The sequence below is a fragment of the Ostrea edulis genome, chromosome 1, assembly GCF_947568905.1.
Source record: "Ostrea edulis chromosome 1, xbOstEdul1.1, whole genome shotgun sequence".
Lineage (NCBI taxonomy): Eukaryota > Metazoa > Mollusca > Bivalvia > Ostreida > Ostreidae > Ostrea > Ostrea edulis.
The window spans coordinates 35209111-35268174 of NC_079164.1; the positions used below are offsets into that span (position 1 = coordinate 35209111).

Below are 59064 nucleotides of genomic sequence, written 5' to 3' on the forward strand. Positions count from 1 at the left end.
CCGTGTCGGTCGACTTGTAGGTCTGCATGGCGGGACAAACGAAGGCTTCGCATATGTGTCGGGAGGTGACCTTGATGGACATAGAAGACGGGGTCACTCTCGCACCTGCTTGTCACAAAAGGCTGTAAGAAAATGCTAACTTTATTAACATTTCAAATTAAATTTCAAATGATTAAATCAGCCTTGAGAAGTTATTTCTTTCCATATCACCAATTCAAATCCTTTACGGTGACTGAATTTTACCTTAATTACACTGAAATAACTTATACAAAGAAAATCTCAATACCTCTTCAACAACACAAACTTGTATATAAGAGCAAAATTTGAAGAATTTTCAAAAACTATACAAAATGCTTTTAATGGAGGCAACTCAAAGACTCCCACAGTGATAGCAAATTAAAACATGACTAATCCATAAATACTATTTCATTTCAATTATAGACCCACCCATTGTATTGTATGTTCTGTGTTAAATAAGACACAAACTGAATTATCAAAATTTTCTTAATGATTATTGATATCAATGCCTGAGGTACTAGTTTCCGATCTCAAATGCTTAAATACGTGTCTCGCTGTTTCTTGATTTCATATCGCTGATAAATCAATTTGTATGCGCAAACAAATATCAATAAAATAATTAGAAATAGCAAAGTTATTAATTATTGAAAGACGATTTAACTTACCTTAAGAGGTTCATAAATACTTGATGAATCTAACGTAAACTTGGGCAAACTGTAGCCGCGGAAACACCCATTCTTTCTTAAATCACTAATCCTCATATTGCCACCTCAAAATCATTAATGATTCAGGAGCTGTTATTCACCCCAGCAACTAGTAGAGCTGTGAGCTGTCAAATGCATTAACACACATTTTAGACTGTTAGACAATAACACGGACTGTGATTAATGAAAGGGACACTACAACATCTGGCTGACTGGAGATTCACGGGAGCCTCGCATACCACATGCTACCCATTCCCACAAATAATAAAGGTAAAGATTCTAAAATGTTTTAATTTAATTTCACCTGTTGATAATTTCCAGCATTGAACAGCCGATGAGCGGGGCCCGGTGTAAGGCATTGTTCAGGAAGAATTCTCCAGGTAAACACCGCCGGGATAAATGCATTGTCCACTGAAGCGTGTCTTCCGTAAATTGGTGTTTGGGGGCAGAGGTGACGTCTTTCACAAGGATTTCACGTATTACTGGCGAAATTTACGCTAATATTAACACAGGGATTGTAAAAAGAAACGTATCGTTGCTGTGATATATCAATTTACATGATGAATTCGGTTTGTTTTTGTTTGGATTTAAGATAAAAATTACACAATGGTATACATTAAGTCCTGAGGCTGTGCAGTTTAGTCTTTGTACATCAAACAAAATAGATGAATTACCCGTTAAAAGAAAAACTAAATCGCATGAGAGAATTCAAAGTACGATAGAATATACTGTAAGAAACAGCAATCCTGAAATGAAGCATATATTACGCTATATACATACATTGTATACAAAGTGCACTTATCAGTCGTATATTTTTCCTGGTAATTGCGTATTACTGACGGAATAAGAACGATGCTTAGAGACGTTCGATGCTTACCATTGAACAGATACACCTATAATTTCTAAAACATATTTTCTATCTAAAGAGTAGTACTCCTTCTTATATGGTATATAATGAGACTGAGCGCTTCCCATTGTATATACAAATATATACAAGGATGATTTCTTCCTGGATAAGATTACTTACTTGTTCGGAAAACAAAATTGATCGCATATTATATGAATATTTATATTCACAATATTCCCAAGGAGGTTTGAAAACCTCAAGGGTAGATTTTATATACAAAATTTTAACGTCTTGTGGTTTTTCAGATATTTGGTGTGAGCAATTGCAAAATTTCATTGATAGGAAGTGGGCTGTTGCAACTCTGAAACAAAGACTTAAGTGATCAATTCATCCAAAAATGGTATAGTGATATAAACAGCTTATCAAAAGGTCAAATTCATAAAAAAAATTAAGTCTAATTTTGGAGGTGAGAAATATTTGAGTATTTTCCCAAATAAATTTAGGAAAATACTGGTCAAATTTAGAACTACAAACCACCACCTTCCTGTTGAGACTGGTAGATGGTCAAATATTCCACTTAATGAAAGACTTTGTACTCAGGTAGAATAGCAGACGAGTTCCACTTTATTTTAGAATGCAAATCATTAACTAGTATCAGGAAAACGTTTTTACATTCCAGATTTTTTAATAAACCAAATATACTTAAGTTTAGTGAGATAATGTCAAACTCAAGTTTTAAATCGTTGAAAAATCTCTGTCTCTTCATAGCTAAAATTTATGATGCAGTCTGTCCTCCATAACTTATATCTCTTACTTTTTCTTTGTTTGTAGCTATAGTATGTATATGTCTTGTATTTTCTTTTTTTTATTATTATTGGTTTTTTGTGTATTCACGATTAATTAAGACGACTTACCATAATCTTTTATTATTTATTGTACCTCATGTACCACCGATGGATGATGTGAGTGAAAATAAATTAACTTGAACTTGGAAGTAAAAATGAGTTCTTTTTATTGATATCTAGAGTCACAATCATCAAACAAATGTCATGATTACTTACAGTTGGTTCACCGAGGTGGACAGAGGATATACACGGCGCCAACAATCTAAGGATGGATTAAGAAATTTGCAAAATTTGTTTCATTATGAAAAATGAAATTCTACAAGAGTTTTTAGAGATTCATGATAAGAATGAAACTTTGGTAACACTTTATTTAGAATCCTTTTTTTAACACGTTGTACTATAGAAAACATGTGTATCCCTTTGACAAAATGGTATTAGGGGGTAGGATAAAACTGGCGAGTAAATATGAGGAAAATGAATGTATGGCTTGAAAAACGTTGCTATATTCGATAATCTTGTGATCTATGTTCAATATCTTGTGATGTATGTTAAATACTTTTGTGATGTATGTTCAATATCTTTAGATATATCTTCAATATCTTGTGCTGTATGTTCAATATATTGAATGTTTGTTCGATAATCTTGTGATGTATGTTCAATATATTATGATGTATATTCTATATCTTGTGATACAATTTAATATCTTGTTATGTGTGTTTAATATTTTGTCATGTATGTTTAATATCTTGTGATGTATGTTCAATATCTTGTGATGTATGTTCAATATCTTGTGATGTATATTCAATATCTTGTGATGTATGTTCAATATTTTGTAAGGTATGTTCAATATCTTGTGATAAATGTTCAATATCCTGTGATGTATGTTCAATCTAATGATGTATGTTCAATATCATGTCATGTATATTCAATATCTTGTGATGTAGGTTCAATATCTTGTGATGTATATTCGATAATCTTGTGATGTATGTTCAATATCTTGTGATGTATGTTCAATATCTTGTGATGTATGTTCAATATCGTGTGATGTATGTTCAATATCTTGTGTTATTATATAGCTAATAAATAGTGTATTATAAAATCTAGAGAATGTTTGCGTTCAATATCCTGAGAATTTATTGAACACTAACTTTGCATTGCGTAAAATGTGTGCGCCCGAAACATTCCGAGTATGAGCGTTCAATACTGACGTTATCCTAACGACGTAAACAAGCCAAAATGGCAGACGACGGTCCTCCGAATCTGACAGAGCCGGTATTTGATATCATATTCATTTATTTAAACAAAATGTTTTACTGTACATGAATTATGATGTCCCATGCATTAATGACGGGTTTAATATTGGACAGTTAAAAAATGCATGCTGATATTGCACACGTTCAGCTTAGATGCCTATATTGATGAATTCTCGTCTATTTTGGAGTATTTTGAGTGAAAAGGGATATAATTTAACAACTAAATACTTTAGCTATATAATAAAAGGGTTATTGAACTTATATTGGTGAATATTGGCACTCGCAAGCTCGTGCATTTTAACAGCCAACCCGTGTCAATATTCACCAATATAAGCTCAATACCCCTATAATATATATTCAACGATCTTGTGATGTATATCCAATATCTTGTGATGTATATTTTAAATCGTGTGATGTATGTTCAATATCTCGTGATCTATGTTCAATATCTTCTGATGTTTACTCGATAATCTTGTGATGTATGTTTAATATCTTGTGATGTATGTTCAATATCTTGTGATGTATGTTCAATATCTTGTGATGTATGTTCAGGGCTCGAAATTAGCGAGAAATACTCGCAAATTGCGAGTAGATTTGAAAAATAGCGAGTAAAAATAGTGGACACTCGCAAATCTTAGCGAGTGGAGATTTACAAACCATGATCATATCGTATCCGTTTTAAGCCGCGATGCGCCATTCGCTTTTCTTAAACTTGCACTCAAAATCATACAAACGCTTACATGAACGAATGATTTCAACAACCATTTCTATCCGGATTTTCTTTTATGATTTTTTAAGAAACTCGGCGTCAAACAAATGCTTTGGAGGTCGGACATCACATAATATAATGAAAAATATAGACCTGTTTACTTATAGGGGTGATTAAATTGACTTGGTAAAACATAAATTCCGATTTCTTGTTAGATAAATGAATAACAAAAAAGCTCATATTTGGAATTCAAGTCTTCCGGTAGTTAATTTAATCAGAATTTTCTATCTACATCAATTCATTTTCATACTGAGGTCGGGTTGTAGTCGCGGCACGAGTGCACTGCTCTCCGTGTAGGCGATTACCAAAAACAAAAAAATCATGGGACTCGTGATCGTGCTGCTTATAAACCACGAGTCTGGGATTCACTTTGAAAAATTATTCGTGACAACCCTGACGTGGCATAAAATTGGAAGATATTGGATCTATACCTGCAGTAAACAGGTTGTGAATATTTGAGGTGCGATGGTCAAGAGACCTAAACATTGCATCATATGACGTACGTAAATTAGTGTTTTGTCCAAATGATGCCTGTTGACCCACTAGGCTCAGTAATGGTGGGGAAAATCATTGATTTAAAAAACAATATGAAAAAAAGAGCACAGCTTCATTATTTTTATTTTAGCTTGTAGGTTTTCATTTTAGCCGGTGAATCTTTTACCCACAGGCTAAAATTAGCCTGTGGAAGAAAAAGTTAATTTCGACCCCTGATGTTCATTATCTTGTGATATATATTCACCGATCTTGTGATGTATATTCAATATCTTGAGATGTATGTTCAATATCTTGTGATGTATATTCGATAATCGTGTGATGTATGTTCAATATCTTGTGATGTATGTTCAATATCTTGTGATGTATGTTCTATATCTTGGCAGTAGGTTTGTGGTCAGGCGGATAGCTCGACCATTCTATATACGTACGACAGTTTTCAAACCAAACATTATGTGGAGGAGTACTTAGTAAAATTGTCAAAGCTTTGTTTTGAGTTCTGTTAGAAATTAATTGGTACTAGGTTCATGCAGTTTTTAGCTCACCTCCTTGACGTCCTGGACAGCTTGTGTGTCTGCCTTGCTTGCCTTACGTCTTGGACGGGACGTAGTCTGACTAATTTAAGATACACCAGTAGTATTGTATTGTTTATTGGTTTTGAGCCTAACGACACATCAGCATAATACATATTCATTTACAGAGTATAAACAAAAAACTGTGTACAATATGAAAAGTGGAGTGAATATTAGGGAATGGACATACATGAAGAAAGTTATAAGTAGATTAGATGATACATATATTAGATGCTAGTTTGGCTAGATCATAAGAGTAAAGTACGTTTTTAAAATTTACCCAGATTACAAAGTTGTTTTCTATTTTGAATTTACATTAATTGTACCAGTTTAAACAGGAGCACGGAACCAATAATACTTTTGATATATGCATATCTGATGTTGTTGTACAATGGACATATTAAAATAACATGATATTCCCTCTTCAATATCGTTCACATTACAAAATTCACACTATCGATTTTGTCTTTCTGTACCCTTATGTCTACAGTGTTCTATTTTAAGCAGGTGAGCAGACAATCTCAAATTTGTTAAAGGACTATTATAATTTTCCAGAATTGATTTTGTCAAGTAAAACTGAATGGTGACATTATCAATAAGACGTTTATACAGAATATCAATAAATTAATCACGTGATTGTATGTTGTCAGTTAAACGCTGTTTAAGACATTTTAGAAATAAAACTTCATTATCAACATAGTGATTAAAGCATACATCACCAAATCTTTTCGACAATAATAAATGCTTAACTTGACAAAGCTATTTGCATGTCTTATGATTGAAAAATGCATTTTTAGCTTATGTAACTTTCCACCAATATTTAACAACGATAATACACTGAGATTTTATAACTTTACGATTAACATTTAAAGTAAGACCAAGATGATTAAAGCTGTCAACAAATTTTTGTTTGCTGCCACTGTAAAAGCATTTGCTGGTGGCGTTTATTTTCGCTCCGTTACGGAAGACAAGAACTATTGTGGTTTTTTATGTTAACCTTTAGGTTCTATTCGTTACAATACACTGATCAAGTATTTAACATGTTTTATAAACTTGTAGCTGATTCAGAAAAAAAATTCAGTATCATCAGTGTACATTAGCAAAAACAATGCGATTATCCTTCAAGTCAATTTCATCACATAAGCTATTGATAAATGTTTCCTCAAATTCATTCACATAGAGAGAGAGAGAACAAATAGGGGAACAACCTCTCACCTTGCATTAATCCGTTCAAGTTCGATAATTCGGGTTGAAATCTTACACAGGATTTTATATAATGATTTGATAATTAGAAGTGGTTTACCAGCGATGCGACAGGAGATAATTTAAAAAATAACTTCTTTCGATTAACATTATCGAAAGTCTTTTGATAATCAACAAAACAGCAAAATAAATTATTTTTGCGTGAAAACATTCTACCAATGACACTTTGTAACACAAATATAGCGTCTTTGGTGCCAAAACCTGGTTTGAAACCAAACTGAGCATCTGACACATTATGCTTGTCAGACCACTTTCACAATCTATTACATGTATTCAAAACAGAAGTAAATATTTTTGCCATACAACTCACCAAAGTTATGACCTCTATACATTATTAGTGTCGTTAGCATTTCCTTTCTTAAAATAATTCCCTCAGAGCAAGAATGTTGGAAATGTGCATTGATCCAAGATAATATTGAATAGACGTGACAACAATAGCTTTCGGTTCACATGTGTATTAGTGTTGTCTCCATCAGTGTTACATACAGACTTGAAATGTTCCAAAACAAAACATTTAAAGATAACTCTGTAGTGGAGAGCGTGGATTCTTCCAGAGGCTTTATAAAATTGCTTATAGGATTATTCTTACATAACAGTCAGTCGGTTCCCCTCTGTCCTCAGTTCTTAATGGGGCATGGACACGATTTGAGCTGAAAATTTCTCAAATTTTGTTTTTTCCATTTTTATTGTTTACAATGGTTAACTAAAGTATTTCTAATAGATAGCCAAAATTTGAATATCAATAGTTGAGTTACAAGTGAGATACAGCACTCATAATTCCTAGTTATGTAAACAAGGCTCGTGTCATGTTTTTGTTAACATATAGATTGCTCAATATAAAATATCATGTTTAAAACAAAATAAGATGTGTCAAACATTAGAAATTGTTCATTTGTGTTCAGAATTTACTTGTAATTTGAAAAATCTGCTTTAATCGTAACTTTTGCTATTACATTTAACCTATGTAAACAAACACATGGCATGAGCCTTGTTTACATAACAAAGAATTTTGAGCTCTGTATCTCCTATGTACCTCGAGAACTGACATTCAAATGTTTGCTGACCATTAGAAATACGTTATTGAAACATTCTAAACATGGAAAATATAAAATTTGAAAATTTTCATATCAAACCGTGTCCATGCCCCTTTAGATACTTACGTCTGATCTGTGCTACCGCTGACGTCATAAAAGGATAGGTGGTTGTGATTACAACATTTCCCGTTGGTCTCTTTCGAAATCCCACTTATATAGTTGTGTCATAGTCAGTTGTTCACAATTCTTTGTACAAGGCTATTCAGTAAAATAAAGCACAAACTGAAACATTTAAAATAATAAACATTGCAGAAATATTTCCTCCAGCATCCATGATATATTCAAAGGGACTCGCCAAACCTCTTGGAACATATCCACAGGGAAAACCTATATATCGCGTAATTTGATACCCCTCTCCTCATCAGTTATAACATAAAAGTATCTAGAACATTTTCTGGAATCCAAACTACATACGCGTGTCTTGTGTCCTTCTTAGTTCTTCCCATTATTCTATAAATATATAATTCACGTGAGGTATCATTTATTATCCATAATCTGCCTGTACCGTCACAGCTATATATATATTTAAAAACATCTTGTTTGCAACCCTGTCATGATGTGTTTAATAGAGTACCGTACATAGCAAAGATGCATGAATCTATCCAGGGTTTTTTTTTCATATTTCAACTGTCATGCACTGTTTATACTCTTGTAAATTAATTTAACTAAAAGTTGAAATTTAAAAAGGTAATTCAAATACTTTTAAAAATTCTACAAAGCTTTATAAAGCTTGATAAAAATATAATGTATAGCTATATAGCTGAAGAAAGAGGTTGAAGATGTCTGATCGTTACGTCAAACAGCTAAAATTTAATCATAGTTAATCAATTTTACAGTCTTAAATGAATGATAACACATTTTCTGAAAATAAGAATGAAAAAGTATATTATAAACACTAACATGCGGCACAGCAAAGAACAAGTCCTTAGGATCTCCGTAATGGTGCAAAGGCGGGAGTGATTCACTCCCGCAACATTTTCGATCATTCTAAACATTTGCTGACTTTCTTTAGGTAAATGAAATGATATTCTATGTTTCTTAGTCAATATATAAATTTACAACCTGAAACTTACGATTTGTGAGGCTCTATTCTACTGTTTTCAATAATTTCGATAAATTCCAATTTCTCGATTTATATTTGTGCGCCATGTTAGATGTACTGAAGTTACAACTTCCGAATGTCAAGTTATTTGCATACGCCATATAAGGTAGTCTTTATATCAATGGACAAGTACAGAGGAGAAAGCTATTTCGTCGGTATTAAAAAGGTTTAGATTTAATATTAAGTTAAAAAAAACGAACAGCGAAGTGTAAATTCTTTTTGCAACCATACGATATTCCTTTCTTTGTCGGTTTGGCTCGAGTAACTACATTTTCGCGCAGATTGTCAATGTTTAAGCGATTGTCGTCGGTAACGGCTGGTAACGGTTGGTGAAGAGGATCTCCTCAGCTGCTGTTACTGTTTCATCGTCCATACTGACTATACAATTAAACACAATTAAACACACTACTAATGTCTCTCAATGTTTCCATAAACTAAACTATATAATAAACACTATACCACACTGCACGTGATGCTGCTGAGATGTAAATCGACTACACCAAGTATACATCGGTGTTGTTATAGCAATTTAATGCAACCATTGAGTGAATATGACTTTTTGTTCCGCATTCATGGATTTACAAATATACCACATTTTATTTACATTTAGTGTTGTATGTTCAATAGACAATATAATTTGAGTCTAGTTTCAATCACAATTTTATAGGTGACATGTTGATCAAATACCTTAATCCCTCATTTAGAATTGAGGTTAATAGTAAGGTCTCTGAAGGAATCCTTGTATACAAGGTTGCTGGAATGTGGAGGGGGGATTTTAAAGGTTGGGGGAGAAAGGGTGGTGAGATGGGAAGGGTGGGTGATATAAAGGTTACAGAGAGAAGGAAAGACACATAAAAAGGAGGGAGAGGTGGTTCATCTGTCATGTTGCACAGAGATGTGGCTTCCTGTTGATTGAAGAAACATGGTCATATTGGAGGTCCCTATCAGCAGACAGTCCACATTGTATAGTCCTTTTCTGATTTGTCTGTGTGCTTGGTTTAATGTAATCATCTTCAGAATTAATATTAATGTTGTTTAATTAAGAATGAACCAGCCTATATATAGGCAAGTATAATTATGTCAATTTTTTTTAATACTAGCTTAGTGTTAATTCATTGGTTCATTTAGTTGATCATGTGTCATGTTATGATTTGAATTTACTAATTTGTTAAAACATGACGTCATGATATAAACTTTCTACTTAAATCCACCTGATAAATTCAAAATTTATACAGGACAAAGCCTGCATCAGCTAAGGTAAAGAATGACAAGATTACTTTTTGGTAAATTTGAACTCTTAAATTATATTGCAGATAAACAGTGGACTCGATGCTGCAAGACAAAAATACAAAATGTCTTGCAGCCATTTGAGAAAAGGCTAATTGAATTGGATTCCAGTAATAACATCCAAAAGGTGAGGCATCTTCTATTATATTGTCCCACTAGAGAAGTAACGTGCGTTAGTTTGTAAAATCTCGCGAGATTTACCGTGTCCCTTTTTGGATATCATTTGAAGTAGACGGGCAAAAAGTTTAAAAGTGTATATTCTCTTTCCTATGATTACAAAGGTATTCAATATCGTAGTAGATAATTCGATGGAATTGATCATCAATATAGTACTTTTTGTCATAATGAAATCTAAAGATTTGAAAAGCATTTTAATTATGCCATATGGCTAAAGAAACAAAATTGTATATGTTCTCATGGTATTTGTGTAGTCTGTTTTTCTTCATGTACTACATTTTGTAAGTTTTTATCATTCCATGTCGATTGATATGTAGCAGTGAAATTTTATACAGAAACTACCATCATCAGATCCTTTCATTTCATTGTTAGTAACATACATGCAATGGTACATTTTCAAAATTTGTAAGTTATGTTGACGTTTAGCCTCGCTCACAAGAATGCAAAATATAATGTGAATGCTTGCTGAAATCAAGATAAGCCACATGAGAATTGGAATATACCAATTTGTGTGCAGTGACGTTTACAGTCTTAATGCTTAAAGTTTAAATGCTCTTCAGGTCTTTAGAAATTTCATGATGACAAAAAGTTTAATTCTTTATAAGTTTGATTCTAATATGTATTGGAATTTGATTCCGTTTTGTAGATAAATTAGCGGTGTTCCTTATTATAGAGAATCAGACCTTGTGACCAACAACGGAACACTGAGCTCTTCTCAGCAATTATTCTCAATCTTTACAGACTCCCATGCATGATTTATATTTTGAAATAATAATTCACAGTACATTGACTTTGCTCGGATATATAGATGTTTCAAAACAATTTGACATTTTTGAATGAGTGATGAGCTGAAATCGCGATGAGGTAGTGCAATTTTCCTGGAGTTACTATGGCATGTATGGTAATGAGTGAAGTTACCACATGTTTATTGTCACCTAGCAATATATTTGGTAGAGCATCCTTACCCGTCTGGAATAATAAAATGTTTAATTTATATTACTACATGTGTTCAGTGTTTTTAATTTTACGATAAATAATATCTTTTAATATTTGAGTATTTCCCTTATGGCCAGCTATAGTTTAGGTTGGTTACGGATTGTTTTTCATGGTTCATCGGTTCGTTTTTTAATTATTGGTCACATGAAAGTTCTTGGTCAGTGTAAGATTCAGTTTGAATTTAGAAATTGAATTGGGCAGTTGTGTCATACTTTAGTTAAAAACTTTGGACATTTGGACTTACAGACTACAATCTACTAATCAGGTCAGTTACTAATTATGTTAAGGATTTTATGCATAGAGTGAGTGAGAGTAAGAGTAGTGTGATTATTTTATTTCTATTTATTTCATAATGAGTGTATTGCTTCAGAAATCTGAGTAATGTATATGTTTGTATTAATTGATAGATATACATGTACACCAGATCTACACATTACTATAGATCCATCCGGATTCTAATACCACATATTTGGTAAGAGTGTGTTATGTATTGTTTAGGTGGTGTTTGATATGTTTGTCTTGCCATTATATGTTCTGGATAGGTTCTTAGTTTAAATGCAGAATATTAAGTAAATTTGATTAATTATGATTTTATATTAATGATGTGATCTGATGAAGAAAAGACAATTCTATTCATGTGATTAATGGAACTTAATATGGAATTATTTCTTTGTCATGTCTGTCCGTGATTTTATGTCGTGTCATATGTAATGTGTGCATGTTAAATATTTGTTATTACTTGTTGTAGAATCTTTTGGATGATATTTATTGGATAACATTTGGATGATCTGTGAATGATGTTATTCTGAGCGAGTGTGATAAATAAACCTTGTGACCGGTATGCTTGTTTGAGTTATCACCCGGTAACATATATAACACGTTTTCCGCTTAAATCCAGTGTAGCCAAAGTAAGTGTATTAGTGTATTTGAAACAATCAATAATGAGTATTCAATGTTAAAGAGAGATAAATTTTATTTTGAGGGATATTATACATGAGGGATATGAATTGGGGCGCTTCACACCGACATTCTTCATGAAGCGCAGGACTAGCACTGTTTGGGGTGCTTCACACCGACATTCTTCATGAAACGCAGGACTAGCACTGTTTGGGGTGCTTCACACCGACATTCTTCATGAAGCGCAGAACTGCGTAGCACTGTTTGGATAATATGCTGGTGTGAAGATTTCAAATTCAATAATTTCAATTTCTTTTTATCAAAGAATTATGCTTCACAATTTTTTGGTATTTCTAATGAATAACCATTACTTTGATATAGAAACAAACAAAACGCTTGGGCTTGACACACGGCATATGCCTGAAAAGTGGGAGGGAGGAGTGTGGGGGGGGGGGGGGGTCATAAAAGAAAGAGATTCAATGTTCTAAAGAAAAATTCCTGAATGAAATACTAAGAATTGAAATGACAGTCATGAACAAATTTTCAATATATTTTAGGAACATTGGTAGAAAGAAAATGGAAAATGACGATTAGTTAAATTATGCATGAAGTAGATCCCTATGATGTACTGTATATAAACAACATTTAAAATTATGAAATAGTGGTCGAAGATAAGTACTGTAAATTACAAAATACTGTTTAAAGATTAGTAGATAACAAAATACTGGTTAGACATGTTAAAGATTAGTAGATTTCAAAATACTGCTTAATGATTAGTAGATAACAAAATATTGGTTAAAGATATGGAGATAACATTAATGTCCAATTTCCTTTTTTAGAGATATTTTATTTTCATGGAGTATATAAACTGCAGTAACGGATCCAGGAATTTTTTCTAAGAGGTGGGGGGGGGCTTAGTTTGTGACCCAAGTTTGTATCCTTTCTGTTCAAAAAAGGGGTTGAAGACTCAAAAATGGCAAAGAAATTGACCATTTTTGTGGAAAGTATTCAACCAAAAGAGGGATGCATCTCCTTTAACAAAAACCCACCCACCTTCGCTCTACACCTACAACTGAACTGGGATATATCATCAGGATAGAAAAAAAATGGACTTCAAGTATTTATAGAGTACAAAACAGTTTATGATTGATAAATATACAATGTCTTAGATAGTTGAACCCCACTGGCTAGATGTTTCCATTGAGTTACCCATGTGCTTGTATACCAGTTGACATATATTCAATGAGTTTGTTTGCTTGTTTTATGTCCCATATATAAAAAATTCACTCGTGTGGATACATCACCAGCATTAGGGGATGTGCCACGAATTTAGACTGATGCATGAAGTTTATGGCCATAGCAATGAGAATATTTTATCATGCCAACATCTACCAATTTAGGGTCATTTCTGAAAGACCTGTGACTTTCACCTCTAATTCCCGGGCACTCGGCAAAGGAACAGTCACTATACCTATCATAAAAGTCTCTTGTTTGATGCAGTTCTTAAATAAATAATCCCAGTTGTGTAGTGTCCTAACCACAAGCCTATTGTGACTGATGATTTATGAGATTAATTGCGCTTTTTTCTGTAGGCTCGAATCTTTACAAGATGTACTCCTGGAGATTGAAGCAGATTGTAAACACTCTGCTACACCAACTTGAGGTATAGTACACAGTGTTCGAAATTAGCGTCGGTCCGTCGGCCCTGCGCCGACGTACACATCGAAGGACTCGTGAATAGTACGATTAAATGAATCCTTCTCATCATTTTGGGCCGACTCAGTTGCCGGGAATATAACTTTACAACGTGCGTTATTTTATGCATTTAGATTACCTAGTTTATATCTATCCAGCATTTGCATTGCATTTGTTGAAATAAATGACCCAATGAGCGTCTTTAAAAGAAATTACGTATGGGATTGGTAAAACTAGTTAATTGTATCATGATACAATCGTGCTTTTCATACGTATCTAAACAGTATTTTAAATCAAAATCTAAATAAATTTTAAACTATTCATGACCATTTAAAACTTTGTTATGTGACTTATAATGTTTGACTGTTTCATACTGTAAATGCTTGCGAGTTGTGACAGACACACTTCGTGAATTGAACCTTCTTTTTACCCAATCTGGTAGGGAAAACAATGTGGCGTTTTAAAAATAAAATGTGATGGGTGTGTCTGTCATACTGACGTTGTCATCACAACTCCTCCTACAATGCGTCTGTCCTACTGACCTTGTCATCACAACTCCTCCTACAATGTGTCTGTCATACTTACCTTGTCATCACAACTCCTCCTACAATGTGTCTGTCATACTTACCTTGTCATCACAACTCCTCCTACAATGTGTCCGTCACACTGACCTTGTCATCACAACTCCTCCTACAATGTGTCTGTCATACTTACCTTAATCACAACTCCTCCTACAATGTGTCTGTCACACTGACCTTGTCATCACAACTCCTCCTACAATGTGTCTGTCATACTGACCTTGTCATCACATCTTCTCCTACAATGTGTCTGTCATACTGACCTTGTCATCACAACTCCTCCTACAATGTGTCTGTCATACTGACCTTGTCATCACAACTCCTCCTACAATGTGTCTGTCACACTGACCTTGTCATCACAACTCATACAATGTCATACTTTTTTATAATTTCAATTTTTTTCATACAAACAAACATTGAAGTCAACATAAATAGCATTTGTTTTTGAAACACACACACCACTCTCACTGATTTTCCACACCTGAACACTTTCAAAGAGTGCATATACTGTACATACAAACCGAACTGATCTAGTTAAGTGGTTACTTGCATTGTTTAAAACAACGTCTATACACTAAATGAACAGAAAAGCAATAATAGCAGGAGTAATTAATGAAATACATGTAATAACAGCTACACATCAAAATACTTTGAAACAATGACCACTGTTTTTTAAAACTATGCGATCTAAATTTTTGACTTGCAACATATTTTTCTGCTTTATATTTTATCTTTAAATGATATGATAATCCACACAGATTTGGCATTTTATTTTGCAATTTAAAAAAATGAAAATATATTGCTTAGCATAGAGAATAAGACAATTAATGACTTTGTTATGAGATGATAAAGGGATTTCACCAAACAGTATGTTCGACACATTGAAAGCAACTCTTTCATGTGTCTTTCTGTAAATGTGAAGGCTCAACTCACTCCACAATGGTTGGTTTTTTTTTCACAAAAAGTATAAACAAGAGTACCGCAAACGGTACATAATACGCCCGTGAAATGCTTACATAGGGTGTTTTTCTTGTGCTATAATTTGTATAACTTTGCTTCAGGTAGTATCAGCCATCATGAGGCTGTGACAAACTTTCATATGAACAAAGGGTCTTAGCTTAAAAATCGAGTATTCCTTAAAATGGACCAAGTTCAACAACCTGTAATTTTTTCAAAATTGGAAGAAAATCAAAATCCTTCCCCAGATTCACATCTTCAATACCCATACAAACACTCCACAAAATAAGATGGTCCTCACTTGAAAACTGTGAGAGGAGTAGGGCGGACAAATTATGTACCCTCCATAGAATATTAATTTCCAAATAGACTAAGTTCAACAATCTGTAATTTTCTCAAAAATTGTAGAAAATCAAAATCCATCCCACATGCACATCTTCAATACTCATACACTCCACAAAATAAGGAGGCTCTCACTTGAAAACTGAGCATTTGCTCCATATATAATTAGTTTTTGCTTCCATTTGTTTATAGAGGCTGGGTTAACCTCTTTCACATTCAAATAGTTGTAAATGATCTTGGAACATTTTTCTGCCATTAAAAAGGTTCAAAATATATAGGCAAACATGGACTAGGAAATCTTATGATAGAAGTTTTGTTGATGGACAAAGTTTCAAATACTTTGAAATGGCTGATCTAACGCTATCACATATCATATCATGATCAATATTATGTAAACGTTGAAATACATCACAGCATCAAAAATTGCAATTTTCATCTCAAAAAATATTGCACAACCTTGACTCCTTTATCATACCACGATTTGATAAATACAGTTTCATTTGCAATTTTCTCTCTCTTTTATTTGCAATACATTCACATAACAAAACAAATATTAAATTTTTCATGATGTATGAATGCTACGAAATAGTGTACTATGAAAATCATGTACTAAATAAATTAATACATACACCATGTATTATATGTATATAAATTCTGTTGTATATGCATTGTAACACAAACGTATCTCCAAAATCATATAATTTCCCATTAACAGCAAAAAAATCCATCCATGGTTTATTTATATTACATGTACCTGTGGCTAGCCTTTTGATCCAAGAGCATTTAAGTGATGTAATAAAACAATTGATATCTATCATTTGCAAACCTCCGAAAAGATAGTCTTGTGTTATGGCATTCCTCTGTACTTTGTCTACCTTGGATTTCCATAAGAACTCAAAGATTGCTTTACATGATAATGATAAAGTCTCCTTTTTGGAGTAGGAATTGACATAAACAGATGATTTATTTGGGATAAGCAATGTTTTGATAACAGTTACTCTGCCAATAGGGGGAGTTACTCTACCAACATGATGTTTCGACAAATAATGCCTCTTCAGTGATGTTCAAGCCAAAATATTGGAAATCCGAAAAAAAACACACAATAAACTTGTAAGAACTAAAATGAAAAAGAGAGGGCCAAAGACTGGAGTCAAATTTGTCTAATGATCAGAGCTATGCATGAGGGAGATAATCCTTGATTTTGAAATGAATTTCTAAATTTTATCACAGCAATTAAATATACATCCGTATTTTCGAGCTAGTAACGAAGTACTTACCTACTGGGCTGTAGAGACCCTCGGGGACTAACAGACCACCAGCAGAGGCCTCGATCCAGGGGTCGTAATGTAAAACTTATACGGTACCAATTTTGATGCACCAGATGCGCATTTCGACAAATAATCTAACATTGTTCAATATTTCTTCTTGTTCATAAACCATTCCAATACCTTCCACCTCAATTTTTTTTATAGTTTTATTCAAAACATTCCGAGACTCCAAATTGCAAAAATATTTAGACAGTTTTTCACCCTCCTCAATCCAACGATCACGGGATCTAATTATGTGACCTTGAAGCTGTTCTTTCCTTAGATTATCAAGTGCAGCCTTTTTCTCTCCAAACTTTCAAAATCAATATCGGATTCTGATTCCAAGTATTCGATTTCTTGCAAGAATTGATAGTCAACCCCCTCCCTGATTTTCATCATAAGAACTTCTAAAAATAGACTTTCATCAATACCGTCTTTGCATTGAAAATCAACACTATCAGAAAATTCTAAATATTGACTGCATACTGACTGGATAGTTTCTTTAACTTTTTGAATATAAACATTATCTGTCAATAAATTGTTGTTCAATTTCCAAAGACCCCGTCCTCTATTGAAAGGATTAAACTTTATCTCAAGTAAAACAATGGAATGATCTGGCCTATATCCTGGTTTAATAACACTGTTTTCCTTAACCAGACTATTAGAAACAAGAAAGTAATCGAGACGATCTTGTTTGAAAGGATTTTTTTGGTGCCAAGTGTAAACTTTTTTATCTGGTTTCAATATACGATAATAATCAAGAAGATTAAGATCTTCCATAATTTCCAAAACCTTAGACCGTGCCTTAGGATTACTAATACCACAATAGTTGTAATTGTCTTGTAAGGGGTTTGATGCAAGATTGAAATTACCACATAAAATGATATATTCGTCGTCAAATTCTAAAAAAAAAAAATTCCCTTACATTGTCATAAAAGTCAGGACTCTCATTGTTTGAACCATACATGTTTATTATGGTTACCTTATTTTCTTCAATATCCATGTGTAATGCTAATATTTACATTTACTGAATCTTTTCTCTTATATTTCTATTAAAATATTGCTTTCATCTAGGACAATGAATGCATGTTTGTTGCAAACTAGTTCAATCCGGTTTTTAGTACCACCTGTCTGTGTAATCATTACCAGATATGGAACGTCATCAAGGTCAAAGGGTACATTGGCTGTTCCGTTTAGCGAAACGAATGGGTCAACCATATGATGTTTCAGTGCTCAAATTGAGTTTATGATTTAAAACAATGCATATAAATATAAACAATAAAATGTCTTTCTTTACGCTTAAGCGGGTTCTGATTTTTTTTTCCTGCAATGCTAGTTACCTTCATCACCCGATGAAACAACAGAGAAAGCATTTATTATTTAAATAAATTAATATTTTAGGTTGTTGATCTTGCTCACTTTTGATTAAAAATTAAAATGCATGGTCTATTCATCTCACTCCTTTCACAGTTTTCAAGCTAAGCCTTTGTAAACAACTAGCAAAGATTTTGATTCTCAACAATTTCCTAGGGAAGTATCTATGATGATTGAAAATATCGAAGGTTGAATTAAATTTTGGGGAAATACTGTACTTGCAGAGCTCATGGTTTGTCTATATACCTCCTATCATTGTTTATAAGCTAGGACCCTCTAATCATACAATGCAAGAGAAAGTACATGTATGGCGCTGCTTGATGAGGCTGATACACTGTTCTCCCTTCTGTAAAGTTCTACAACTCACGTATTAAGATAAACACCCCACATAAGCTTGTGGCGGGTGGATTATGTCCCAATTCTTGTATTCTTGTTCTGTTAGTGTTTGGGGATTTTGGAAAGCAAGTTTAGAATTTTTGATATAGAATATTTTGTTTAGATTGCTTATGGTGAGAGTAAAATTCAAAAACTTCAGTGTGATCAGAAAATCTACATCCATACACTTTTGTATACTAAGTATGGACTTACAATTGTGGATGATACCATGTATATAATTTGATAAGAGATATCTTTGTATAAGAAAAGTAATGCAGAAGTTAGTTATGACTGTTAATTAAAAGAGGCTTTTGAATGGACCGAAGTGTATTGTTATTGATAGGAGGTCTATCATGTAATAAACTTGAATCTGTATTAATTTACCATACACAAATGCTGAAATATTTATTGTGTTAAAGATTAATTAGAATCGTGTTGAGACAACTATTTCTAAAATAGGTAAGAATAAGAGAGGAAACCATCAAACAACTTGAGGAGGACCTTGAGGAATCCAAAGCTCAGTACAGTGCTTCTTACAACGAGGTTTGTTGATGTATTTTTTAAAACAATTAAATGTTTCAACGATTGATTATTATACGTTCTTGTGAGGAGTGAGAATATCATTTGTGATTACAGCTTTTGAAGACACAGAATGACTTTCAGTGTCTGAAGAATGATAACTCTCACATGAACCAGGCCACCCAGGATCAGCTTCATCAGATCAAGCAGGAACTCACCATTTCTCAGGAAAAACACAGAACCTGTGAAGATGAAGTCAGACTATAACATGAGAGTTACATGTATAATCTGATAATGACTTAGTTCATCACATGTTATGAGATTGGTCACTGTTCGTTATCTTCGCCTTTCATGTGTATCAATATCACATGTTATTAGATTGGTCACTGTTCGTTATCTTCGCCTTTCATGTGTATCAATATCACATGTTATTAGATTGGTCACTGTTCGTTATCTTCGCCTTTCATGTGTATCAATATAAAAATAAAATGTTGGTTCTATTTTTATATTTTTAATTGTTATGTTTCATTTTAAGTGTTTTTAAGTAGCCACAGCCACCTTCAGACAAGGTGTGTTATGGTACAGCAATGTATGTACATACATTTATCAGTTCAGGGTTTTCTGTTCCTATTTTCAATTTTGTGTCACAGATCAAGCTGAAACTTTTTGTGTATAGTTTCTTTGTGGGACACTCTAGTTCATGTTGCAATTTTGATCCGTTTCAACCTCCCTAGCAGACGTTTTTTGGCGTTATCTTTAATTTAATGATATGTGGAGGATACATGACGTTTAACTCCTCCCACAGTTTTCACATAATTACCTATTAATCTTATTTTACAGAATGTTCGAATGGATATTGAAGATGTGCATATGGCAAAGATTTTACATTTATGTCAATTTTTATACGCCTGTGAAATGCCATTATACGTCCCGTATAATGGCATGGCGTTGTCCGTCTGTCCAGACCTTGTGGACAGGATACAGACCAAACCGAAAGCTCCAGTATATTACAACTCCCTATGTTTAATCATCATGGTGAGAAAACGATGACTATTTTTTGCAAGGTCAGAGTTATATGTAAACCTTGTAGTCAGAAAACAAACCAAACTATTGGGGCTAGGACTGTCAAACTCGGTACATATACTCGACATGCCAAGTGGAGGAAAAGTTTTGGCTTTTGAAAGTCAATGGTCAGTGTCGTATTACATGTATCACTTAGTAAGAAAACCTTCTGGGCAGGATAAAGACCAAACGGTAATCTCCAGAATTTTGCCTCTTAGACTATTTGATCACCATGATGAGAGTAAGATGGCTATTGTTTTTCAAGATCGGAGGTCAAAAGTGAAGGTCGTATTACTTAGTAGGAAAACCTTATAGACAGGATTCAGGTCGCAATATCGGAGCTAAGACCATCCAACTTGGTACACATACACCTAATACAAAGAGGAGGATGCCCACTCTTTCTCAAGGTCAAGGTCGTAGTAGCAGGATAAAGACCAAATTCTTGGGGTTAGGACTATCAAACTTGGTACACATACACCTTATGCCCAGTGGAAATATTATACAGAGAGTACATGATTTGTCTGTTTTAATGATGCAAAGAAAGTAATTCACACCCTGATGATTGCTGATACTACATGAAGCCAAGTTTTAGAAGTCATGGTGTAAGAAAAACGCCCTATATTAGCTCTTCTCGGGCGTATTATGTACCGTTGGCGGTACTCTTGTTTAGAAAATGACAGGTTGTTGAACTTAATCAGTTTGATTTGAGGAAATATTACATTGAGACTGTTTCAAAAAATTATAGGTTTTTGAATTTACTCACTTTTGTAGAAATATTGCAAAGGGAATGCATGGTCTATTCATCTTGCTCCCTTCACAGTTTTCAAGCTAAGTCTTTGTAAACAACTGGCAAAGATTTTGATTCTCAACAATTTCCTAAGGAAGTTTCTTTGATGATTGAAAAAATTACAGGTTGTTGAACTTTAACAATTTTGAGTATATATTTTATATGCAGAGCTCATGGGTTTGTCTATTTACCTCCAGTCATTGTTTATCATCTGGACCTTCTATTCATACAATGCAAAAGAAAGTACATGTATAGTGCAGCTTGATGAGGCTGGTACACTGTACTCCCTTCAGTAAAGTTCTACAACTCCTGTCTTAAGATAAACACCCTACATAAGCTTGTGGCGGGTGGATTATGTCCCAATTCTGGTTTTCTTGTTCTGTTAGTGTTTGGGTTTTTGGAAAGCCAGTTTAGAATTTTTGATGTAGAATATTTCGTTTAGATTGCTTATGGTGAGAGTACAATTCATAAACTTCAGTATGATAAGGAATTCTACATCTATACATTTTTGTATACTAAGTATAGACTTAAAATTGTGGGTGATTTCATGTATATAATTTAAAAAGAGATCTTTGTAAAATAGAAAAATAATGCAGAAGTTTTGACTATTAAAAGAGGCTTTAGAATGGAACTAAGTGTGTTACTATTGATAGGAGGTCTATCATGCAACAAACTTGAATCTGTATTAATTTGCTATACGCAAATGCTGAAATATCTATTGTGTTAAAGATTAATTAGAATCATGTTGAGGTTTGTTAATTAAGACAACTATTTCTAAAATAGGTCAGAAGAAGAGAGGCGTCCATCAAACAACTCGAGGAGGACCTTGAGGAATCCAAAGCTCAGTATAGTGATTGTTACAATGAGGTGTGTTTATGTTTTTCATTAAAGTAAACCCTGGTTACTGATAGAAGTTTGGTGTGAATAGAAATGGAGTATGTGTTGTCAGTCAGTTTCCCATTTTTACTAGTAGTTAACTTTAAATCAAATTACTTCAACATCAACGTCATTGGAAACACACACATGAATGATGCCCCACTCCCCACCTCATTATATGTTCTTGTAATGAGTTAGAATAATGTTTGTGATTACAGCTTTTGAAGACACAGAATTACATTCAGTGTATGAAGAACAACAAATCGTGCATGAAACAGGTCACCCAGACCAATTTTCAGGAAACCGGCCTGCTCCAGGATCAGCTTCATCACATCAAACAGGAACTTGCCATTTCTCAGGAAAAAACACAGAACCTGCCAAAATGAAGTCAGACTATAACCTAAGGGTCATAATGACTAAGTTCTTTATTGATATATGTCTCTTCCGATGTTTCGTACCATTTGGATTCAGTTTAAATCTGAATAAAACTAGCACAATCTGACCAATAATTTCTCATCTCTGTAGCATTGAAATAACAACAATTGTATGGAGTGCCAAATTAACATAAACTCAAATGATTGAAGATATTTTAATTATTTGAAGATATCATCTGATTCAATTCATTTGATGCATGCAATAATCAATTAAAGATAACTCAGATAATTAATGATGTCTTAATTATTGTGTGCATTGATTGAATTTATGATAGCATTCATTCAGTCATTTCTCTCATTCAGTTGATGTGCACATTAATTCAAATAATGAGAGCAATAATTTAATTGAAGCATGCATTAATATTCTATTGATGAGAAGAATAATTGATTTATTCACTCATTAATTAATTAATGAATGTCTTTTACTCTCTTGATCTCTTGAAGTAGTGGTAGCACGTGTACACAATTACTAGAGTGTATGATTATTTCCGCTTGGACCTTACGTGGATAACGGTCAATGCCTGGGGTTCTATTTTTTCTTCCAGATTTGGTATGAATCGAAGCATCTTCGAAACAAGGGTGACATAGTAAATTGTAAATTTCAGTACTCTTGCACAGTAGCCCCTACGCCCTAGGGGCGGGGCAAATTATTTTGAAAATTGACCAATTTAAATACCATCTTCCTTGATGCTATTGATACTAAATAGAAACTAAATAGATATTTGGAATGGGCAGGTGGTAGCTCTTTAACAAACTTTGATTTCATTATCCTAGGTGTAGGGGTTTTTGGTATCAGGGTGGGGCTAAAAATGGTGATTACAAATCTAACAATTGAACATTTTAAACTTTTTCTTGATAATTATCATTCCATTTCTTTTCAGATTTGGTATGAAACATCTTTAAAACAAGGGTGATATAAATTGTAAATTTCAGTACTCTTGCACCCCCCTGGGCCTTAGGGGCGGGGCAAAAACTGTCGAAAATTGACCGATTTTCAAAAATCTTCTTTACAACGCACATGTGTAAGAAAAACTAAATGCATAGTGATTTAGAGCAGGAAGACCTTTACCAAACTTGTAAATTTTATAGTCCCCGTGATAGAGGTTCTGACTCCAGTGTAGGGCCAGACTTGCTATATAGTATTTATGTTTTAAACATTGAAATAACATTTTCTTTAATGTTATTGATACTAAATTGAAACTAAATGGATATTTGGAATGAGCAGGTGGTAACCCTTTACCACAATTGTAAATATAAGAATTTAGCTGAGATAATCAGAAGAATTTTTTCTAGATTTGAAAGCCCCTGGGACTAGTAATACTTTTAACTAATACTCAGGTGATACCTGTGGGCCTCTTGTTTTAGCATTTTGAAGACTATTTCTTAATTTTTAATAGGAACATTTGAGGGGTTAGGGATTCTTAGACTTCAGCATGACCAGAAAATCTTTTTCCTTGATTTTATTCATTTCAGCAGCTTTTTGTATACCAAATAAAGATTTGAAATTTAGATGACTTCAGGGGCAAACATCAGATTTAAATACTACTTGGTTCAAGAACTATTTCAATTGGGCTAGTTGTATTTGGCACGTCCAAATATTCTGCAATGAGTTAATGTATTTATTATGTATATTTTGTAATTCAATATCAGAGAGGCGGAGGTCACTCAGTTACAGCAAGAAATTACTGGCCTTAATGCTCAGATTGAAGGGGACTTTGAAAAAGTGTGAAATTATAATATATGAAAAGAATAAAGGGATATTTAAGAAAATATTTTGAAACTGATGAGGGTATAATGATCTATTGAACTGCAACACGTCACACCAGCGAACTTCATGAAGCACTTCTTGAAAAGTATACTGAGCAGCAAAATGTTTCAGTTCATGCCTTCATGTAAAACTTATACGGTACCAATTTTGATGCACCAGATGCGCATTTCGACAAATAATGTCTCTTCAGTGATGCTCAACCGAAATGTTTGAAATCCGAAATAACTATGAAGTTTTAGAGCTAAATATAGCCAAAAACAGCGTGCCAAAAAAGTGGAGCCAAATTCGTCCAAGGATAAGAGCTATGCATGAGGGAGATAATCCTTAATTTTGAAATAAATTTCTAAATTTTGTAACAGCAATTAAATATACATCCGTATTTTCAAGCTAGTAACGAAGTACTTATGTATTTTGTATTATGTATTTTCAAAACTAAAATTTATTTTTGCTATTTCTTTAATTGCTGTTGAAATTCTCACCAGTTAAAAGAGATGTAATATATTTATCAAGATTCATACACATATTCATCACTGTATTGAGGAAATTTCTATATCACATTGTATATTGTAGTGGACAGTACTTTTACTGTCTCACGAGTGAGCTTTTCTAGTGATGTGGTAGCTAGAGTATCTCTTGATCACGCAAGTTAACGAATGGCGAGCGTGATTAGCACTTGGATGGGTGACCGCCCCACGTTACGATATCAACTCTTTAAAAATCTATTTTAGAATTTTTGATATGAAGTTAATTTTATTTAGATTGCTGATGATGAGAGAGCAATTAAACAACTACAACTTGATCAGGAAGTCTCCTTCTATGAGGTCTGTTTGAGAACTCTTTATTACACTTATTTTTAGCTGTCATCTGAGCACAGTTTAAAGAGACTGGTTTATGTTTTTCGAAAGAAATATTTTTCATTCTTGATGTTAAAATTTTTAAAAGAATATAACTCATTTAAGGTTGATCGATCCTCATGTGATGTCATAGGTTTTTGCAAAAATCTTAATAAATTAAACTTTGCACATGATAGAAATATATCTTTTGGAGGAATTTTATTCACTGGATATAATAAAAAATCTGGTAAACTATTATTACTGAAAAAGTTTATATTTTTCATAGATAATCAATTATTTATGATTTTAAAAATGTTGTAAAGGGCAATAATTCCTATGCTGGAATTTCCTCTACTGGATGTCTATTATACATTGGTTTCCCTAATGTCCACAATTAATCTATACATATTATGAATTAGCAGGTGGGGTTTTTTTTAACTGTTGATATTTAAATTTTGTCATTTCAACAAGTTTTTATCTATTTTTATTATTCTGTTTAACGAAAATGAGTGATTTTCTGATGTTGATGTATGCTTCTATTTCTGTATGTCTGACATCTTTAAAAAAGGTGGCAATATATACATTTTCTTTGGTTATTAATTAAACTAAACTGTATTGAGTGGAAATTGATAAAGTTTTTCCACTTTTAACCATTAATATTGATAAGTCACATGAGGATGGAGCTACCTTAAATTAACTGTTGACAACCAAAATTTGGATCGTCTGAATGCAAGGATAAGAGCAATATTTTAGCTTTGATTCTGTGTTATGTAAGCAAAGACTCGTTTTTTTTTAAGTAAACAAACCAATCAGTGAAACGTTAATTTTGTAATTTAAAGCATTTTCATTTTGTACAATCACAAATTTGAACTTTTGAATGACACATTTTACGTAAAGCATACCGGAGATGCGATCAATATCCATTTATTTAAAAAATTTCGTAAACACAACTCAATCTTTGTTTTCAAAACAAATAATAAACTCTCCATAGTGAGCTTCTGTCGTGATGAATAACCATATTTTTTGTGAAACCTTTTAAACATATTAGACAGTAGATTCTGATCATTTAAAGTAAAAACAAATTTTGGGGAAAATCTTGAATCAGTCCCTTTTAAGGTTCAAGTGTGCTTTTCTGATAAAAAAAATGTTGTCTATCATTATTGTAAACTTTTCACAATTCGTCCTCTTCTCCAGAACCAATTAATAAACCAATTTCAACCAAACTTTGGGTAAAGGGGATTAAAGTTTGTTCAAATTAACTAAAGCAGATAATCAAAAAAGGCAAATTAATTGGGTGGAATCATTTTTTTTTTACAAAATCTTATGAATTTTACCACTGGGCTAGAACATATGAAACTTATATGGAAGCTTCCTGACATTACGAAGATTGAAGTTTGTCCAAATCATTAACCCCCCCCCCCTTCCCCCAGGGGTAGTATAGGATTACAATAGTAATCATTAAGTGTTACATGGGGATATATTGAAAAACCTTTTTCTCAAGAACAGCAGGGCCATGATATAGTCATATTGATACACGCATCTTTCCAAGTAGCACATATTCCAGTTTATTCAAAATCATGGTCATGGGGTGGGGCATAGTGGAGCCACAGTAGGGGAACAAAGTTTATTTGGGACTATATCGTCAGAGAAAACTTTAAAAATCATTTTTCTTAAGAGTAATAGGGACATGATTAGTAATATGATATGCAAACATTATCAGTTAGTGCAGATTCAAGACCCTTCAAATCATGACCCCAGGATGGGATTGGGGAAAGGGTCATATGGGGTCAAAATAGGTAATTGAAGTTTTACATAACAATATATAAGGAAAAAATTGGTTAGAATCTGATTATTTTTAAGAGTAGCAGGATTAGGATTAGTCATATCAATATGCAAGCATCTTCAGGTATTGCAGATCCAAGTTTAATGAAGGCATTGTCCTAGGGCACTGAATCATATAAGTAAACTTTCTCAGGTTTTGTAAACTATAGAGGGTTTTTTTTCCTTTTTAAATCTATAAATAGAAGAGTAAGACTATCTTTGTAATATGTTTTTGTGAACTATTATAGATAAGCTACAATGGGAAATTCCAGACAGTCGTCTTCTTGTTTCAAAATGAAGTCTATACTATTTTGTGCCAAAATCCAAATGTAACTAAGTTCTTATTCTCAATCTAGTCAAACTTACCTGGATTCAGAATTATGATATAGGCAAAGAGAATTTTTTCTTGCAAAATTGTAATTGTTCACAAGGCTGTATTCTATGCTTTCTGAAATAAAATAAGTTCGCAAATAAATCCTTGAAATTACAATTATTTTAGAGTCTTCGTCGTGAAATGGACTCTCAGCAGGCACGGACGATCGTCACGCAGCTGCAGCGCAAACTGGGACAAATGGAGGCAGACCATGATCAAGAGGTGATTTAATAAGACAAATAAAGTGGGGAGAGGGGGGGGGGGGGGGGGCTTGACATGTAAAGATATAACTTTTGATATTATGCCTTGATCATTGTTTATTACAAACTTTTTATTTCTAGATTAATTAACTGAAGTTATCGTTTGAAGAAACGATGAGATACCGCCTTAATTCCTTTATCTGTCAGACAGGTGCGCATTATATTTATACATCGTAGTATACCAATGTTTTATCAGTAGTTATAGACCTATGAAATGGTAGTGTTAATGTTCTATCAGTAATTATAGACCTATCATATTTTTCTTGATAAAAGCAATGTCCTTTCATCTTGACCGAAAAATCAATCAATACATCATAAAATATAAAGAATGAATTATCAATGGGAATATAAATAAGCATGAGGTAATAATCGATTATGTATAATTGATTTTTTGCCAGTTATGCAAATTACCCATTTATAGATCCCCATAAGACAAACAACTTAGACATTTATTTCTTGATTAATCGGGAAATTGATCGAACAAAATGTCAATAAAATGACATCAATATATATTAGGGGGAAAATATCAATCAGTGTTTAATGAAAGAAATATTTGATGATTTTTGCATTTCAAGGATTTTCACTAATTCATTTTCTTTCTCCTTTACATAGGATCTTGAAGACACTATCGCAGCACTAAGATCCCAGAATAACTCGTTACAACAGCGGGTATCTATTCTGCAGGAGTCGCTGGATGAGGTTCAAGTGAATGTCTACCGTTAGTCCCATTGACAGTTCTTGCTTTGGGTTAGACAACAGTTTGGTCCATGGAGGTGAAAAGTTTTCTCTCTCGGTGTATTTCCATGACAATTATTCAGCAGGAAAGGATCAGTGAAAACCTGTGCTGAAGGCAAACGCTCTACCAAGATTTTTTTCTTTTGTATTTTTTTTTTTGTATGTGCAATATTGTAGTAACTCTTACTACTCCTGGATCACAGTGTCTTATATGTAGTGATCGTACCAGTTCCATCGCCATGATGTCCACCAAATACACTGACGATCACAATGTCTTATATGTAGTGATCAGACCAGTTCCGTCGCCATGGTGTCCACCAAATACACTGACGATCACAATGTCTTATATGTAGTGATCGGACCAGTTCCATCGCCATGCTGTCCACTGATGCTGGTCTCGCTCCGCTGGTATCACACTCGAATGGAGATTAATGGGTCCTAGGTTCAAATCCCAGTTGTTTGTCCCTTCCCATTATGTTTGGTGCAGTAATTATTCCCTGGAACTGACAAGCTAAACTACCTGTCACGGAATAGCTTGGCTGTCTTTGGAGGTTACAGACATTGATTAAAGTAGCAGTCATATAATTTTGATTTTCAGTGACTAGAGAAAGTTCATTTGTTAAAGCACAAAACAATCTTTTTGTTTACTTGTACAATGCTTAATGTATGTATATTTTATCAATGTTTACTTGTAAGAAACCTATATATTTTCAATGTATTTTATTTTTTGGATAAAAGCACTGACCGTTCAACTTGAGATAAAAATGGTACATGATCCTTAATAACCCCTAATAGAGCGTAGACTGTGATCCTTGATAACCCCTAATAGAGCGTAGACTGTGATCCTTAATAACCCCTAATAGAGCGTAGACTGTGATCCTTAATAACCCCTAATAGAGTGTAGATTGTTGTACATCTCATTGATATCCCATTGTTAAGAAAAGTTTCGATCAAAGCAATACATATTTAAAAAACTCCAATGGAAGTTGACCTTACCATCAACACTGATCTGTGTGTGTAAAACAATGTATTCTTCTGGGAATTCAAGCTACTAGTGAAACTGCAAATTTCTGCATGTATATCTAACAAACAGTGAGAAATTAGGTGGTCAGCACATTCCGATAAAATAGTGAAGGAAGGAGTTCTCCATTGATGATTCTAACATCACTGTTTTGTAAGTGATCGGACACAAAACCTTCATGTTGAGAACTAAAATAAATCTCAGCTCAGTGCAAGAACCCTCCAGTAATTTAGTTTAGTAGAGCAGGTATTGCGTGCCTCCACCCCACCCCATGTTCTGATGGTCTGTCTGAATTTACCAGAAATGGGAACTTAACCATTTCTGGGCCACAGCCAGAGCCAACCTATGGGCTTCCATGCATTGGGAGACGCACTGCCATCCCAAAAGAAAGCTTCCCCGGAACACACACACACACACACACACACGTACATACACACACACACACACACACACATACATACACACACACACACACACACGTACATCATCCATCTCCTGGGATCTTCAGTTTGTTATGATCAAGCTTCTGACAAAACAAGTCCCTGAATCCTCTCGGAGAGCACTAGGGAATTATTCTGATTCAGAGGATGATGAGTGGGGTTTCTTGAGTCAACCTGACCGCATTTCCCCCGAGATGATCAGTCTATACTAAAAATCGCACTACTGCACATCGTCACTTACAACCGGATTATCATTGTGATTTACATCTAGGCGATTATGCACGATTTGTGAATTTCGGCATATGTGACTGAAGTGTTAGTGAGCAGGAAACCTATGGAAGGAACGCAGTCTGACACAAGGTGTATACCCCCTCCCCCTCATAGCAAAACGTCTTTAAAATAATGCACATGTATTTACACATAATATAGTGTGTATTGTTCATGTTGCACATAATTAATACAGTGTATGTGTGTATTTACGTACTTACATTGTTCACTATGTTACAACAGGGGGTGTGGTAAGTATTGAACAAGGATAATTCATGATCTGATCAAGTCAACAAGATGAACATATTTTGTTTGATTTATTATTTTTCACTAACAAAGATTATAGACATAAAGCTCCTTATCATGAGAGAACCAAAGCGTATAACGAAAAAGCACCACCTTATCATGAAAGAACCACAGCATATGACGAAAAAACACCACCTTTTCATGAAAGAACCACAGCATATGATGAAAAAGCACCATCTGACCATGAAAGAACCACACCATAGGATGAAAAAACACCACCTTATCATGAAATAAGCACAGCATACAATAAAAAAGCACCACCTTATGATGAAAGAACCACATCATATAAAGAAAAAGCACCACGTTATCATGAAAGAACCACAGCATATAAAGAAAAAGCACCACCTTATCATGAAAGAACCAAAGCATATTGATTGATTGAATATTGTTTAACGTCCCTCTCGAGAATATTTCACTCATTTGGAGACCTCACCACTGCCGGTGAAGGGCTGCAAAATTTCGACCTATGCTCTGCAATTGTGGCCTTTGAGCAGGGAGGGATCTTTGTCGTGCCACACCTGCTGAAAAACTGTTTGACCTACTTATAGTCCTGAAGTAGGTCAAGGTACATCAATCCAGTTGAAATGCAAACTCACTTTTACACTTCTTGAGGGAGAAATTGTGACAAAATTTCAAAGTCATACATGCATCTGTTACGGGAAAAGTCAGGAAAACATGACCTAGGATGGAGAGCCAGCCAGCCAGACGCACGTACAGCGCCATAACATAATAGGTCCCGTCTAATGATGGGCATATAAAAATTAATCAATATGTGTTGCAAAACAAATTTATAAATGACTGATGTAGAACAATCAATCGTCTGCATTCCAAGATCAATACACATTTCAAACAAACATGTCGGTGCACAGTTTTCTTTTGACTGTGTATTACAAGCAGTTGATACAATTAGTCAACATCAAAGTATATCCTTGATATATTTTTAAAAAAATAGATTTAGTATACCCTACGATCTCACTTTTTTCGACATGCAGCCAACAGTCCGTTTCGGAAAATGTCATGAGGTCACAGTGACCCAATTCATAGTTGTATATAGGTAAATGATTGACTGTATATTTCTAAATAAAAATAAAGTTCTTGTTTTTCTGTATATTGCAGGATAACCTCCTTGGTCTCAATATAAACACCGCCTCGTCTAGCTCTTTTATATTTCAACACATCTCTCGGAGGTTATCCTGCAATATACATGAAAACGCAATCTTCCTTTCTTACCTATTCACGGATTATCTCAAATCCTTCTGATTATCTATTTCATTGCCTAATCTAGGCTACTATCCAGAAATGATCTCATATCCAACTTATTATTCATTTTAATGCCTAACCTAGGCAACTATCCAGAAATGATCTCAAATCCTACGAATTATTCATTTTATTACCTAGTCTAGGCAACTATCCACGAATGATCTCAAACCATACTAATTATTCATTTTATTGCCTAATGTAGGCAACTATCCACAGATGATTTTAAATTTTACTAATTCATTCTATTGCCTAATCTAGGCAACTATCCACAAATGATCTCAAACCCTACGAATTATTCATTTCATTGCCTAATGTAGGCAACTATCCACAGATGATTTTAAATTTTACTAATTATTCATTTTATTGCCTAATCTAGGCAACTATCCACGAATGATCTCAAACCCTACTAATTATTCATTTTATTGCCTAATCTAGGCAACTATCCACGAATGATCTCAAATCCTACTAATTATTCATTTTATTGCCTAATCTAGGCAACTATCCACGAATGATCTCAAATCCTACTAATTATTCATTTTATTGCCTAATCTAGGTAACTATCCACGAATGATCTCAAACCCTACAAATTATTCATTTTATTGCCTAATCTAGGCAACTATCCACGAATGATCTCAAATCCTACTAATTATTCATTTTATTGCCTAATGTAGGCAAGTATTCACAGATGATTTTAAATTTTACTAATTATTCATTTCATTGCCTAATCTAGGCAACTATCCACGAATGATCTCAAATCCTACTGATTACTGTTGATTTTACGGGATAATAAATTCCTCACGTATATTTACCCATCTAGAGTATCTAATTCATTGCCTAGGCAACTATAAAAAAAAATCTCCTACACATGATATATTTCATTTCTAGCCTAGACAACTATCCACGGCTACCTAGACCCGTGCACAGGTTATTTTTCTGATATCTGTGATATCAATGAAAATATGTTATGACATAGTCTACCACAAAGCAAATTCAGTGGAAAACTGAACTCTCAATGCTGTGTTAAACCTGGTTTAAAAGTGGAAATTGCTTAAATTAGGCGTCCTTAATACAGAAACAGTACACACATCAACAGTAAAAATGATGTCAACTTAGGCAACCGATATAACACTCTTTAAAACAGAAAAAGCTCCACACAGAATTGGCTGTGGAACTGTTGTCGATCATCGAGAGATTGACTTTAAGAAATAAATTCTTCCAATGACAACACACTTTGTAATTCCGCTGTTTTATTAGTAGACAAAAATTGTGACCAGCACATGACTGCAGTCTCAAATATCAAATACAATTACATTATTCCGAAAATGCACCAATGAGAACAAATGCTAAGTCAGAAGTCTATTACATTGTAATTCATGTTTGCGTAAATACAACCTGTCTAGGGATGTTCGATGTGGAAAAGTCTCTTGTTTTGAGTATAAACCTTACACTAAATTTTTGTCCTTTTTTGTTGTAATTTAAGGGAAAGGGGGAGGGGGGTACATTAGAGGCAAATGTGATATAGTAATTTTGATAAACAGTACTGGAAGAAATGATCATTTTCCAAAAATTTAAAAACTGGTCGAAGATTTTGTTTTCCAAGATCTACTAATATTCCACGATTTTTTTAAAATCTATATATATAAATTATATGTTAACCAATTAATTGTCCGATATTGTCTTATACAATATATTTGTGTACAAAAATTTATGACTAATACACTCTTAGACCACAGTGCTCACTAGACACTTGAGCTTTTAAATCATGAAAACATTTTGTATTTATTTTTTAACTTTCAAAGTATGAATATTTGAAAGTTTAAAAATTTCATAGGTTTTTTTTTTTTCTAAAGAAGTCAAGTTTCACAATAATTTACCCATTTTAAATTTCTTGCAAAAAATACCACACCAAATCAGAGCCGGAAGAGGGGGGGGGGGGGGGGGTGAATGCCCAGTCCAGTATTGCCCTAGTGAGAGGTCAAGATCGTTAGGACTGATTCTTACTGCACTGAACAGGAACTTAATTTTTCAGGCAATGACTATTTTTCCAAGAAATTTGGTCAGGACAAAAATGGGGACCAAAAGTTTACCAGATAGTTAACATGTACCAAGCCACAGAAAATTGATGTCATGGAGAGTTTTTTTTTTAATTTTGAATACGTTGGGAAGGAGGAAAAACCACACCCGAAACTTTTCCTTGCATCATCAGACTGTAGCAAATAAAACTCATTTTAACTTTAGTTAAATTGGCCAAACTTTGTGTTATGATTTACAAAAAACGAAAGAAAGAACAGTTCCATTATCTACAATTGTCTTAAAAGTACACTGAAAAATCTCTAGGTGGTCCAGTTGATGAAAAAAATGTGCAGAGTAGCCAAAAAAAAATATAAACATTAAAAGTTTATCAAATCATTTTCCAAGCTTGTTTTCTGAATGATCATCATGCTTGTAATATAGTGCTTTGATATAAAGCTGTAAATGGTTGCTAGAATTGTAGATTCTACAATCCAAACTATAAATAGAATGACTGATCACCTGGAGCTACCGAGACAGGGACTATATTCACGGTTAATACAATGCTTACAGTACACAAAATGTCCTGACAAAGATAACAATAAAGTTTACAATGACGACATACTTCACTTTAAATAGGAAACTGTTTACACCTGTCAATGAGGAAATAGTCTATTTTTCGTATCCTAGTCATTATTTACACACATACACATGCTATATATAGTAACAAGACTGCCACAGAGAACTACAAACTCCCTGCCTGAGGTGATCAAAACCATTGTTAACAGTAGCTTATATATGGATTTTTCAGCTCGCTTGTCAAATTGTGCGATACACAGAAGCTAAATATCAAGGTACTGTGCTAAAGAGAAAGAGAAATGTACGCATATACTTGTGAAATTGGTAACCATAGTTCAATGTTTGTAAATACACAGGCAGGCAAAAAATTATATATATATATATATATATATGGACAAACATCAATAAAAAATACTCTAAAAAACTTTGTATATTCAAGGTAATTTGAAATATCATAGAATTTCATTTTATCTAAATATGTTGCTATTTTGAAATGAACTTTGTGAGAAAAGGTGAAATTAAACATTAACACCACTGCATCCATATTGAATCAAAAGAAACCAGTGCACTGCTTTCTAAAAGTTTCTATCAGTTTTACAAATACAATGTATGGATTGCCATTTTAAACTTGTATATAAAATGCCTTTTCATCTCTTATCTAAAGAGTTTGTACTTCTTTTTACATTGTATGACAAATGATAAATATATGTTAACTTGACCAGTATAAACAGAACACAGAATGAAACGAGTCCTTATAAGAAAAACTTGAATCCACAATGTAAAAAAAGAGACATTTTGGAGACATCAGAAAGTGATATTACATTCCACTTTATAAATTCGATGATAGTGAAAGTGGGTTGCACCCCCCCCCCCCCCCTTTAATTGCTCCCTATTCTTACATAATATTCTCTTGTTACAAAAATACCCATAAAGAGATAGAGAAAGAATTGGATACAGAATTAAGATTTCCTTATAAAAACCCACACAGGAATCTTACCGTTTTCATTATGTGTTATACATACATGCAAGTAATCTGGTCATGCTAGTTCAACCATTGTCCAAACACCACATGAATGAATATGTACAAAGATTTATAGAACAACTAATCGTAACAAAATGTAAAGTTAATCACTCAATAGTTCCAATAATAGCACTCTTCCTGTCAATTTAGTGTGAAAAAAATAACAATAACGAAAACATGGAAAGCATTCCTAAATTATATAAAAACAATCATACATGTAAATTATCAACTAGACTTTAATTAACAATTTGATATACTATGAACACCCTGATTCCTGTATTATTATTTTTTTTATTATACAAAATGTTACATTTTACAAAATTTATAACTTCTATGTATAGCAAGGACTACAATAAGAGAATTAAAGGGGAAGAATCACACTTGTAGCTTTAAAATTTGACAATTTATTTACCAGGTCAAATTACAAAGGTGGGGGACTTCGTAGTCAAGTGAATCAATTCCACAATCTTCAATAAACAGTTTCGAATACTCTTAGTATTTAGTCCTGAACAGAACAAGTGCCATGATACAGCAAACTACTGCTATCTTTACACAGGTGGTTGCTGAATTTCTTCAAAAAGATAAGAAAACACAAACTAATTTATGATTTTTCCCCCCTCTTTGATTTCATTTCTATCCTAGTAGAGGAACATGTATCAACAATCTCTTCTAATCAAAGTAAAAAAAAAACAAAAAACAAGCACGCCTATTGAAAATTGTATCCGCTGAAATTTCTTTTAAAATTCAGCTTAATGTGGCAAAATCTGCTTTAGTGTATATATATATATATATATATATATATAAAAAAAAAAAAAAAAAATCTTCCATATAGGTCTCAACTGCAAAATATCAGATTTCCAGATCTTAATTCACTTCTCTATAAACCTAACAAGTGAAGAATTTCAAAATGACAAAGAATATATCTGATTTATTTGTGCATCTATAACATGCTTCCATTTGAAAAATTGTGATAAGTTGTTATTCCTCCTTAAAACTCTAGATATGAAGTTTGTTTGCTTTATAAATGTAACCATAATAATGAAATGTTGTAAATCAACTAAAAAATACATGACATAAATATATATATATGTATATATAAAGTATACATACATGTATATCAATATTGAAAACATGAAGATTTCATTGCAGTTTGCTAACAATGTTAAACATATTTTTTCTCATACAAAATGAAAATTGGAAGATAGATATTATCAACAACACTGACTTGTAAGCAATAACAGTGATTATGCAATGAATGAAGAAAAAAAAACAACAATTAATGTCGTATAAGTATCAGATCCAGATAGGTCTATCATCAGGCGTCTGAGATGACAACAAACTTGTGGCGTTTGTGTGGAATGTTTCAATCCATTTCTTTCCTGACACAGAGAGGCTGGCTGATGTCCAGGTCTTCTATGTCACAGAGAATGGAATAGGCTCAAGATATGCAGTGTTTAATTTTCATCTAGAAGATATAAAATCAGAAATAAAGCCAAACTGTTGGTTCATTTGACAGCTATCTAATATATAGAGGAGTCTAACAACCAGAAATGTAAACAAGAGGCCCATGGGCCACATCGCTCACCTGAGTCACCTTGGCCCATATCTGAAGACTTTCCATATATATTTGCATGTAAAACCTTGGTCCCTATTATGGCCCAAACTACCCTTTGCAAACTTGAATCTACACTATGTCAGAAAGCTTTCATGTAAATGTCAACTTCTTTGGCCCAATGGTTCTTTTAAAGCTTTTTTCTATATTTGTATGTAAAACTTTGACCCCCCCCCCCCCCACTTGTGGCCCCATCCTACCCCCCCGGGGACCATGATTTGAACAAACTTGAATCTGCACTATGTCAGAAAGTTTTCTTGTAAATATCAGCTTTTCTGACTCAGTGGTTATTGAGAAAAAGATTTTAACTATATATTTGTATGTAAAACTTTGATCCCCCTTGTGGCCCCATCCTACCCCCGGAGCCCATGATTTGAAGAAACTTGGATCTGCACTACGTCAGAAAGTTTTCATGTAAAAATCAGCTTTTCTGGCTTAGTGGTTCTTGAGAAGAAGATTTTTCCTACATATTTGTATGTAAAACTTTGATCCCCTATTGTGGTCCCATCCAACCCCCGGAGCCCATGATTTGAACAAACTTGAATCTGCATTATGTCAGGAAGCTTTCATGTAAATCTCAGCTTTTCTGGCTTAGTGGTTCTTGAGAAGAAGATTTTTAAAGTGTTTCCCTATATATTTGTGTGTAAAACTTTGATCCCCCCCTTGGGGCCCCATCTTATCCCCGGGGGCCATGATTTGAACAAACTTGAATCTGCACTATGTCAGAAAGTTTTCATGTAAAAATCAGCTTTTCTGGCTTAGTGGTTCTTGAGAAGAAGATTTTTAAAGTTTTTCCCTATATATTTGTGTGTAAAACTTTGATCCCCCCCTTGGGGCCCCATCTTATCCCCGGGGGCCATGATTTGAACAAACTTGAATCTGCACTATGTCAGGAAGCTTTCATGTAAATCTCAGCTTTTCTGGCTTAGTGGTTCTTGAGAAGAAGATTTTTAAAGTGTTTCTCTATATACATGTATTTGTGAGTAAAACTTTGATCCCCCCCTTGGGGCCCCATCTTATCCCCGGGGGCCATGATTTGAACAAACTTGAATCTGCACTATGTCAGAAAGTTTTCATGTAAAAATCAGCTTTTCTGGCTTAGTGGTTCTTGAGAAGAAGATTTTTAAAAATTTTCCCTATATATTTGTGTGTAAAACTTTGATTCCCCCCCCCCCCTTGGGGCCCCATCTTATCCCCGGGGGCCATGATTTGAACAAACTTGAATCTGCACTATGTCAGAAAGTTTTCATGTAAAAATCAGCTTTTCTGGCTCAGTGGTTCTTGAGAAGATTTTTAAAGATTTTTCCTATATATTTGTATGTAAAACTTTGATCCCCTATTGTGGTCCCATCCAACCCCAGGGGCCCATGATTTGAACAAACTTGAATCTGCATTATGTCAGGAAGCTTTCATGTAAATCTCAGCTTTCTGGCTTAGTGGTTCTTGAGAAGATTTTTAAAGTTTTTCCCTATATATTTGTGTGCAAAACTTTGATCCCCCCCTTGGGGCACCATCCTATCCCCGGGGGCCATGATTTGAACAAACTTGAATCTGCACTATGTCAGGAAGTTTTCATGTAAAAATCAGCTTTTCTGACTCAGTGGTTCTTGAGAAGAAGATTTTTAAAGATTTTTCCTATATATTTGTATGTAAAACTTTGATCCCCTATTGTGGCCCCATCCAACCCCCGGGGCCCATGATTTGAACAAACTTGAATCTGCATTATGTCAGGAAGCTTTCATGTAAATCTCAGCTTTTCTGGCTTAGTGGTTCTTGAGAAGAAGATTTTTAAAGTGTTTCCCTATATATTTGTGTGTAAAACTTTGATTCCCCCCTTGGGGCCCCATCCTACCACCGGGGGCCATGATTTGAACAAACTTGAATCTGCAATATATCAGGAAGCTTTCAGGTAAATTTCAGCTCTTCTGGCCCAGTGGTTCTTGAGAAGAAGATTTTTAAATGACCCCACCCTATTTTTGCATTTTTGTGATTATCTCCCCTTTGAAAGGGACATGGTCCTTCATTTGAACAAACTTGAAAGCCCTTCACCCAAGGATGCTTTTGGCCAAGTTAGGTTGAAATTGGCCCAGTGGTTCTGGAGAAGAAGTCGAAAATGTGAAAAGTTTACAGACAGACGGACAGACAGACAGACGGACGCCGGACAAAATGTGATCAAAATAGCTCACTTGAACCTTCGGTTCAGGTGAGCTAAAAAGAAAAACATCTCTTCTTTCTAAATCAATGCTAAAATCCAGTACAGATTACTTCTTTACAATTTGTAATATAAAATATCAATACAATACTGGGAAGTACTTAGAGAGTTCCCTGGAGTTTGTAATATAAAATATCAATACAATACTGGAAAGTACTTAGAGAGTTCCCTGGAGTTTGTGATATAAAATATCAATACAATACTGGGAAGTACTTAGAGAGTTCCCTGGAGTTTGTGATATAAAATATCAATACAATACTGGGAAGTACTTAGAGAGTTCTCTGGAGTTTGTGATATAAAATATCAATACAATACTGGGAAGTACTTAGAGAGTTCTCTGGAGTTTGTGATATAAAATATCAATACAATACTGGGAAGTACTTAGAGAGTTCTCTGGAGTTTGTAATATAAAATATCAATATAATACTGGGAAGTACATAGAGAGTTCTCTGAAGTTTGTAATATAAAATATCAATACAATACTGGATAGTGCTTTGTAATGGTGCATATGAGTACTATACAAATCACTTTATCTATCTGTGGATACAAATATTGTCTCAATTGTGTGGCACTGTCGCACTAGCACTCATGATTTAAAACATCACAAATAAATCCGTTGACAGTGATGTTTACATGACCAGTCTTCTGCAGGTGTTCTAGAGTAAAATACACAAATAAATCAGTTGACAGTGATGTTTACATGACCAGTCTTCTGCAGGTGGTCTAGTGTAAAATACACAAATAAATCAGTTGACAGTGATGTTTACATGACCAGTCTTCTGCAGGTGCTCTAGTGTAAAAGTAACATGCCTGTCTTGCTCTCCTGGTGACACAATGCAAAACAAGAAATTATCAATAAATTATTCATAGAGTTGCAAAGGCACAATACCAACATGTGGCGAATTATCTAGGTATCTTTTGATGAATAGGTCTAGCATTTGTAAAAATCTACCTTATTGTAAATCAACAATTCCCATCTTCTTCTTAAGATCCACAGTCTCTTGGAATATTAATTCTTTCAGTCGTTCTTTTGGTAAATCGTCTAATTCCATTTCAAAGGTAAATGGTTCTTCTGCCACTGGCTGTTCAAACACAAACAGAATCCTTTATTCAAATTCAGTACTTCATGGAATACATTAATTCCATCTTACCTGTGTTAGAGCTTAAAAATCTCACCGATGACTAAATGTGTAAATACAACACAACAACAACAACAACAACAACCCCCCCCCCTCCTAGCCAAGTTAAAAGGTGAAGAGCCATTAAATTACCATGTCAATTGTAAGAAATGCAGTCCCTAAAACATTGTATAATTTTTCTGTAAATATCCTTACCTCATCTGCTGGGTCGTAATATTGTTCTAGATATGGATGGGCCAACAAATCCTCCACTGCAAGTCTTTTGTGTGGGTTAAAGGTCAACATTTTATCCAGAAGATCCAGTGCTAAAAAAGACATAATGTATACATCTTACCATTATATCTGATAAATCGACAACATTGAATCTGTGTATATATATACATACATATACATATCTGTGCGTGTACAACAGTCAGCTATTTGGAAACAGTCTCATTCTCAATATCAAATACTATCAATTGTTCACAATTTTGAGGCTAAAACAAGTTGTGTTTGTGAAACACAAATGCCTCCGATAATGGCAAATTCAAAAGATGGCCAAGGTTACAAGAACAAATATCTTGGTACCAGTAGAAAGATCATTTCACAAAGAATGCTCATGTGCAATATGAAAGCTATAAATATTTACCATTTACAAGTTATGACCAATGTCAAATTTTCTAAAAGTAGGTCAAATGCCAAAGTCAAAAGGTTGAGTACCCATGGAAAGGTCTTGTCACAAGGAATACTCATGTGAAATATCAAAGCTCTAGCACTTACTGTTCAAAAGTTATTAGCAAGGTTAAAGTTTTCAAAAAGTAGGTCAAACTACAAGGTCAAGGTCACAGGGTCATAAATTTTGGTACCCACAGAATGGTCTCCTCACAAGGAATACTCATGTGAATATCAAAGCTCTAGCACTTAATGTTCAAGAGTTATTAGCAAGGTTAAAGTTTCAGACAGAATGACAGACAGGAAAAAAACAATATGGGGGGGGGGGGGGGGGGAGAATAAAAATACCCAGTAACAAATTGCTAAGTCTTCATAAATCCAGGTTCATAATTTCCTTTGTATGAAATGTTATACAAGGTCAATAAAATAATGTTCATTTGTGAAATTGGAAACAACGAATACATTTTTATTCCTTGTAATAGGGCTTATTCAGTGTCCATTTAAAACAATTGCCATTTGTTGACATGAAAAAAATTCCCAATCTGTTCAACTTTGACACTATTTTCCCCAATTGAATGGGAATCAGTGCCATTCCAATACTGTACAAAAAATACGCTGAGTTCATTTCTATCTTTAGAATCAGCCCTACACCAAATTTTGTTCCAGGGACTTGGGATTTGTAGTGACATCATTACATTGTTTTATAAGTATGTTCCTGTTTCTAAGAGTCTGTATTAGGGTCTCCTGCCCATGTTCTGTGTTCATAACTACCTTTAGGATCGGCCCTTGGGAACAGTCTGTTCCAGGGGACCTTGGGTTTGTATGGAAGGGACTGGATGTACCCTCTGGCCTGCAAAAAAACAAAATGACAACATATAACCACATGTAAATCCTGGAAGAATTATTTTGTTGGCACTAGTCATGAAACAGTCAGATGATCAGTAAATACTGTCTACTCCAGATATATTGAAATTAAGGAGACCGACCTTAAATGTTTATCATACCCAAAGTTCAATATAACCAATGTTGAACTAAATACACAATGCTCCTGGGGAATTATTTTTACTTCAATATAACAGTTAGTTCAATATAAGTGACATTGATATAAGTGGAGGAGACTGTAGCTTTATAGAACAACTTCATTAAAAATATTAATTAAATTATTTTATCAAACATACAGGTATATCGTTTGTATTCCACTTTAAATTTCCATGTTAAGTCCTTCCATCATCTAGTGATGTTTTTCCTTTCACTTTCCAACCCACCCACCCCCAATTTGTGAATTTTCAAATGACAGTAATAATATACTACTGTACAGTTCTCCAATAAATGAACTTTATGCATGTTTAAATGTTTTACTGTACAGTTCTCCAAAAAATGATTGATTGTATCTTGCTTAACGTCTCACTTGAGAATTTTTCACTCATATGGAGACGTCACCAAGACTGGTGAAGGGCTTCAAATTTAGGCCTATGCTCGGCGCTTACGGCCATTGAGCAGTGAGGGTTCTTTAACGTGCCACGGGTCATCTGTTTTTAAGGTCATCTCTGAGGACCCGTGACATTCACACCTGATGCCGAGCATTTGGTGATGGAACTGTCACTACCTGATTTAACGACTTAGGTGTGTCGCGGCCGGGATTTGAACCCCGGGCCTTCCGCATGCGGGGTGAACGCTCTAACCTCTCGGCCATGTTTAAATGTTTTAATGTACAGTTCTCCAATAAATGAATTTTATACATGTTTAAATAAGGATTAAATGTTAAAGACCCAATTGTCTAGTTACCCTTCTCAACCCTTAGCTTATAGTTTACTTTTCTTCATGGAAGTTGGTTTAAATACAACAATTATTTGATAATCAACCCATCTGTTGCTACAAAGATGAAACATCACCAGAAAGAAACCAAGCTTTACAAGCAACACATTTACTTAACCTTTACCTTTTCATATTGTTAATGTACAGTATGTCATATGCCATCAGATGTTGAATGCTCCTTGTGTCTTTTTACTATTTCACCATTGATAGCTTTCAGCCTTTGACTGTGCTTATTTAATCACCTCAATCCTTAGTGTATTAGCAAATTAAGATAAAGAGAAGATTACAACTGTAACATTAAGATTCAGCCAAGTACCCAGCAGTAAAATGTACCCACTAACCTTTTCATTGAGTATGCAGTCGAGATCCTCCTGACCTGGCGATCCGAGAATGCCCAAAATGTGATTGAGCTGATCAAGATCTGTCGTAGTTAAGAACAATCACATCCAGGTATTGTGTCAAAGTTTTACAAATTTTAGGGACAAATTTAGTTTGCTAAGGTATCATTATCAATTACACCTTAGCAAAGGGCAACGTATGTAAATCAGCTTGAATAATACTGCATATGTACTTATTTTAGTGTGTGTAAAATCAAATGCAGCTGTAGCCGATGCAATGCATAACATCAGTACATATAATTATCATGTCAGGCATGTATGTGTGAATTTCATATCTTGGTGCACGCTTCAGCACTAAAGTCTAAGAATAAGCATACATTTATACAACAGTATTCTTTGTATGCATCACATGATTGCTGACATTTGAATCCTTTGCTGCCACATGGGCTCCTGACTGTAGTTTTCATCTGCCCATAATAAAACCATGGGCGCCTTCAGGAATGAGGCGGGATCTCTCGTCATAGTCCACAGTGCATATCAAAAGTGTTGACTATGCCACAAAATCAGCAAAACTTACAAAAACATCAGTGCAAATATATAATGCATTAGATTAAAATAATGAAAGAATGTACAATAATTACCAGAGCCTTCCAAAGAAAAGTTGCCACATTCAATAAAACAAAGCTGACACACTGTACATGTATCCAAAATTAAAATGCAAATATTTCCAGATCCTTACATTATCATCTCCCTAGTATCCAGTTGGGAAAGGACATAAATGCTGGGGATCAATGGTATCGGAAATTATTTGTCTTCATTTTAATGTTAAAACCTTTTAATGATGCTTGTTACTGCTTTGGATGAAATAAGATCTTTGACATTTAATTGCTTTATGTTGAGTAAAGTCAAAAGACTAAAAACAAAGACAAAGATAGTAATTGAATAAATCAAGTTCAAGGTCCAGAATATGAATTAGCCCAAAAATGCTGTTGCCCATCCATAAAAATACCTGGTAAGTGGTTATCTGCAAGTCTGTCTTATGAGTTCTGTATTATAAGGCCAATACATACACAAACATAGCATGAACACTTCTGTACAGCCTAGACTGCTAAAGATGCCTTATACAGTAAAACATGGTTACAGAGTATATGCTTATAATGAATTCACGCTTACAGCAAAGTGATTTTTATTCTCTCTAGTTTTAAAACATATCAACTTATTGATTTAACGAATTACGTTTACTAGTATAATGAATCAAATTGTTCATTCCAAGCACTCCACTGTGAACTGTAATCTTAATTTTACTATTTCTGTGTATATCTTAACATTCCTGTTGATTTGAAACAACTATGTTGGGGGGAAAAAAAGAAAGAAAATAAGTCCAAAATGTTCAACTCAATCAACTGAAATACAGGATACAGTGTTTCCCTGGAAACAGAGGTCTGTTGATTAACATTTCTGCAAGGATGCACCCTACAGACCACACATCAACTGCAACATACATTTATTAATCAATTAGCAATTAAGATATTAAAATACACATGTATCCTAAATAAAATTCAACTTCTTTACTTGCAAATGTACATGTTAATACATGAATTGTCAAAATTTAAAAATAGTGAAAATTTGTTATTAATCTATGAATCTTTCTACAAGTATGTGTACAGATAGATGTAAAAGTTAATGAAAATCTTTGTTGTCCAGTATGAATTTAAATGATAACGGAATCATAATACACATTAGAACAGCTGGTTCATTGATTCTATGCCTGTCAGTTGAGTACAACTTACTTGACTTGGTGTAGCCTTTTGAGTTGAGCATAATCTCTGGGGCTCGGTACCATCTTGTAGCAACGTACTCAGTCAAAAACCCTGTGTGGTCATGATTTGGGTCAGCGACACGGGCTAAGCCAAAGTCACATATCTGCAGCACAAGAGAAGTCACATACATTTCATACAGTAAAATACAGTCATGAACAAACTAAGCAAGATTAGAGTCATAAACAAACTGAACAAGTTTAGAGTTATAACCAAACTTAACAAGATTAGAGTCATGAACAAATTAAACAAGATTAGAGTCGAGAACAAACTGAACAAGATCAGAGTTGAGAACAAATTGAACAAGATCAGACTCGAGAACAAACTGAACAAGATTAGAGTCGAGAACAAACTGAACAAGATCAGAGTCGAGAACAAATTGAACAAGATTAGAGTCGAGAACAAATTGAAGTATCTTCTGTCTAAACCCGCTTATATGAATCGGTGGAACACACAATTCACTAAATGACAGAATCAATTCCAACGTTTCCATTACACACATTTTCTCTATGATAATGACAAAACTCACCTTTAGATCACATGTTGTGTTGAGGAGGAGATTGCTTGGCTTGAGATCTCGGTGAAGAACGTTAGCAGAGTGTATGTATTTCAGACCTCGTAAGATCTGGTACAGGAAGTAACACACGTGATCGTTACTCAGCTGTTGCGTCTTCAGTAACTTGTACATATCTGTTTCCATCAAACATTGTACTATATAGCTAAACATGGTTAAGGAAGTACTCGAAATTATACAAGCAACAGATGAGATACATTTATTTACAATCCAAAGATCCTTTTTAAAAATACACCAGGTAAAATGAAACAACAGTCAAACATACCACAATGACTCATTGAATCAGGGTTCTCGAAATTAGTAAAGAAATCTGTTGGACAATTGTCCAGTAGATACTCAAAATTTACTGTACATTTGGGAAATTTATCATACATAATATAACACATCAAAAACTTCTAAATAACTATTGTAAAAAAGTGATTTTGAGTTAAATAATACAAATGTATAATTTCCAATTCAATCATATCTTGTTGAATTAAAACTATCATTGCTTTCGACTGTCCACAGTCTGTTAATCATCAGATTCACTGTCGTCTAATAGTCGAAGCTCATGTCATCCCGTTGAGATTCTCCTGGTGCGGTTTGGCTCTGTGTTTCTTCAGACACTGCCTTGAGCTTTGTCTGCAGTTTGTTCTTAGGCCTTTCATTTAAATTAGGTATTCATTCACTGTCCATTATGATAAGCAACATGTTTTGAAACAGGAATTAGATTGCAGTATGTAAAAAAAACCCATTTATTTCAAATTTATTAACAACAACGTATTTATACTTCTAAAAACATTTTATTTTTTGATCATCGTAATCAATGATTTCATAACAGAGTTACACAGAGATTATTTTGATAGATTTTCTTGTAACATTTGCATACCAACTTTTCTAAAATGGTACCACAAAAACCTACTGAACATTTTGACCAATAGAATTTAGATTTTTACCAGACTTGTTTAAAATCTACTGGAGAAGCCCATTGGACCTGTGCTTTTTGGGAACTTGGTTGAATACTGGTTTAACTTATACTCAAATCTTCCACTTATTATCAAATGTCCTGCTGTTCATAAACAATGTACTTATTGATACAAATACACATATCATTACAGGGTTTGACACTAAGGCACGTCCGACCGACCGAGTCTACTAAATGATAGGTCCGGTTGGGTAAAATGTGGATTTACTAGTCTGACTGGTCGTGTTGAAAAAATAAACAAGAAACTTTACGTTAAATTAAACCGTAAGAGATGTTATGTTTTACTAAAAGGAAATAACTGTAAAGACTTTGCAAGCAATCTTGAACCGTGTGATGGCATAATCCCTATTTTTAGTTCTAATAAATAAGTCGAAGTGATGTTTTACGACATCTATTCGATGTTAATGTTAAACAGAGTATTTGAATTGACTATGATTAAGTGTTTATCAAGTTAATAAATTACGTCGTAAACAGCTATTTATCGGTGTTGACATATCTGCGGGAATGCCTCTATATTCAAATTCGACTTCTCGTCCTCAAGGGAAAAAAGGTTAGAAAGAAACAAAGCAGGGCTTATGAAATATAAATTAAACAAAAAAGAGTTGAGGTCATTTTATACTAAATGGACTAAAGAATTTTCGTGCCGGGTAGAATTTAAAGAAACAGAAAATGTGTTTGAAAATCAAATTGAATGACGAGACTTAAGATATTTTTGAGACAATGAAATACGTTTTGGTTCAAACGTAACGTTTATCATTTAAATGAAGTATCTAAATATGGAGAAACTATCAGGGTTGTTTTCTGAAAAGTTAGTCAGGGCTAGTGGATATAAAGTCAGGTCTAATAAAAATCATTTGAAGTAGCCCGACTGGTCTATTGCTCAAAAAAGTAAATGTCAAACCCTGCATTAATAAAATAAATGTTTGTTCAGTATATACATACATAAATACCAAGGATAACCCATGAAAACTCGAAATCTTATTTCCATTGGGGTCCTTTGATGCACAAATGTTTCCGCTAGGGGGTCATTTATGTGGGAGGAAACCAGAGTACCAGGAGGAAACCCATGTGTCCGAGCGCCAACTGCCACACCCTCTCACATACAACCACTGCCGATTAAGGGGATCGAACTCAGGTCGCAGCGGTGAGAAGTGAGAGCGCTACCTCTGCACTACCCGGACAATTAATAACAAACTATGAAATTTCTTTTGATTTTGAAAGGATACACATCTTTCATATCATCAATACTCGGCGCTCGTAAAATGTCTTGTATATTAATGATCTGTAGAAGAAAAAACATAAAATTCAATATTATGTAATCATACGTGATTAACTAATACTTAATAAAGTGTTGCAGACCAACTTACATCATTCACACTCAATACAGACAAATTTATGTAACATTTGGGATCACACCTTACTGTACATTAATCAGAATACTCATCATCCTGATTAAGAATCATTTCAAAAATATCTTTTTTACCATAGACATAGTATTGCATAAGATTGAACAGACAAATTATGTCAATGAATTTTCTCTCCATAGATCAAGGTACAAGTCATTGTACTCATCATGATCAAAATAAACTCAAAATATATCTGAATACATCACTATGACATAATACACATGTAAGCCATGAATTTCAAAGTCCAGGACATCTATATCAAGGATGCCTATACTTGCTACAAAAAAAATCGAACGTCTCTGTTTTCAAATATTTCTGTACAAAATGTGAATAAATGTGTAAAACATGTAAACATAGCAACATTTCGAACTGGATGAAGTCAAGTTGACAGAACCAAAATTTCTGATATTAATGGTGCTAATTTCATTTAAAAGATTGTTTGTATGAAATTCATATAAGAACGTTTTTCAGGGGAAACAATTAACATTCAGCCATGGAGTGCATTTTCTACCAAACACACACACAATAAATAGGTATAACTTGTATTTGGTGGGTAATTAATAGATTTGATCTGGACCTTTTATTAACACTGAGAAGGCACAATGAACAGACAATCCAAATCCTAAAGTGCCCAGTTATTACTGACATAAACAGGGATGACTCTAAAAATGCCATCTCCCAACGTCCCCGAACCATCACTGCGCCATGCAGTCAGTACAGGCATAACAATAAATAATCAATAACTCATCCTAGCATGTGATTTCTCTTAGTGATGACAATGAGCCTACAAATGTATTAATGTAAGCCTTTTGAAAATTCAGAGAATGGATAATTTTTCAACATTATGAAAATCTGCATTTAGAGCTGTGAATTTCACAAAATATCAACAAAACTTTGAAAATACAAGCACTTAATCACATTTAAGAATGCTAGTTGTATGATATCCAAAATCCATTCATAGTAATTTACAAATTGTCATACATTAAATGCTAATCCTTTTGGGAAATTTTTGAATTTATATCTTTGTTCTAATTCTGGCTTCAACTCAGCCATTGCACACTTTAATTCTGATACATATAGTTAAAAACACTAAATATAATGAAAGAAGTGATTTTTTTTTTTTAAAGAAATGTGGCTAAACTCATCTTATCAGACATGAATTTCAAATCGATATGTCCATGTATGACTGAGATGAGTGGAAACTGAATTGTTTGAAATTTCAAGTCCAATGGTCATAACTCGGCCAAAATGTTTTTGACCTGAACCAAATATAAACTTGACCTGTGTATTCTCATGACAAATCTATATCCTGAATTTCAATTCAAAATGTTCATGTTTGACTGATATAATGAGTGGAAACTCGGAATTGTTTGAAATTTTTTAAGCCCAAGGGCATAACTCTGCCAAAAAAGTTTTGACTGTAACCAAATATGAATTTAACCTGTGAATTCTCATGACATATCTATATCCTGAATTTCAGTTCAAAATGTCCATGCGATAATGAGCATGAATTGTTTGAAATTTTCTAAGTCCAAGGGGCACAACTCTGTCAAAAATTACTCAACCAGAACAAAATAAAAACTTGACTTAGATATTCTTGATCTATAATAATAATATCTGTAGCAGAGATAATGAAAGGAAACCGAATAATGGAGGAATGACAGGACAGAAGCACGACAACCATAATGGCATTTCATGACCGGGATATTAAAATTTATTACATTTCCTTATTTCCAATGATAGACTGATTTTTCAATGAAAATGAACAAATTTAAATGGATTGGCAGGAAACTGAACAAATTTAGACAGTCATCAATTACACAATATCTAAATAAGCAAGTACACTTAGTACTGTCTATTCATATATTATCTAGTTTTAATTATTTAAATAATTAAGATCTTTGTATTAAATGTAATTTATAAATTAATAACTTCATAATTACAGTATGAGTACAGGGTGCTGAAACTAGGGTACATTAACAATCATGCCTCACTTTCTTGAGGGGCAGTCAAAAAAAAAACAACTAACAAAAGCCTTTAACTTTTCACAATGTCTCAATGTTACAAACAGAAAGTTACCAAATTCCCAGCAATAAGCATGCATCTTTCTGCAGCAGAAATTTACTTTGAGTGATTCTCTATAGAACAAAGTCTGGTTTGGTTGCATCATGCAGATATAAAAACTATTGAAACATGGGATAATTTAGCTCATTAGCTCAAGTTCACTCATGGCCTAATGAAGAACTTTGAAAAACGGTTGCAAAGCGTTATTTGCAAGTGTTCAGCCTGCCAAGCTCTATGTCGGCGAATCCAGAGCTAAAAACATGCCAGACCTTCGATGGCTTCATCGCAATGACAGGGCAATAATCAGACGGCCCTACAAAGCTAGACGAACAGATGAACCCCTTTTAACTCGTTTCTGACCAAGCTGGGAATTGAGAACATTGCCTCTGTGCTGAGAACTGAACATTTTCCATGGCAGGGACATATCAAAGTGACTCATTCTGTATCAACAAGTCCCTAGAAATCCCAAGTCACAGAGGTCAGGATAGACCCAAGAAGACATGGCTGGAAAGTGTGTCTAAAAATCTAAAAGCCTGTAACCTGTCCAGCGTCAATCCACAACAGATATGCCTGGAGAGCAGGCACAGAAACATGATGACTGGTCACTGTTGCCTACACTGGGACTACCACAGCAGCATTAAAACTGAAATCTGGATAGTGAGTGAGCAGGTGAACAGCCAGAATCTTTTATATGAAGCTATTAGTAACATGAATATAAACATGGCATTGTTATCAACTGACTAAAAAGAAGTCATTGTTGACTTAAATACTCTAGAATGTACAAATGTACAAATCCTATAAAAAAATTAAATCACAAGTCAAAATTGTTATTAAAACTGAAATCAAAATTTAGCAAAATCAGTTATAAAAGCTTTAAATATAATTTCGGAAAAGCAGTAAAAGGATGGGTCAATTGGTTTACAGGAAATACGCCTTAAGATGCTCCACTTCACATGGCAGTTTACAGCAATAACAATATCAATAAATAATGTAATATTGCCTATTACAACAATTTCATGGACGTTTTGTAAAATATTGCTATTCTTGGGCTGTACTCTCTAACAAAAACTAAGGACTAATTCAAGGGAAAAAATTAAGAAAATTTAGGGCTAAAATTAGGAATTTCATAACTAAATTAGGGCAGTTATAGACATTTAAATTGTCTTACTTTTGCAAATTTGACAATAAAGAAACTCACAAAAAATACTCTAGGTACAGGTAGGGCATCTTCCAGCTATTACTGGCTATCAACTTAATAGTCTCATCATTGTCACAAAGTCACAACCAATTAACAGCTTGACACATGGATCCACTGGTCAAATTGTTTAGTTTGAATGCATTTTCAAAATTTTTAGAATAGAAATATACATGTGTATAGGAATTGACATGAAAACTTGGAGCTTTTTTTATTTATTTTTTTATTTTTATAGAATTTCCCGTTGTATTCAACATTTATAAGGAATTTTAGCAAAACTAAACAAAATTTAGAAATTTTAGGGCCGCTGGACAGCCTGTACTCTGATTGGCATCTGATGATATATGTAGGGTAATGTTTATACTGCATTGCTGTGTGAAAGAGTGGCGACAGGCGGCTAACGACCAGGGCAGAAGGGTCCCATGATGGACCTAACCATTATGTGTGACTAGTAAGAAAACGTTCAATAAAGGTGTAGCAATCTACGAGTCTTTTGACCATTCCTGAGCTATCAACATATAATTATTTTCATATCAAAAATTGGGCACAAATTGATTTTTTATATGATGTGTCCTTTCATGTTATTCATCAATGAGGAAATGCAAATTTTACAAAAATTCAAAGAATCAATTTTTGAAAAATATTAATTGTCATTCATAATAGTTTAATGAAAACTTAACTACATCTAAACAATACAAAATCCTCGCATACCTTATATCTGATTCTTAACAAGAGCTCTAAAAAGGCAGGGCACTGCCCCCTTTCAAAGAGTGCATACAAGCTTTTTCTATAAAATCCCAGTGACCTTAAAGAGACACTACAGCTCATTTTCCACATTTTAATAAAGTGTTTTTTAAAACATGTATTGATAAAATGATAAAATTCATATCGATACTGACAATTTTGAACAATTGGGATGCATCAATTTACTCTCAACTGTGCTTTGAAGATCGTTCGGAATTCAAAGGTTTCTTCATTCTGACTCGGACTTTTGAATGCTTATTTACATCACGTGGTTTTGAATGACAGCAAAGGTGTTGTGTAGGAAATTATTTAAATTCCCCCTCAAGGAGGTCCACACTCACCTTTCAAGTATAAGAGTATTCCCTGCTCCTTAAAATAAGTAATTATATCAATCATTATTTCAACAGAAACCCTTCCATGTTCCCATTGACCGATGTTTTTACAACTAACACGTGTCGTGCTCAGATAAAAATAGCACTTACTTTTAAAAGTATAGTGTCTTCGCAGCTAATCTCAATGGCAGATTTAGGGGGGGCAGGATCCCCCCTCCCTTTTTACGCCACAGATTTTGAATGAAAATCCAAATTTTGCACCAGAATGGCCAATTACTGTGGCTAATCTTTGACTTTCACACCCCCTTCGGAAATCCTAGATCTGCCACTGAGTTACATGGGTTTCTCCGAACTCTTTGTTTTCCAACGGTCAAACTGATACCATGGTAAATTTTATTTCACGTATGAGTTTTACCTCATTCTATTTTTACCTTTTTTCTCACAGAATCTGTCAAAATTCTAGATCTATCAACTACACTTTCTCTCACTGGACGACATGCTGCACTGTTTACTGTCTATGCGCATGCATCTGAAGACTGAAAGGAGGAGACTCGATATTTTTTGTATAGGCCATCAAAAAGTATTAATTTTTACGTTAAAACGATAATTTTTAACTTTAGATAAGTGTTATTTTCGCAAAGTTCATACTTTCAACAATGCAACAAAAATTGAGAAAGCGCTAGGAAAATTGTCATTTCATGATTTTTGCGCAAAATGAGCTGTAGTGTCTCTTTAACCCTTTGACCCCAAAATCAACAGGGTTTTCCTCCCTTGTCAGATAACGAAGCTAAATCATGTGACCTTTAGAGTGTCTACAAGCTTTTTTTTAATGAAATCCAATAGTGACCTTGGCCTTTGACCCCAAAATCGATGAGGTTCTTCGTCTTTTAATAACAAGGCTACATGTGAAATATCAAATTAATCGAGCAAAAAATATGGCCTGTAAAATGTTTACAACTTGTTACAACAAGCTTGGTGTTACACACACACACTAACACACATTCACCCACACAGAAACGGTCCCATTACTGTAGCCCCCTTTCACAATGAATTGTGAGGGGATAAAAAGGAACAAGAATTTTCTGCTTCATCAAAGAAATCTTGACTAAGCCTTTATACTTTTCATCCCAGTGTGTGAGAATGCACCATTGCTGAAGCATATTAAGAAACAAATTTATGGAAATTGTACAGCACATGTGATGCGACACAACAGTGAAGGGGTAAAATAACTATTACCATCTAAAGTAATCAAAAGCAATGACCAGTCGTGGGAAACAAGTCTATAATCCAAGAAAACTCTGCATACAAGTTTGATTTTCCGCAACAGAACTAGGTACACTAACAAGATACTGCTGCATTGTCACACCATATTACTTCATTTCATTTTTATACCAAGTCATGGCACTTGTACAGGTAATCTGAGACATTAGTGATTTAAGTGGCTTTGTGACATTACCATAGATACTTACATTTTCATGCTTGAACCTTGTTAAAATCTTGATTTCGCGAAGCGTTCTTTGGCAATATGTCTGATGTTCAAAAGGCGAGATCTTCTTAATTGCAACCTTTGTTTTGGAAACTGTGTCCAAAGCCGATCTGAAAGAAAAAAACCCCACATCATTTAAGACAGATAGATAACTCCGTATACACTGACGACACTTTATTGGTGTGTATAGTTGAAAATCACAAAGAGCACCCTGTTGGCCTGGCCTGGTAGTGATGAAACAAGAGGAACTGAATAACATTACACTGTCAACACATATTTTTAAATGGATTAGGTTTTTAATCACACTATATGGCAATAGATTATACTGCAATAAGTTTTTGAAAAATTATCTTTTCATCATTTAATTTAGCAAAATATACAATGTAGGCCAAGTAGCAGACATGTTTTAACCCCAAAAAAATTATTTAGCCTTGCATATTTACATTCATTCTTCCTCCATATATCATATATTTACCCTGCTTGCAGTAAAGTACACTCTAAATACAAAAATGTTAAGGGTGGATGACAAATGTACATTTCAATAATTCATTATTTTCAGTCAAAAAACAATCATGGAGTAAGGCAGTAGAGTAGCGTCCCTTGGCTGCAATTGCGAGCAAGAGAACGGCAAAAACTTACACAACCATTCCATATGCGCCCTCCCCTATGTATTTCAAGTCAACATAGCGTGGACCAACGATGAATTCTTGGGCCTTAACGGCCACGGCTCCCGTCTTACTTGCAGGCTTCTCCCCGCTCGCCATGTTGATAGGCCAGGAGTCACGTGACAATTGACGTCACAAGGAAAATTTATATTTGCATATATGTATATATATAGATCTACTACTAAAAATATTCGACTATTTTTCCATTTAGCCTATTTGTTAAAATACGAGAGAGAGAATGAAAGAGGGTGAGGAATATTTCCATGTATATTTATTTAGCCTAAGCCATTGATAAAAAAACAAAACAAAAAACAAAACAAAAAAACACATTGTACCCAAACTATAGGCCTAATCAATGCTTTATAAAATAAGAGTAAATATGCCAATTATGCAATTAAATTGAGCGCCCTTTGAAGGATTCTCAATAGCGGACAACAGACAAACAAACAAAGGGATATAAAAAAAAAAGACAACAGAAGAAGAATTTTAGAGATACAAAGAAAGAGAGAGGGAAGGGGGGGGGGTCACCAAAGTCATATAGCTAGCATTGTTAAATTGAAAAAAAAAAATGTCATAATAAAAATTGTCCCAGAAAATAAGAATTAACTCATAAATTATACGCTAAATGTATGAATACTTTATAAGTAATATGCTTAGTGGGCACAACAGAATAGAATAATAAACACACACACACACACACACACACACACACAACAAACCAAAAAATATAAAATAAATGACTAGAAAACTGTATTCACTCTTAAATTGTTATCATAGTGCAGCATTTAATTGGGTTTTACATATCTAACATGTTTTACAAACGGTTTCAAACCATTTGGAACATCATTCTAGATGAAGATAGACCTGTATTCGATTGCAACGTCACCCCCCTCCCCCACCCTTGAAAATCATTGAGATGGACCTGAAGGGTCTCACATACTGAACCAAGGGCCATATTTGAAATATAGTGAAAAACATGGGAAATTCAACTCTTAAATCACCACCCCCCTCCCCGAAAAAGTCAAAGCAATCTGTAATTCTTATACAATATACATACACATGTATGTATTATTGGTCAAACACTGACACAAATCTCCTCACATGAAGCATAAGAGTACATAATTTAACTATATTTATATATATAATCCTAAATATACGTAAATATCCACACAAGTAATAGTATAATAAAGAAAAACTAGAACGTCGAAAACAACAATAAAGAGCTGTTATGTTTGGCGTTCTAATTTTTCTTTTATATATTCATACATGATATAAAAGCCTGAGAGTTTAGAAGTCACTGATACTTTTAAAATTAGCAAAGGTTGTCTTTCCTGTTAAAGGTCAACCAAGAGGCCTATAGACTAAATTGCTTACCTGTGTGGTCCTGTCAATGACCCTTAAATTCCTGTATAAAACTTTAATCTTCTGAGATGGCCCGGCCCTGCCTCTGGAGAGTCATGCTTGAATAAACTTGAATGTAGACTACATGCAAATCATATTCACCCGTTTGTATGCAGTTCTTAAGATTAAAATAAAAAATTGAAAAGAATACAAAAAAGTTAAAATGTTGGGATTTTTTTTATCTTAAAAACTGCATTTCTGGAGAACAAATTAAGACAAGTGATGAATACATTGAGATTTAGTTTGAAGCCTACTCGAACATCTGTAGAAGTGGTTCGTTCTCTCCCCAAAGTTAGATGGATGGTCCTTGAAGATTGACATTTCAGGCATTTTACCAAACTTTAAAAATAGTATTTATAACGTAAACACAGCTTCTGTGGTTTTTAGGGTTTCCTATATGTAAGCATGGCCAAGTCCGAAGTGGATAAGTTACACCCAGCCGCCTATCAAGTTTGCCAAGCTATGCACCCACTCTCTTCAGAATAAGTTTGATTATAGCTATAAAATATTCAACATCCAGTTACAAAATTAGAAGCAAGTCTCTTGTGCTATCTTGAATCAACCCATACATGTGCAGATCCAGTTGGGGGGGGGGGTACGCTGCCTTAACTTCAATGACACTTCTCTGCCCCAAAATGGCATTTGCAGTACCCTAATGAGGCACAAAATAAAACAAAACAATATATAAATAAATAAAATCATGAGTTTTTCCAATCCGGGGGGGGGGGGGGGGGGGGGGGGGACCCTATCTCGATCATCCTCAGTACTATAGCTCCAACTATCATAGAAATTTAAAAAAAAACAAAAAACCATGGAGACTTTTTATGAATATTATTTATTCACCAATTAAGGGCCCTCCGAAGGGGGGGGGGGGGGGGGGGGGGAGGCATGTACAGGTTAACAAGCAATTAATTATATATAACAATAAAAAAGTTTTTATGAGATATTAAGTATATACACCTAAACACTGGTTCCACCCCTGTACTTATGAAATTTCTACCAATGTTTTTATAAGCTCCAATTTACCACACCATGAAATATCCAGAATATAAAAAAGAGTAAACTTTTCAACCAATTTGGGCCCACAGAGGAGCATATTAATGTGCACCTAGAGAAATAGTTTCTTATTGTCAATAAATTTTTAAAGTCGTGATGAATTGAGAAACATTGGTCTGTTTTTAAAATATACACCAACAACTAATAGATTATTATCTCTGGTTTACTGTCATAACTCACACACACACAAATAAATTTTTTAAAAAATGATCAAATTCCAATGGAAAACTTTAACCCTTTTTGTGGCACTCCTATGGCCCCAAGGATCTTGTTGTGAATGATATTGTATATTGATTAACGCCCCTCTTGAGAATTTGTCACTCACAGGGAGACGTCACCACTGCCGGTGAAGGGCTGCAAAATTTAGGCCTATGCTTGGCGCTAACGGTTTTTGAGCAGGGGGGATCTTTATCGTGCCACGCCTGCTGTGACACGGGACTTCGGCATTTGTCGTCTCATCCGAAGGACAGCCCCATTTAGTCGCCTCTTACGATGAGCATGGGGTACTGAGGATCTATATTCTAACCCGGATCCCCATGGGATGATCATGTTGTGAAAACTCAAATCCACACTATATAGACTTCTTTAATTGTGTAAACTCTTTAGCCTCTCAGTTCATACCAGAATATAGATGTCATCATTTCAATGATGGCCTCTTGAACTGACCAGACTTTGATAAAAAAAAAATTTAAGTTCACTAAATATGTAAAAAATTTACCTGCGATATCACTTTCTTACATGAGAATAATTCCCGAATCAGAAATATACTTGTCCGTTTCCCTCTCCATATGATGTTGTATGTGTTAAACAAAAATCTAGGTACCATACACAGAGAACATTATTTTGCCTACATCCAGGTCTAAGAAACATTCAGAACATTTGATGATCTTGGATGAAACTCTCAATGACTTTGCGTCAACCAGAAATGTTTAATAAGCTAATCAGATGGTACGGAACCCTTTCTACAACATCACTAGCTCAATCTATGCCCCACTGTTGCTAAGGTACATGTAACCCACCATCCAGTTTAGAATACTTGAAATGTTAAACTTCACAGCAATAACCATAACACTCTCCATCATTCAGCCAAGGAGGGGGGCGTCTTGTTATTAAATTTAAAAAAAATCAATAGATGCACCCAGGGGTGCATAAGCCGAGTTGCATGGGATACATTGTAAAGTCAGGAATGATGTGGCATATTTATAATTGTGAAGAACTAATTTCAGTTTTAAACTTTTCAAGTTACTGTCCAGCAACCATATTTGTCCGAAGTTTTCAATTTATTTTTGGTCACTGTGACCTTTGTTCTCCAAAATCAATTGGGGCCTTGCTTTGCTGGTATCCAACAATATAACCAAGTTTCATTTGATTCAAATTAAAAAAATTCAAGTTATTCTCCGGAAACAAATTTTTAAAAAAAAATTAAATCTATTTTCGGTCAGTGACCTTGACCTTTGACCCATTTTCTCCAAAATCAATAGGGGTCTTCCTTACCTGGTACCCAACAATATATCAAAGTTTCATTTGATTTGGATTTAAACTTTCTGAGTTATCATCCGGAAACCAAATTTTTTTGAAATTTTCATTCTATATTCGGTCACTGTGACCTTGACCTTTTTTCTCCAAAATCAATAGGGGTCTTCCTTACCTAGTACCTAACAATATATCAAAGTTTCATTTGATTCAGATTTAAACTTTTTGAGTTATCATCCGGAAACCAAATTTTTCTGAAATTTTCATTCTATTTTCGGTCACTGTGACCTTGACCTTTGACAATTTTTCTCCAAAATCAATAGGGGTCTTCCTTACCTGGTACCCAACAATATATCAAAGTTTCATTTGATTAGATTGTAAACTTTTTGAGTTATCATCCGGAAACCAATTGTTGACGCCCAACCACCCGCCCGCATCACCAAACCAATAGCCGAGTTCAACTTTGTTGCAACTCGGCTAAAAACCTTCGTAATCTGTGGGTAGATGCCGTCATTTTGTGAGCTTCGTAATCTGTGGGTAGATGCCGTCATTTTGTGAGCTTCGTAATCTGTGGGTAGATGCTGTCATTTTGTGAATCCGTAATCTGTTGGTAGATGCTGTCATTTTGTGAATCTGAGGAGGAATTGTGCAAATGTGGCATAAATTTTGTCCGCTTCCTCAAAAATTCTTTCCCTTTCCACGGTATTTTTAACCTTTGCATGATAAAGAGGATTAGAAAAAGTAATGTAATTAGAAGTTAGATCCTCTCCCATACTTGCTATACACATGCAGCAAGAATGCAAC

General features: G+C 34.1%; 2 protein-coding genes and 1 long non-coding RNA gene across 3 annotated transcripts in view; 1 reads left to right on the forward strand and 2 right to left on the reverse strand.

The window, feature by feature from the left end:
* Positions 1-2625, reverse strand: part of LOC125658351 (uncharacterized) — a 5824-nt gene extending 3199 nt beyond the window's left edge. The window contains exons 1-2 of the mRNA XM_048889590.2: positions 684-2625; positions 1-122 (exon numbers count right to left, since the gene is read on the reverse strand). The exon at positions 1-122 is cut by the window's left edge and continues 142 nt beyond it. Of these exons, the coding sequence (XP_048745547.1) occupies positions 1-122; positions 684-779 (218 nt within the window). The 5' untranslated portion in view covers positions 780-2625. The remainder of the gene's footprint in view (positions 123-683) is intronic.
* Positions 2626-27475: 24850 nt separating this feature from the next.
* On the forward strand, positions 27476-29117 carry LOC130049485 (uncharacterized). Its single transcript, XR_008798001.1, has 3 exons — positions 27476-27639; positions 27759-27828; positions 28290-29117. It is a non-coding gene; the product is annotated as an uncharacterized LOC130049485 (long non-coding RNA).
* Positions 29118-32936: 3819 nt separating this feature from the next.
* On the reverse strand, positions 32937-54805 carry LOC125658343 (mitogen-activated protein kinase 1-like). The gene is made up of 11 exons (XM_048889580.2): positions 54305-54805; positions 53649-53775; positions 47665-47720; positions 45430-45619; positions 44874-45006; positions 44503-44574; positions 43087-43166; positions 41702-41780; positions 40475-40584; positions 40093-40222; positions 32937-36781 (listed from the first exon to the last, which is right to left on the reverse strand). Exons 1-10 carry the CDS (start codon positions 54427-54429, stop codon positions 40094-40096), a joined length of 1101 nt encoding a protein of 366 aa, XP_048745537.1. The 5' UTR covers positions 54430-54805; the 3' UTR covers positions 32937-36781; position 40093.
* Positions 54806-59064: the final 4259 nt, after the last annotated feature.

Coding starts and splice junctions, on each gene's coding strand:
- LOC125658343 (XM_048889580.2), bottom strand. CDS start 54,429: ATGGCGAGCGGGGAGAAGCCTGCAAGTAAGACGGGAGCCGTGGCCGTT. Junction 53,776..54,304: donor GGCGCATATGGAATGGTTGT/GTAAGTTTTTGC, acceptor TTTTTCTTTCAG/ATCGGCTTTGGACACAGTTT. Junction 41,781..43,086: donor ACTGCATACTCAATGAAAAG/GTTAGTGGGTAC, acceptor GTTTTTTTGCAG/GCCAGAGGGTACATCCAGTC.